Source organism: Anopheles funestus, unplaced genomic scaffold (assembly GCF_943734845.2).
Source record: "Anopheles funestus unplaced genomic scaffold, idAnoFuneDA-416_04 scaffold_109_ctg1, whole genome shotgun sequence".
Classification (NCBI taxonomy): domain Eukaryota; kingdom Metazoa; phylum Arthropoda; class Insecta; order Diptera; family Culicidae; genus Anopheles; species Anopheles funestus.
In genome coordinates, this window is record NW_026045340.1 from 10,750 (window position 1) to 82,838 (window position 72,089).

Consider the following 72,089-nt stretch of genomic DNA (forward strand, 5'->3'; position numbering starts at 1 on the left):
TTAGGGCGTGGAAAATCGAGGATCACTTGAACTTTCGTTGGATTTGGTTTGATGCCCTGGGGTGTGATCGTGTGACCAAGAAAAATGACGGAAGATTGACCTATTTGGCACTTGTCTACGTTGATTGCCAAACCGTTTTCTCGCAAACGTTGAAAAACCGTTTGTAGATGTTTTTTGTGTTCTTCTATATTGGGCGAGGCGATACATAGATCATCAATATACGGGAAAACAAACGGAAGATCGCGAAATATAGAATGAAGGTATCGTTGTAGTGTCTGGCCGGCGTTTCTTAATCCGAACGTCATAAAACGAAACTCGAACAAACCGAATGGTGTGGTTATCGCTGTCTTCGGTATATCCTCTTCCGCAACAGGAATCTGATGGTAAGCTCTTTGGAGATCTATGCAGGAAAATACGCTTGTGTCATGTAATATATTGCCGAAGTCTTGGATATGTGGTATCGGGTATCTATCTGGTTCGGTTACTGCATTCAGGTTTCTGTAATCTCCACACGGTCTCCACTTCCCATTTGATTTCTTCACCATGTGTAACGGACTGGCCCATGAGCTTTTAGAAGGTTGACAAATACCTTGCTCCATCATATATTTAAATTCCGATTGGGCTGCTTGTAACTTTTGTATCGGTAATCTGCGAGGTTGGCAAAAAATAGGTGGACCTTTCGTTAAGATTTGATGCGTTACGTTAAATTTTGTCGATCGATTCTTCAGATTGAGTACCGTAATATCGCTGAATTCTCTTAGTATTTGTTTGTAAATATCCGAGGTACTACATACAGCTACTGAAAGCGATGCTGTGTTTTTTGTGTTCGATATCAGTTTGTCGCGTTTAATGTCTACGAGTAGGTCGAAGTGTTTAAGGAAGTCCGCACCTATTATGTGCGAATCAACATCAGCAATAGTGAAAGGCCAGGTGAACTGCTGGTTAAGTCCAATATCAAGGGTGATATTTTTAGTGCCATAAGTGGCGATCTGGCTACCGTTTGCAGCAAAAAGTTTTCGTGCCGGTGTGGGATTCATCCTTTCTCTAAAGGATGGTGGTACGACAGAAATTTCTGCCCCTGTGTCAATAAGGAATCGATTGTGAGTCCTGTTATCGTTCACATAAATGCGATCGATATTTCCGTTTTGGTTCAGGGTCATATGGTTCAGCTTGATGCTGGTATTCTTCTCATGGTGAGTAGTGCTTGGGTGTGATGGTGAGTTGGTGCTATTAGTGGTATCATGGTGCGTATTGTGTGATTCGTGGTTCATTCTGTGTGGCGTTCGATTATAGTTGGTGTGTGAGTAATCGGGTTCATTTTCGGCGATGAGATGAGATTCGGGATAGTTAGAAACTCGGAGAGAGAAACGCACTACTTTTTTCGGGAGTAGACCGGTAGACGCTCTTCGAAAAAAATGCACTTAGTGGCAGGATCGTTCGGATGCTCTTTCTCACACTTTTCGGCCTTGTTACCATGACGATAGTGAAACCAACAGAGCCATCGGCGCGGTGCTCTCGATGGTGTGCGTGATCGCAATGAACTTGGAGTTCGTTGGTCCCATGGTTGCCTCGATCCGGATGCGTGTCGCTGCCTGGATCGAGATGATGTGTGTGTGTTTCGATCAGAGAAAGCGCAGCATCGATCAGCTGATAGAACCTCATCTAAGCGTCGTGAGAGAGCTTCGATACGAGCTTCAAGCGTGTTTATGGTTGCACATGCAACTGCACTTGTATCGCTTGTGCTGGGTGGTGTGCTGCTCGGAGCTTCAAGGATCTTGTCTGCTACCTTGGCTTGATCGTCTAATGAGGCAGACGGCATAGCGGCGATGATGGAACGTGCAGTGATTGGCAAAGCACGTAGCCAAATATTAGTCAGGACATTATCGGAACATCCCTCTCCACCAAGACGGCGCATTTCAGAAAGTAGCGCACTTGGTTTCCGATCGCCTAATGATACTCCGGAAAGCAGGCTGGTTAAACGCTGGTTTTCTGTCGGCCTGAAATATTCGATGACGGCCTTTTTCATGGTGTCGTACCTATCGGAGGTTTCCGATTTATTGCATTTTGCGATGGCGGAAAGAAAAAACTTCGCGCGTGTGCCAAGTGCAACGATTACTGCGTTGAATTTGTGTCGGTCTAGCTTGACCCCATTCACGTAAAATGCTGCTTCTAAACAGACGAACCACGTCTCGACGTCTTCGGAATCGAAATCCGGAAAGTTAATTTTTGAATGCGTTACAGCGATCTGAGTTTCCTCCTCTTTCGGTTTCGTCACCGTTGACTCGAACATTTTCACTGTTTTCGCGGCGCGGAAAGTACGGGCGAATTGTGTTACGCGTAAACGGTGCGAATATCAAGTCGATTCCGTGATACGAAAAAATACTTCACGGTTGCGGTCGCGGTCGATCACTACGCGGTTTTCGTGTCGAAAAAAAAATCACTTGTTCGGATGAAAAGTTCGCGCAATCGAACGGTCGGGGTCACCAGTTTGGAGGAATGGGGTCACGAGCGGAATTTCGGATTAAGGATATAATTACGTGTAGTCGGTTCCGTGGTCCAAAAGTAAGAGGCTTAATTTTATTCCTAATTCTTAGTTATACATAAATTGGTTGTCTTCGTTGTGACGACGAAGGGCCCACGACGGGTCTGGTTTATGCTCGCGGATCGAGCGTTCTTTGTCCCTACTTGTATGCAATATGCATATGGCATAAATGCGTATGGTTGCGGTGAGCCGCTACAACACATTATCCAAGACAGATTAGCCAAGACACATTAGCCGAGACACATTAGCCAAGACACATTAGCCAAGAAACCTTAGCCAAGACACATTAGCCAAGACACATTAGCCGAGACACATTAGCCAAGACACATTAGCCAAGACACCTTCGCCAAGACACCTTAGCCAAGACACCTTAGCCAAGACACCTTAGCTAAGACGCATAGCCGAGACACATTAGCCAAGACACATTAGCCAAGACACATTAGCCAAGACACATTAGCCAAGACACATTAGCCAAGACACCTTAGCCAAGACACATTAGCCAAGACACCTTAGCCAAGACACATTAGCCAAGACACATTAGCCAACACACATTAGCCAAGACACCTTCGCCAAGACACCTTAGCCAAGACACATTTGCCAAGACACATTAGCCAAGACACATTATACAAGACACCTTAGCCAAGACACCTTAGCCAAGACACCTTAGCCAAGACACCTTAGCCAAGACACCTTAGCCAAGACACATTAGTCAAGACACATTAGCCAAGACACATTAGGCGAGACACATTAGCCAAGACACATTAGCCAAGACATCTTAGCCAAGACACCTTAGCCAAGACACCTTAGCCAAGACACCTTAGCCAAGACACATTAGCCAAGACACCTTAGCCAAAACACCTTAGCCAAGACACATTAGCCAAGACACATTAGTCAAGACACATTAGCCAAGACACATTAGCCAAGACACCTTAGCCAAGACACATTAGCCAAGACACATTAGCCAAGACACCTTAGCCAAGACACCTTAGCCAAGACACCTTAGCCAGGACACATTAGCCAAGACACATTAGCCGAGACACATTAGCCAAGACACCTTAGCCAAGACACCTTAGCCAAGACACCTTAGCCAAAACACCTTAGCCAAGACACATTAGCCAAGACACATTAGCCAAGACACCTTAGCCAAGACACATTGGCCAAGACACCTTAGCCAAGACACATTACCCAAGACACCTTAGCCAAGACACCTTAGCCAAGACACCTTAGCCAAGACACATTAGTCAAGACACATTAGCCAAGACACATTAGGCGAGACACATTAGCCAAGACACATTAGCCAAGACATCTTAGCCAAGACACATTAGACAAGACACATTAGCCGAAACACATTAGCCAAGACACATTAGCCAAAACACCTTAGCCAAGACACATTAGCCAAGACACACTAGCCAAGACACACTAGCCAAGACACCTTAGCCAAGACACATTAGCCAAGACACATTAGCCAAGACACATTAGCCAAGACACATTAGCCGAGACACATTAGCCAAGACACATTAGCAAAGACACCTTAGCCAAGACACCTTAACCAAGACACATTAGCCAAGACACATTAGCCAAGACACCTTAGCCAAGACACATTAGCCAAGACACCTTAGCCAAGACACCTTAGTCAAGACACATTAGCCAAGACACCTTAGCCAAGACAACTTAGCCAAGACACATTAGCCAAGACGCATTAGCCAAGACACCTTAGCCAAGACACCTTTGCCAAGACACCTTAGTCAAGACACATTAGCAAAGACACCTTAGTCAAGACACCTTAGCCAAGACACATTAGCCAAGACACATTAGCCGAGACACATTAGCCGAGACACATGAGCCAAGACACCTTAGCCAAGACACATTAGCCGAGACACATTAGCCAAGACACTTTAGACGAGACACATTAGCCAAGACACCTTAGCCAAGACACCTTAGCCAATACACATTAGCCGAGACACATTAGCCAAGACACATTAGCCAAGACACCTTAGCCGAGACACATTTGCCTAGACACATTAGCCGAGACACCTTAGCCAAGACACATTAGCCAAGACACCTTAGCCAAGACACCTTAGCCAAGACACATTAGCCAAGACACATTAGCCAAGACACCTTTGCCAAGACAAATTAGCCAAGACACCTTAGCCAAGACACATTAGTCAAGACACATTAGCCGAGACAAATTACAAAAGACACATTAGCCAAGACACATTAGCCGAGACACCTTAGCCAAGACACATTAGCCAAGACACATTTGCCAAGACACCTTAGCCAAGACACATTAACCGAGACACATTAGCCAAGACACATTAGCCAAGACACATTAGCTGAGACACATTAGCCAAGACACATTAGCCAAGACACATTAGCCAAGACACATCAGCCAAGACACATTAGCCAAGACACATTAGCCAAGACACATTAGACAAGACACATTAGCCAAGACATATTAGCCAAGACACATTAGCCAAGACACCTTAGCCAAGACACATTAGCCAAGACACCTTAGCCAAGACACATTAGCCAAGACACCTTAGCCAAGACACCTTAGCCAAGACACCTTAGCCAAGACACATTAGCCAAGACACATTAGGCAAGACACATTAGCCAAGACACCTTAGCCAAGACACCTTAGCCAAGACACATTAGATAAGACACATTAGCCGAGACACATTAGCCAAGACACATTAGCCAAGACACATTAGCCAAGACACAATAGCTGAGACACATTAGCCAAGACACATTAGCCAAGACACATTAGCCAAGACACATCAGCCAAGACACATTAGCCAAGACACATTAGCCAAGACACATAAGACAAGACACATTAGCCGAGACATATTAGCCAAGACACATTAGCCAAGACACCTTAGCCAAGACACATTAGCCAAGACACCTTAGCCAAGACACATTAGCCAAGATACCTTAGCCAAGACACCTTAGCCAAGACAACTTATCCAAGACACATTAGTCAAGACACATTAGCCAAGACACATTAGCCGAAACACATTAGCCAAGACACATTAGTCAAGACACCTTAGCAAAGACACATAAGCCAAGACACATTAGCCAAGACACATTAGCCGAGACACATTAGCCAAGACACATTAGCCAAGACACCTTAGCCAAGACACCTTAGCCAAGACACCTTAGCCAAGACACATTAGCCAAGACACATTAGGCAAGACACATTAGCCAAGACACCTTAGCCAAGACACCTTAGCCAAGACACATTAGATAAGACACATTAGCCGAGACACATTAGCCAAGACACATTAGCCAAGACACATTAGCCAAGACACAATAGCTGAGACACATTAGCCAAGACACATTAGCCAAGACCCATCAGCCAAGACACATTAGCCAAGACACATTAGCCAAGACACATTAGACAAGACACATTAGCCGAGACATATTAGCCAAGACACATTAGCCAAGACACCTTAGCCAAGACACATCAGCCAAGACACCTTAGCCAAGACACATTAGCCAAGATACCTTAGCCAAGACACCTTAGCCAAGACACCTTATCCAAGACACATTAGTCAAGACACATTAGCCAAGACACATTAGCCGAAACACATTAGCCAAGACACATTAGTCAAGACACATTAGCCAAGACACATTAGCCAAGACACATTAGCCAAGACACATTAGCCAAGACACCTTAGCCAAGACACATTAGTCAAGACACATTAGCCGAGACACATTAGTCAAGACACATTAGCCAAGACAGCTTAGCCAAGACAACTTAGCCAAGACACATTAGCCAAGACGCATTAGCCAAGACACATTAGCCAAGACACATTAGCCAAGACACATTAGCCAAGACACATTAGCCAAGACACCTTTGCCAAGACAAATTAGCCAAGACACCTTAGCCAAGACACATTAGTCAAGACACATTAGCCGAGACACATTACAAAAGACACATTAGCCAAGACACATTAGCCGAGACACCTTAGCCAAGACACATTAGCCAAGACACATTTGCCAAGACACCTTAGCCAAGACACATTAACCGAGACACCTTAGCCAAGACACATTAGCCATGACACATTAGCCGAGACACATTAGCCAAGACACATTAGCCAAGACACCTTAGCCAAGACACATTAGTCAAGACACATTAGCCAAGACACATTAGCCGCGACACATTAGCCAAGACACATTAGCCAAGACACCTTAGCCAAGACACATTAGTCAAGACACATTAGCCGAGACACATTAGTCAAGACACATTAGCCAAGACAGCTTAGCCAAGACAACTTAGCCAAGACACATTAGCCAAGACGCATTAGCCAAGACACATTAGCCAAGACACATTAGCCAAGACACCTTAGTCAAGACACATTAGCCAAGACACCTTAGCCAAGACAACTTAGCCAAGACACATTAGCCAAGACGCATTAGCCAAGACACCTTAGCCAAGACACCTTAGCCAAGACACCTTAGTCAAGACACATTAGCAAAGACACCTTAGTCAAGACACCTTAGCCAAGACACATTAGCCAAGACACCTTAGCCAAGACACTTTAGACGAGACACATTAGCCAAGACACCTTAGCCAAGACACCTTAGCCAAGACACATTTGCCAAGACACATTAGCCAAGACACCTTTGCCAAGACAAATTAGCCAAGACACCTTAGCCAAGACACATTAGTCAAGACACATTAGCCGAGACACATTAGCCGAGACACATTAGCCAAGACACCTTAGCCAATACACATTAGCCGAGACACATTAGCCAAGACACATTAGCCAAGACACATTAGCCAAGACACCTTAGCCAAGACACCTTAGCCAAGACACATTAGCCGAGACACATTAGCCGAGACACATGAGCCAAGACACCTTAGCCAAGACACATTAGCCAAGACACCTTAGCCAAGACACTTTAGACGAGACACATTAGCCAAGACACCTTAGCCAAGACACCTTAGCCAATACACATTAGCCGAGACACATTAGCCAAGACACATTAGCCAAGACACCTTAGCCAAGACACATTTGCCAAGACACATTAGCCGAGACACCTTAGCCAAGACACATTAGCCAAGACACCTTAGCCAAGACACCTTAGCCAAGACACATTAGCCAAGACACATTAGCCAAGACACCTTTGCCAAGACAAATTAGCCAAGACACCTTAGCCAAGACACATTAGTCAAGACACATTAGCCGAGACACATTACAAAAGACACATTAGCCAAGACACATTAGCCGAGACACCTTAGCCAAGACACATTAGCCAAGACACATTTGCCAAGACACCTTAGCCAAGACACATTAACCGAGACACATTAGCCAAGACACATTAGCCAAGACACATTAGCTGAGACACATTAGCCAAGACACATTAGCCAAGACACATTAGCCAAGACACATCAGCCAAGACACATTAGCCAAGACACATTAGCCAAGACACATTAGACAAGACACATTAGCCGAGACACATTAGCCAAGACACATTAGCCAAGACACCTTAGCCAAGACACATTGGCCAAGACACATTAGCCAAGACACCTTAGCCAAGACACCTTAGCCAAGACACCTTAGCCAAGACACCTTAGCCAAGACACCTTAGCCAAGACACCTTAGCCAAGACACCTTAGCCAAGACACATTAGTCAATACACATTAGCCAAGACACCTTAGCCAAGACACATTAGCCGAGACACATTAGCCAAGACACATTAGCCAAGACACCTTAGCCAAGACACATTGGCCAAGACACCTTAGCCAAGACACATTAGCCAAGACACCTTAGCCAAGACACCTTAGCCAAGACACATTAGTCAAGACACATTAGCCAAGACACCTTAGCCAAGACACATTAGCCGAGACACATTAGCCAAGACACATTAGCCAAGACACCTTAGCCAAGACACCTTAACCAAGACACATTAGTCAAAAAACATTAGCCAAGACACATTAGCCGAGACACATTAGCCAAGACACATTAGCCAAGACATCTTAGCCAAGACACATTAGACTAGACACATTAGCCGAAACACATTAGCCAAGACACATTAGCCAAAACACCTTAGCCAAGACACATTAGCCAAGACACACTAGCCAAGACACACTAGCCAAGACACATTAGCCAAGACACCTTAGCCAAGACACCTTAGCCAAGACACATTAGCCAAGACACCTTAGCCAAGACACATTAGTCTAGACACATTAGCCAGGACACATTACCCAAGACACATAAGCCAAGACACATTAGCCGAGACACCTTAGCCAAGACACATTAGCCAAGACACATTTGCCAAGACACCTTAGCAAAGACACATTAGCCAAGACACCTTAGCCAAGACACATTAGCCAAGAAACCTTAGCCAAGACACCTAAGCCAAGACACCTTAGCCAAGACACCTTAGCCAAGACACCTTAGCCAAGACACCTTAGCCAAGACACATTAGTCAATACACATTAGCCAAGACACCTTAGCCAAGACACATAAGCCACGACACATTAGCCAAGACACCTTAGCCAAGACACATTAGCCAATACACCTTAGCCAAGACACCTTAGCCAAGACACATTAGCTAAGACACATTAGCCAAGACACATTAGCCAAGACACATTAGCCGAGACACATTAGTCAAGACACATTAGCCAAGACACATTAGCCAAGACACATTAGCCAAGACACATTAGCCGAGACACATTACCCAAGACACCTTAGCCAAGACTTATTAGCCAAGACACCTTAGCCAAGACACATTAGCCAAGACACCTTAGCCAAGACAACTTAGCCAAGACACATTAGCCAAGACGCATTAGCCAAGACACCTTAGCCAAGACACCTTAGCCAAGACACCTTAGTCAAGACACATTAGCAAAGACACCTTAGCCAAGACACATTAGCCAAGACACATTAGCCGAGACACATTAGCCGAGACACATGAGCCAAGACACCTTAGCCAAGACACATTAGCCAAGACACCTTAGCCAAGACACTTTAGACGAGACACATTAGCCAAGACACCTTAGCCAAGACACCTTAGCCAATACACATTAGCCGAGACACATTAGCCAAGACACATTAGCCAAGACACCTTAGCCAAGACACATTTGCCAAGACACATTAGCCGAGACACCTTAGCCAAGACACATTAGCCAAGACACCTTAGCCAAGACACCTTAGCCAAGACACATTAGCCAAGACACATTAGCCAAGACACCTTTGCCAAGACAAATTAGCCAAGACACCTTAGCCAAGACACATTAGTCAAGACACATTAGCCGAGACACATTACAAAAGACACATTAGCCAAGACACATTAGCCGAGACACCTTAGCCAAGACACATTAGCCAAGACACATTTGCCAAGACACCTTAGCCAAGACACATTAACCGAGACACATTAGCCAAGACACATTAGCCAAGACACATTAGCTGAGACACATTAGCCAAGACACATTAGCCAAGACACATTAGCCAAGACACATCAGCCAAGACACATTAGCCAAGACACATTAGCCAAGACACATTAGACAAGACACATTAGCCGAGACACATTAGCCAAGACACATTAGCCAAGACACCTTAGCCAAGACACATTGGCCAAGACACATTAGCCAAGACACCTTAGCCAAGACACCTTAGCCAAGACACCTTAGCCAAGACACCTTAGCCAAGACACCTTAGCCAAGACACCTTAGCCAAGACACCTTAGCCAAGACACATTAGCCAAGACACCTTAGCCAAGACACCTTAGCCAAGACACATTAGCCGAGACACATTAGCCAAGACACATTAGCCAAGACACCTTAGCCAAGACACATTGGCCAAGACACCTTAGCCAAGACACATTAGCCAAGACACCTTAGCCAAGACACCTTAGCCAAGACACCTTAGCCAAGACACATTAGTCAAGACACATTAGCCAAGACACCTTAGCCAAGACACATTAGCCAAGACACACTAGCCAAGACACCTTAGCCAAGACATATTAGCCAAAACACCTTAGCCAAGACACATTAGCCAAAACACCTTAGCCAAGACACCTTAGCCAAGACACCTTAGCCAAGACACCTTAGCCGAGACACATTAGCCAAGACATATTAGCCGAGACACATAAGCCAAGACACCTTAGCCAAGACACCTTAGCCAAGACACTTTAGCCAAGACACTTTAGATAAGACACATAAGTCAAGACACATTAGCCGAGACACATAACCCAAGACACATTAGCCAAAGCACCTTAGCCAAGACACCTTAGCCAAGACACATTAGCCAAGACACATAAGCCAAGACACATTAGCTAAGACACCTTAGCCAAGACACATTAACCAAGACACATTAGCCAAGAAACATAAGCCAAGACAACTTAGCCAAGACACCTTAGCCACGACACATTAGCCAAGACACATTAGCCAAGACACCATAGCCAAGACACCTTAGCCAAGACACCTTAGCCAAGACACATTAGCCAAGACACCTTAGCCAAGACACCTTAGCCAAGACACATTAGCCAAGAAACATAAGCCAAGACACCTTAGCCAAGACACCTTAGCCAAGACACATTAGCCAAAACACCTTAGCCAAGACACCTTAGCCAAGACACCTTAGCCAAGACACATTAGAAAATACACATTAGCTAAGACACCTTAGCCAAGACACATTAGCCAAGACACATTAGCCAAGAAACATAAGCCAAAACACCTTAGCCAAGACACATTAGCCAAGACACATTAGCCAAGACACATTAGCCAAGACACCTTAGCCAAGACACCTTAGCCAAGACACATTAGCCAAGACACCTTAGCCAAGACACCTTAGCCAAGACACATTAGCCATGAAACATAAGCCAAGACACCTTAGCCAAGACACCTTAGCCGAGACACCTTAGCCAAGATACATTAGCCAAGACACTTTAGCCAAGACACCTTAGCCAAGGCACCTTAGCCAAGACACCTTAGCCAAAACACATTAGCCAAGACACATTAGCCAAGACACCTTAGCCAAGACACATTAGCCAAAACGCCTTAGCCAAGACACATTAGCCAAGACACCTTTGCCAAGACACCTTAGCCAAGACACATTAGCCAAGACACATTAGCCAAGACACATTAGCCAAGACACCTTAGCCAAGACACCTTAGCCAAGACACATTAGCCAAGACACATTAGACAAGACACATAAGCCAAGACACATTAGCCAAGACACCTTAGCCAAGACACCTTAGCCAAGACACATTAGCCAAGACACATTAGCCAAGACACATTAGCCAAGACACATTAGCCAAGACACATTAGCCGAGACACATTAGCCAAGACACATTAGCCAAGACACATTAGCCGAGACAAATTAGCCAAGACACATTAGCCAAGACACCTTAGCCAAGACACCTTAGGCAAGACACCTTAGCCAAGACACATTAGCCAAGACACATTAGCCAAGACACATTAGCCAAGACACATTAGCCGAGACACATTAGCCGAGACGCTTTAGCCAAGACACCTTAGCCAAGACACATTAGCCAAGACACATTAGACAAGACACATTAGCCAAGACACCTTTGCCAAGACACATTAGCCAAGACACATTAGCCAAGACACCGTAGCCAAGACACGTTAGCCAAGACACCTTAGCCAAGACACATTAGCCAAGACACATTAGCCAAGACACATTAGCCAAGACACCTTAGCCAAGACACATTAGCCGAGACACATTAGCCGAGACGCTTTAGCCAAGACACCTTAGCCAAGACACCTTAGCCAAGACACATTAGCCAAGACACCTTAGCCAAGACACCTTAGCCAAGACACATTAGCCAAGACACATTAGCCAAGACACATTAGCCGAGACACATTAGCCAAGACACCTTAGCCAAGACACCTTAGTCAAGACACATCAGCCAAGACACATAAGCCGAGACACATTAGCCGAGACACATTAGCCAAGACACCTTAGCCAAGACACATTAGCCAAGACACCTTAGCCAAGACACCTTAGCCAAGACACCTTAGCCAAGACACCTTAGCCAAGACACATTAGCCAAGACACATTAGCCAAGACACATTAGCCAAGACACCTTAGCCAAGACACATTAGCCGAGACACATTAGCCGAGACACTTTAGCCAAGACACCTTAGCCAAGACACATTAGCCAAGACACATTAGCCGACACATTAGCCGAGACACTTTAGCCAAGACACCTTAGCCAAGACACCTTAGCCAAGACACATTAGCCAAGACACATTAGCCAAGACACATTAGCCAAGACACATTAGCCAAGACACCTTAGCCAAGACACTTTAGCCAAGACACATTAGCCAAGACACCTTAGCCAAGACACTTTAGCCAAGACACATTAGCCAAGACACATTAGCCAAGACACATTAGCCAAGACACCTTAGCCAAGACACTTTAGCCAAGACACATTAGCCAAGACACCTTAGCCAAGACACATTAGCCAAGACACATTAGCCGAGACACATTAGCCGAGACACTTCAGGCAAGACACCTTAGCCAAGACACCTTAGCCAAGACACATTAGCCAAGACACATTAGCCAAGACACATTAGCCAAGACACATTAGGCAAGACACATTAGGCAAGACACATTAGCCGAGACACCTTAGCCAAGACACCTTAGCCAAGACACTTTAGCCAAGACACATTAGCCAAGACACCTTAGCCAAGACACTTTAGCCAAGACACATTAGCAAAGACACATTAGCCAAGACACATTAGCCAAGACACATTAGCCAAGACACATTAGCCGAGACACATTAGCCGAGACTTTTTAGCCAAGACACCTTAGCCAAGACACATTAGCCAAGACACATTAGCCGAGACACATTAGCCGAGACACTTTAGCCAAGACACCTTAGCCAAGACACCTTAGCCAAGACACATTAGCCAAGACACATTAGCCAAGACACATTAGCCAAGACACATTAGCCAAGACACATTAGCCGAGACACTTTAGCCAAGACACCTTAGCCAAGACACCTTAGCCAAGACACTTTAGCCAAGACACATTAGCCAAGACACCTTAGCCAAGACACTTTAGCCAAGACACATTAGCCAAGACACATTAGCCAAGACACATTAGCCGAGACACATTAGCCAAGACACATTAGCCAAGACACATTAGCCAAGACACATTAGCCAAGACACATTAGCCAAGACACATTAGCCGAGACACATTAGCCAAGACACATTAGCCAAGACACCTTAGCCAAGACACCTTAGCCAAGACACATTAGCCAAGACACATTAGACAAGACACATAAGCCAAGACACATTAGCCAAGACACCTTAGCCAAGACACCTTAGCCAAGACACATTAGCCAAGACACATTAGCCAAGACACATTAGCCAAGACACATTAGCCAAGACACATTAGCCAAGACACATTAGCCGAGACACATTACCCAAGACACATTAGCCAAGACACATTAGCCGAGACACCTTAGCCAAGACACATTAGCCAAGACACCTTAGCCAAGACACCTTAGCCAAGACACCTTAGCCAAGACACATTAGCCAAGACACATTAGCCAAGACACATTAGCCGAGACGCTTTAGCCAAGACACCTTAGCGAAGACACCTTAGCCAAGACACATTAGCAAGACACCTTAGCCAAGACACCTTAGCCAAGACACATTAGCCAAGACACATTAGCCAAGACACATTAGCCGAGACACATTAGCCAAGACACCTTAGCCAAGACACCTTAGCCAAGACACATTAGCCAAGACACATAAGCCGAGACACATTAGCCAAGACACATTAGCCAAGACACCTTAGCCAAGACACATTAGCCGAGACACCTTAGCCAAGACACATTAGCCAAGACACATTAGCCAAGACACCTTAGGCAAGACACTTTAGGCAAGACACCTTAGCCAAGACACATTAGCCAAGACACCTTAGCCAAGACACCTTAGCCAAGACACCTTAGCCAAGACACATTAGCCAAGACACCTTAGCCAAGACACATTAGCCAAGACACCTTAGCCAAGACACATTAGCCAAGACACATTAGCCAAGACACATTAGCCAAGACACCTTAGCCAAGACACCTTAGCCAAGACACATTAGCCAAGACACCTTAGCCAAGACTCTTTAGCCAAGACACCTTAGCCAAGACACATTAGCCAAGACACATTAGCCAAGACACCTTAGCCAAGACACATTAGTCAAGACACATTAGCCAAGACACATTAGCCGAGACACATTAGCCAAGACACATTAGCCAAGACACATTAGCCAAGACACATTGGCCAAGACACCTTAGCCAAGACACATTAGCCAAGACACCTTAGCCAAGACACCTTAGCCAAGACACCTTAGCCAAGACACATTAGTCAAGACACATTAGCCAAGACACCTTAGCCAAGACACATTAGCCGAGACACATTAGCCAAGACACATTAGCCAAGACACCTTAGCCAAGACACCTTAACCAAGACACATTAGCCAAGACACATTAGCCAAGACACATTAGCCGAGACACATTAGCCAAGACACATTAGCCAAGACACCTTAGCCAAGACACATTGGCCAAGACACCTTAGCCAAGACACATTAGCCAAGACACCTTAGCCAAGACACCTTAGCCAAGACACATTAGCCAAGACACCTTAGCCAAGACACCTAAGCCAAGACACATTAGCCGAGACACATTAGCCGAGACACATTAGCCGAGACACATTAGCCAAGACACATTTGCCAAGACACCTTAGCCAAGACACATTAGCCAAGACACGTTAGCCAAGACACATTAGCCAAGAAACCTTAGCCAAGACACTTTAGCCAAGACACATAAGCCAAGACACATTAGCCAAGACACATTAGCCAAGACACATTAGCCAAGACACCTTAGCCAAGACACATTAGCCAAGACACCTTAGCCAAGACACCTTAGCCAAGACACATTAGTCAAGACACATTAGCCAAGACACATTAGCCGAAACACATTAGCCAAGACACATTAGATAAGACATCTTAGCCAAGACACATTAGACAAGACACATTAGCCGAAACACATTAGCCAAGACACATTAGCCAAAACACCTTAGCCAAGACACATTAGCCAAGACACACTAGCCAAGACACACTAGCCAAGACACATTAGCCAAGACACATTAGCCAAGACACATTAGCCAAGACACATTAGCCGAGACACATTAGCCAAGACACATTAGCCAAGACACCTTAGCCAAGACACCTTAACCAAGACACATTAGCCAAGACACATTAGCCAAGACACCTTAGCCAAGACACATTAGCCAAGACACCTTAGATAATACACCTTAGCCAAGACACCTTAGCCAAGACTCTTTAGCCAAGACACCTTAGCCAAGACACATAAGAAAAGACACATTAGCCAAGACACATTAGCCAAGACACATTAGCCAAGACACCTTAGCCAAGACACATTAGTCAAGACACATTAGCCAAGACACATTAGCCGAGACACATTAGCCGAGACACATTAGCCAAGACACATTAGCCAAGACACCTTAGCCAAGACACCTTAACCAAGACACATTAGCCAAGACACATTAGCCGAGACACCTTAGCCAAGACACATTAGCCAAGACACCTTAGCCAATACACCTTAGCCAAGACACTTTAGCCAAGACACATTAGCCAAGACACCTTAGCCAAGACACATTGGCCAAGACACCTTAGCCAAGACACATTAGCCAAGACACCTTAGCCAAGACACCTTAGCCAAGACACCTTAGCCAAGACACATTAGTCAAGACACCTTAGCCAAGACACATTAGCCGAGACACATTAGCCAAGACACATTAGCCAAGACATCTTAGCCAAGACACATTAGTCAAGACACATTAGCCGGGACACATTACCCAAGACACATTAGCCAAGACACCTTAGCCAAGACACATTAGCCAAGACACACTAGCCAAGACACACTAGCCAAGACACATTAGCCAAGACACATTAGCCAAGACACATTAGCCAAGACACATTAGCCGAGACACATTAGCCGAGACACATTAGCCAAGACACATTAGCCAAGACACCTTAGCCAAGACACCTTAACCAAGACACATTAGCCAAGACACATTAGCCGAGACACCTTAGCCAAGACACATTAGCCAAGACACCTTAGCCAATACACCTTAGCCAAGACACCTTAGCCAAGACTCTTTAGCCAAGACACATTAGCCAAGACACATTAGCCAAGACACATTAGCCAAGACACCTTAGCCAAGACACATTAGTCAAGACACATTAGCCAAGACACATTAGCCGAGACACATTAGCCAAGACACATTAGCCAAGACACCTTAGCCAAGACACATTAGCCAAGACACATTAGCCGAGACACATTAGCCAAGACACATTAGCCAAGACACCTTAGCCAAGACACCTTAGCCAAGACACATTAGCCAAGACACATTAGGCAAGACACATTAGCCAAGACACCTTAGCCAAGACACATTAGATAAGACACATTAGCCGAGACACATTAGCCAAGACACATTAGCCAAGACACATTAGCCAAGACACAATAGCTGAGACACATTAGCCAAGACACATTAGCCAAGACACATTAGCCAAGACACATAAGCCAAGACACATTAGCCAAGACACATTAGCCAAGACACATTAGACAAGACACATTAGCCGAGACACATTAGCCAAGACACATTAGCCAAGACACCTTAGCCAAGACACATTAGCCAAGACACCTTAGCCAAGACACATTAGCCAAGATACCGTAGAAAAGACACCTTAGCCAAGACACCTTATCCAAGACACATAAGTCAAGACACATTAGCCAAGACACATTAGCCGAAACACATTAGCCAAGACACATTAGTCAAGACACCTTAGCCAAGACACATAAGCCAAGACACATTAGCCGAGACACATTAGCCAAGACACATTAGCCAAGACACCTTAGCCAAGACACCTTAGCCAAGACACATTAGCCAAGACACATTAGCCAAGACACCTTAGCCAAGACACCTTAGCCAAGACACCTTAGCCAAGACACATTAGCCAAGACACCTAAGCCAAGACACCTTAGCCAAGACACCTTAGCCAGGACACATTAGCCAAGACACATTAGCCGAGACACATTAGTCAAGACACATTAGCCAAGACAGCTCAGCCAAGACAACTTAGCCAAGACACATTAGCCAAGACGCATTAGCCAAGACACATTAGCCAAGACACATTAGCCAAGACACCTTAGCCAAGACACATTAGTCAAGACACATTAGCCAAGACACATTAGCCGAGACACATTAGCCAAGACACCTTAGCCAAGACACCTTAGCCAAGACACATTAGCCAAGACACATTAGCCGAGACACATTAGCCAAGACACATTAGCCAAGACACCTTAGCCAAGACATATTAGTCAAGACACATTAGCCAAGACACATTAGCCGAGACACATTAGCCAAGACACATTAGCCAAGACACCTTAGCCAAGACACATTAGCCAAGACACATTAGCCGAGACACATTAGTCAAGACACATTAGCCAAGACAGCTCAGCCAAGACAACTTAGCCAAGACACATTAGCCAAGACGCATTAGCCAAGACACATTAGCCAAGACACATTAGCCAAGACACCTTAGTCAAGACACATTAGCCAAGACACCTTAGCCAAGACAACTTAGCCAAGACACATTAGCCAAGACGCATTAGCCAAGACACCTTAGCCAAGACACATTAGCCAAGCTACCTTAGTCAAGACACATTAGCAAAGACACCTTAGCCAAGACACATTAGCCAAGACACATTAGCCGAAACACATTAGCCAAGACACATTAGATAAGACATCTTAGCCAAGACACATTAGACAAGACACACTAGCCAAGACACACTAGCCAAGACACATTAGCCAAGACACATTAGCCAAGACACATTAGCCAAGACACATTAGCCGAGACACATTAGCCAAGACACATTAGCCAAGACACCTTAGCCAAGACACCTTAACCAAGACACATTAGCCAAGACACATTAGCCAAGACACCTTAGCCAAGACACATTAGCCAAGACACCTTAGATAATACACCTTAGCCAAGACACCTTAGCCAAGACTCTTTAGCCAAGACACCTTAGCCAAGACACATAAGAAAAGACACATTAGCCAAGACACATTAGCCAAGACACATTAGCCAAGACACCTTAGCCAAGACACATTAGTCAAGACACATTAGCCAAGACACATTAGCCGAGACACATTAGCCAAGACACATTAGCCAAGACACCTTAGCCAAGACACATTGGCCAAGACACCTTAGCCAAGACACATTAGCCAAGACACCTTAGCCAAGACACCTTAGCCAAGACACCTTAGCCAAGACACATTAGTCAAGACACCTTAGCCAAGACACATTAGCCGAGACACATTAGCCAAGACACATTAGCCAAGACATCTTAGCCAAGACACATTAGTCAAGACACATTAGCCGGGACACATTACCCAAGACACATTAGCCAAGACACCTTAGCCAAGACACATTAGCCAAGACACACTAGCCAAGACACACTAGCCAAGACACATTAGCCAAGACACATTAGCCAAGACACATTAGCCAAGACACATTAGCCGAGACACATTAGCCAAGACACATTAGCCAAGACACCTTAGCCAAGACACCTTAACCAAGACACATTAGCCAAGACACATTAGCCAAGACACCTTAGCCAAGACACATTAGCCAAGACACCTTAGCCAATACACCTTAGCCAAGACACCTTAGCCAAGACTCTTTAGCCAAGACACATTAGCCAAGACACATTAGCCAAGACACATTAGCCAAGACACCTTAGCCAAGACACATTAGCCAAGACACATTAGCCAAGACACATTAGCCGAGACACATTAGCCAAGACACATTAGCCAAGACACCTTAGCCAAGACACATTAGCCAAGACACATTAGCCGAGACACATTAGCCAAGACACATTAGCCAAGACACCTTAGCCAAGACACCTTAGCCAAGACACATTAGCCAAGACACATTAGGCAAGACACATTAGCCAAGACACCTTAGCCAAGACACATTAGATAAGACACATTAGCCGAGACACATTAGCCAAGACACATTAGCCAAGACACATTAGCCAAGACACAATAGCTGAGACACATTAGCCAAGACACATTAGCCAAGACACATTAGCCAAGACACATAAGCCAAGACACATTAGCCAAGACACATTAGCCAAGACACATTAGACAAGACACATTAGCCGAGACACATTAGCCAAGACACATTAGCCAAGACACCTTAGCCAAGACACATTAGCCAAGACACCTTAGCCAAGACACATTAGCCAAGATACCGTAGAAAAGACACCTTAGCCAAGACACCTTATCCAAGACACATAAGTCAAGACACATTAGCCAAGACACATTAGCCGAAACACATTAGCCAAGACACATTAGTCAAGACACCTTAGCCAAGACACATAAGCCAAGACACATTAGCCGAGACACATTAGCCAAGACACATTAGCCAAGACACCTTAGCCAAGACACCTTAGCCAAGACACATTAGCCAAGACACATTAGCCAAGACACCTTAGCCAAGACACCTTAGCCAAGACACCTTAGCCAAGACACATTAGCCAAGACACCTAAGCCAAGACACCTTAGCCAAGACACCTTAGCCAGGACACATTAGCTAAGACACCTTAGCCAAGACACCTTAGCCAAGACACATTAGCCAAGACACATTAGCCGAGACACATTAGCCAAGACACATTAGCCAAGACACCTTAGCCAAGACACATTAGTCAAGACACATTAGCCAAGACACATTAGCCGAGACACATTAGCCAAGACACATTAGCCAAGACACCTTAGCCAAGACACATTAGCCAAGACACATTAGCCGAGACACATTAGCCAAGACACATTAGCCAAGACACCTTAGCCAAGACATATTAGTCAAGACACATTAGCCAAGACACATTAGCCGAGACACATTAGCCAAGACACATTAGCCAAGACACCTTAGCCAAGACACATTAGCCAAGACACATTAGCCGAGACACATTAGTCAAGACACATTAGCCAAGACAGCTCAGCCAAGACAACTTAGCCAAGACACATTAGCCAAGACGCATTAGCCAAGACACATTAGCCAAGACACATTAGCCAAGACACCTTAGTCAAGACACATTAGCCAAGACACCTTAGCCAAGACACCTTAGCCAAGACACATTAGCCAAGACACATTAGCCAAGACACCTTAGCCAAGACACATTAGCCAAGCTACCTTAGTCAAGACACATTAGCAAAGACACCTTAGCCAAGACACATTAGCCAAGACACATTAGCCGAAACACATTAGCCAAGACACATTAGATAAGACATCTTAGCCAAGACACATTAGACAAGACACACTAGCCAAGACACACTAGCCAAGACACATTAGCCAAGACACATTAGCCAAGACACATTAGCCAAGACACATTAGCCGAGACACATTAGCCAAGACACATTAGCCAAGACACCTTAGCCAAGACACCTTAACCAAGACACATTAGCCAAGACACATTAGCCAAGACACCTTAGCCAAGACACATTAGCCAAGACACCTTAGATAATACACCTTAGCCAAGACACCTTAGCCAAGACTCTTTAGCCAAGACACCTTAGCCAAGACACATAAGAAAAGACACATTAGCCAAGACACATTAGCCAAGACACACTAGCCAAGACACCTTAGCCAAGACACATTAGTCAAGACACATTAGCCAAGACACATTAGCCGAGACACATTAGCCAAGACACATTAGCCAAGACACCTTAGCCAAGACACATTGGCCAAGACACCTTAGCCAAGACACATTAGCCAAGACACCTTAGCCAAGACACCTTAGCCAAGACACCTTAGCCAAGACACATTAGTCAAGACACCTTAGCCAAGACACATTAGCCGAGACACATTAGCCAAGACACATTAGCCAAGACATCTTAGCCAAGACACATTAGTCAAGACACATTAGCCGGGACACATTACCCAAGACACATTAGCCAAGACACCTTAGCCAAGACACATTAGCCAAGACACACTAGCCAAGACACACTAGCCAAGACACATTAGCCAAGACACATTAGCCAAGACACATTAGCCAAGACACATTAGCCGAGACACATTAGCCAAGACACATTAGCCAAGACACCTTAGCCAAGACACCTTAACCAAGACACATTAGCCAAGACACATTAGCCAAGACACCTTAGCCAAGACACATTAGCCAAGACACCTTAGCCAATACACCTTAGCCAAGACACCTTAGCCAAGACTCTTTAGCCAAGACACATTAGCCAAGACACATTAGCCAAGACACATTAGCCAAGACACCTTAGCCAAGACACATTAGCCAAGACACATTAGCCAAGACACATTAGCCGAGACACATTAGCCAAGACACATTAGCCAAGACACCTTAGCCAAGACACATTAGCCAAGACACATTAGCCGAGACACATTAGCCAAGACACATTAGCCAAGACACCTTAGCCAAGACACCTTAGCCAAGACACATTAGCCAAGACACATTAGGCAAGACACATTAGCCAAGACACCTTAGCCAAGACACATTAGATAAGACACATTAGCCGAGACACATTAGCCAAGACACATTAGCCAAGACACATTAGCCAAGACACAATAGCTGAGACACATTAGCCAAGACACATTAGCCAAGACACATTAGCCAAGACACATAAGCCAAGACACATTAGCCAAGACACATTAGCCAAGACACATTAGACAAGACACATTAGCCGAGACACATTAGCCAAGACACATTAGCCAAGACACCTTAGCCAAGACACATTAGCCAAGACACATTAGCCAAGACACATTAGCCAAGATACCGTAGAAAAGACACCTTAGCCAAGACACCTTATCCAAGACACATAAGTCAAGACACATTAGCCAAGACACATTAGCCGAAACACATTAGCCAAGACACATTAGTCAAGACACCTTAGCCAAGACACATAAGCCAAGACACATTAGCCGAGACACATTAGCCAAGACACATTAGCCAAGACACCTTAGCCAAGACACCTTAGCCAAGACACATTAGCCAAGACACATTAGCCAAGACACCTTAGCCAAGACACCTTAGCCAAGACACCTTAGCCAAGACACATTAGCCAAGACACCTAAGCCAAGACACCTTAGCCAAGACACCTTAGCCAGGACACATTAGCTAAGACACCTTAGCCAAGACACCTTAGCCAAGACACATTAGCCAAGACACATTAGCCGAGACACATTAGCCAAGACACATTAGCCAAGACACCTTAGCCAAGACACATTAGTCAAGACACATTAGCCAAGACACATTAGCCGACACACATTAGCCAAGACACATTAGCCAAGACACCTTAGCCAAGACACATTAGCCAAGACACATTAGCCGAGACACATTAGCCAAGACACATTAGCCAAGACACCTTAGCCAAGACATATTAGTCAAGACACATTAGCCAAGACACATTAGCCGAGACACATTAGCCAAGACACATTAGCCAAGACACCTTAGCCAAGACACATTAGCCAAGACACATTAGCCAAGACACATTAGTCAAGACACATTAGCCAAGACAGCTCAGCCAAGACAACTTAGCCAAGACACATTAGCCAAGACGCATTAGCCAAGACACATTAGCCAAGACACATTAGCCAAGACACCTTAGTCAAGACACATTAGCCAAGACACCTTAGCCAAGACAACTTAGCCAAGACACATTAGCCAAGACGCATTAGCCAAGACACCTTAGCCAAGACACATTAGCCAAGCTACCTTAGTCAAGACACATTAGCAAAGACACCTTAGCCAAGACACATTAGCCAAGACACATTAGCCGAGACACATTAGCCGAGACACATTAACCAAGACACCTTAGCCAAGACACATTAGCCAAGACACCTTAGCCAAGACACTTTAGACGAGACACATTAGCCAAGACACCTTAGCCAAGACACCTTAGCCAATACACATTAGCCGAGACACATAAGCCGAGACACCTTAGCCAAGACACATTAGCCAAGACACATAAGCCAAGACACCTTAGCCAAGACACATTAGCCAAGACACATTAGCCAAGACACATTAGCCAAGACACCTAAGCCAAGACACCTTAGCCAAGACACCTTAGCCAAGACACATTAGCCAAGACACATTAGCCAAGACACATTAGCCAAGACACATTAGCCAAGACACATTAGCCAAGACACCTTAGCCAAAACACCTTAGTCAAGTCACCTTAGCCAAGACACCTTAGCCAAGACACCTTAGCCAAGACGCATTAGCCAAGACACCTAAGCCAAGACACCTTAGCCAAGACACCTTAGCCAAGACACATTAGCCAAGACACATTAGCCAAGACACATTACCCGAGACACCTTAGGCAAGACACCTTAGCCAAGACACCTTAGCCAAGACACATTAGCCAAGACACCTTAGCCAAGACACCTTTTCCAAGACACATTAGCCAAGACACATTAGCCAAGACACCTTAGCCAAGACACATTAGCCAAGACACATTAGCTGAGACACATTAGCCAAGACACCTTAGCCAAGACACCTTAGCCAAGACACCTTAGCCAAGACACATTAGCCAAGACACATTAGCCAAGACACTTTAGCCAAGACACCTTAGCCAAGACACCTTAGCCAAGACACATTAGCCAAGACACCTTAGCCAAGACACATTAGCCAAGACACTTTAGCCAAGACACCTTAGCCAAGACACCTTAGCCAAGACACATTAGCCAAGACACATTAGCTGAGACACATTAGCCAAGACACATTAGCCAAGACACCTTAGCCAAGACACATTAGCCAAGACACATTAGCCAAGACACCTTAGCCAAGACACCTTAGCCAAGACACCTCAGAAAAGACACCTTAGCCAAGACACCTTAGCCAAGACGCATTATCCAAGACACCTAAGCCAAGAAACCTTAGCCAAGACACCTTAGCCAAGACACATTAGCCAAGACACATTAGCCAAGACACATTAGCCGAGACATCTTAGGCAAGACACCTTAGGCAAGACACCTTAGCCAAGAAACCTTAGCCAAGACACCTTAGCCAAGACACATTAGCCAAGACACATTAGCCAAGACACATTAGCCGAGACACCTTAGCCAAGACACATTAGCCAAGACACATAAGCCAAGACACCTTAGCCAAGACACATTAGCCAAGACACATTAGCCAAGACACATTAGCCAAGACACCTTAGCCAAGACACCTTAGCCAAGACACATTAGCCAAGACACATTAGCTGAGACACATTAGCCAAGACACCTTAGCCAAGACACCTTAGCCAAGACACATTAGCCAAGACACATTAGCCAAGACACTTTAGCCAAGACACCTTAGCCAAGACACCTTAGCCAAGACACATTAGCCAAGACACATTAGCTGAGACACATTAGCCAAGACACCTTAGCCAAGACACCTTAGCCAAGACACCTTAGCCAAGACACATTAGCCAAGACACATTAGCCAAGACACTTTAGCCAAGACACCTTAGCCAAGACACCTTAGCCAAGACACATTAGCCAAGACACCTTAGCCAAGACACTTTAGCCAAGACACCTTAGCCAAGACACCTTAGCCAAGACACATTAGCCAAGACACATTAGCTGAGACACATTAGCCAAGACACATTAGCCAAGACACCTTAGCCAAGACACATTAGCCAAGACACATTAGCCAAGACACCTTAGCCAAGACACCTTAGCCAAGACACCTCAGAAAAGACACCTTAGCCAAGACACCTTAGCCAAGACGCATTATCCAAGACACCTAAGCCAAGAAACCTTAGCCAAGACACCTTAGCCAAGACACATTAGCCAAGACACATTAGCCAAGACACATTAGCCGAGACATCTTAGGCAAGACACCTTAGGCAAGACACCTTAGCCAAGAAACCTTAGCCAAGACACCTTAGCCAAGACACATTAGCCAAGACACATTAGCCAAGACACATTAGCCGAGACACCTTAGCCAAGACACATTAGCCAAGACACATAAGCCAAGACACCTTAGCCAAGACACATTAGCCAAGACACATTAGCCAAGACACCTTAGCCAAGACACCTTAGCCAAGACACCTTAGCCAAGACACATTAGCCAAGACACATTAGCCAAGACACATTAGCCAAGACACATTAGCCAAGACACATTAGCCAAGACACATTAGCCAAGACACCTTAGCCAAGACACCTTGGCCAAGACACATAAGCCAAGACACATTAGCCAAGACACCTTAGCCAAGACACATTAGCCAAGACACATTAGCCAAGACACCTTAGCCAAGACACATTAGCCAAGACACATTAGCCAAGACACATTAGCCAAGACACATTAGCCAAGACACTTAAGCCAAGACACATAAGCCAAGACACATTAGCCAAGACACATGAGCCAAAACACCTTAGCCAAGACACCTTAGTCAAGTCACCTTAGCCAAGACACCTTAGCCAAGACACCTTAGCCAAGACGCATTAGCCAAGACACCTAAGCCAAGACACCTTAGCCAAGACACCTTAGCCAAGACACATTAGCCAAGACACATTAGCCAAGACACATTAGCCAAGACACATTAGACAAGACACATTAGCCAAGACACATTAGCTGAGACACATTAGCCAAGACACCTTAGCCAAGACACCATAGCCAAGACACATTAGCCAAGACACATTAGCCAAGACATATTAGCCAAGACACATTAGCCAAGACACATTAGCCGAGACACCTAAGCCAAGACACATTAGCCAAGACACATTAGCCAAGACACCTTAGCCAAGACACATTAGCCAAGACACTTTAGCCAAGACACCTTAGCCAAGACACCTTAGCCAAGACACATTAGCTGAGACACATTAGCCAAGACACATTAGCCAAGACACCTTAGCCAAGACACATTAGCCAAGACACATTAGCCAAGACACCTTAGCCAAGACACCTTAGCCAAGACACCTCAGCCAAGACACCTTAGCCAAGACACCTTAGCCAAGACACATAAGCCAAGACACCTTAGCAAAGACACATTAGCCAAGACGCATTATCCAAGACACCTAAGCCAAGACACCTTAGCCAAGACACATTAGCCGAGACATCTTAGGCAAGACACCTTAGGCAAGACACCTTAGCCAAGAAACCTTAGCCAAGGCACCTTAGCCAAGACACATTAGCCAAGACACATTAGCCAAGACACATTAGCCGAGACACCTTAGCCAAGACACATTAGCCAAGACACATAAGCCAAGACACCTTAGCCAAGACACATTAGCCAAGACGCATTATCCAAGACACCTAAGCCAAGACACCTTAGCCAAGACACCTTAGCCAAGACACATTAGCCAAGACACATTAGCCAAGACACATTAGCCAAGACACCTTAGCCAAGACACATTAGCCAAGACACATTAGCCAAGACACCTTAGCCAAGACACCTTGGCCAAGACACATAAGCCAAGACACATGAGCCAAGACACCTTAGCCAAGACACATTAGCCAAGACACATTAGCCAAGACACCTTAGCCAAGACACCTTAGCCAAGACACATTAGCCAAGACACATTAGCCAAGACACATTAGCCAAGACACATTAGCCAAGACACTTTAGCCAAGACACATTAGCCAAGACACATTAGCCAAGACACACGAGCCAAGACACCTTAGCCAAGACACCTTAGTCAAGTCACTTTAGCCAAGACACCTTAGCCAAGACACCTTAGCCAAGACGCATTAGCCAAGACACCTAAGCCAAGACACCTAAGCCAAGACACCTTAGCCACGACACATTAGCCAAGACACATTAGCCAAGACACATTACCCGAGACACCTTAGGCAAGACACCTTAGCCAAGACGCATTAGCCAAGACACCTAAGCCAAGACACCTTAGCCAAGACACATTAGCCAAGACACCTTAGCCAAGACACATTAGCCAAGACACATTAGCCAAGACACCTTAGCTAAGACACCTTAGCCAAGACACATTAGCCAAGACACATTAGCCAAGACACCTTAGCAGAGACACTTTAGCCAAGACACATTAGCCAAGACACCTTAGCCAAGACACCTTAGCCAAGACACATTAGCCAAGACACATAAGCTGAGACACATTAGCCAAGACACCTTAGCCAAGACACCTTAGCCAAGACACATTAGCCAAGACACATTAGCCAAGACACATTAGCCAAGACATATTAGCCAAGACACATTAGCCAAGACACATTAGCCAAGACACATTAGCCAAGACACATAAGCCAAGACACCTTAGCAAAGACACATTAGCCAAGACGCATTATCCAAGACACCTAAGCCAAGACACCTTAGCCAAGACACCTTAGCCAAGACACCTTAGCCAAGACAAATTAGCCAAGACGCATTATCCAAGACACATTAGCCAAGACACCTTAGCCAAGACACCTTAGCCAAGACACATTAGCCAAGACACATTAGCCAAGACACATTAGCCGAGACACTTTAGGCAAGACACCTTAGGCAAGACACCTTAGCCAAGAAACCTTAGCCAAGACACCTTAGCCAAGACACATTAGCCAAGACACATTAGCCAAGACACATTAGCCGAGACACCTTAGCCAAGACACCTTAGCCAAGACACATTAGCCAAGACACATTAGCCAAGACACATTAGCCAAGACATATTAGCCAAGACACATTAGCCAAGACACATTAGCCAAGACACATTAGCCAAGACACATAAGCCAAGACACCTTAGCCAAGACACCTTAGCCAAGACACCTTAGCCAAGACAAATTAGCCAAGACACATTAGCCAAGACACATTAGCCAAGACACATTAGCCGAGACACCTTAGCCAAGACACATTAGCCAAGACACATTAGCCAAGACACATTAGCCAAGACACATTAGCCAAGACACATTAGCCAAGACACATAAGCCAAGACACATAAGCCAAGACACATTAGCCAAGACGCATTATCCAAGACACCTAAGCCAAGACACCTTAGCCAAGACACCTTAGCCAAGACACATTAGCCAAGACACATTACCCAAGACACATTAGCCAAGACACCTTAGCCAAGACACATTAGCCAAGACACATTAGCCAAGACACATTAGCCGAGACACTTTAGGCAAGACACCTTAGGCAAGACACCTTAGCCAAGAAACCTTAGCCAAGACACCTTAGCCAAGACACATTAGCCAAGACACATTAGCCAAGACACATTAGCCGAGACACCTTAGCCAAGACACCTTAGCCAAGACACATTAGCCAAGACACATTAGCCAAGACACATTAGCCAAGACATATTAGCCAAGACACATTAGCCAAGACACATTAGCCAAGACGCATTATCCAAGACACCTAAGCCAAGACACCTTAGCCAAGACACCTTAGCCAAGACACCTTAGCCAAGACAAATTAGCCAAGACACATTAGCCAAGACACATTAGCCAAGACACATTAGCCGAGACACCTTAGCCAAGACACATTAGCCAAGACACATTAGCCAAGACACATTAGCCAAGACACATTAGCCAAGACACATAAGCCAAGACACATAAGCCAAGACACATTAGCCAAGACGCATTATCCAAGACACCTAAGCCAAGACACCTTAGCCAAGACACCTTAGCCAAGACACATTAGCCAAGACACATTACCCAAGACACATTAGCCAAGACACCTTAGCCAAGACACATTAGCCGAGACACCTTAGCCAAGACACCTTAGCCAAGACACATTAGCCAAGACACATTAGCCAAGACATATTAGCCAACACACATTAGCCAAGACACAAAAGCCTAGACACATTAGCCAAGACACATTAGCCAAGACACATTAGCCAAGACACATTAGCCAAGACACATTAGCCAAGACACATTAGCCAAGACACATTAGCCAAGACACCTTAGCCAAGACACCTTGGCCAAGACACATAAGCCAAGACACATTAGCTAAGACACCTTAGCCAAGATACATTAGCCAAGACACATTAGCCAAGACACATTAGCCAAGACACCTTAGCCAAGACACATAAGCCAAGACACATTAGCCAAGACACATTAGCCAAGACACATTAGCCAAGACACATGAGCCAAGACACCTTAGCTAAGACACCTTAGTCAAGTCACCTTAGCCAAGACACCTTAGCCAAGACACCTTAGCCAAGACGCATTAGCCAAGACACCTAAGCTAAGACACCTTAGCCAAGACACCTTAGCCAAGACACCTTAGCCAAGACACCTTAGCCAAGACACCTTAGCCAAGACACATTAGCCAAGACACCTTAGACAAGACGCATTATCCAAGACACCTAAGCCAAGACACCTTAGCCAAGACACCTTAGCCAAGACACATTAGCCAAGACACATTAGCCAAGACACATTAGCCAAGACACATTAGCCAAGACACATTAGCCAAGACACCTTAGCCAAGACACATTAGCCAAGACACATTAGCCAAGACACCTTAGCTAAGACACCTTAGCCAAGACACATTAGCCAAGACACATTAGCCAAGACACCTTAGCAGAGACACTTTAGCCAAGACACATTAGCCAAGACACCTTAGCCAAGACACCTTAGCCAAGACACATTAGCCAAGACACATAAGCTGAGACACATTAGCCAAGACACCTTAGCCAAGACACCTTAGCCAAGACACATTAGCCAAGACACATTAGCCAAGACACATTAGCCAAGACATATTAGCCAAGACACATTAGCCAAGACACATTAGCCAAGACACATTAGCCAAGACACATAAGCCAAGACACCTTAGCAAAGACACATTAGCCAAGACGCATTATCCAAGACACCTAAGCCAAGACACCTTAGCCAAGACACCTTAGCCAAGACACCTTAGCCAAGACAAATTAGCCAAGACGCATTATCCAAGACACATTAGCCAAGACACCTTAGCCAAGACACCTTAGCCAAGACACATTAGCCAAGACACATTAGCCAAGACACATTAGCCGAGACACTTTAGGCAAGACACCTTAGGCAAGACACCTTAGCCAAGAAACCTTAGCCAAGACACCTTAGCCAAGACACATTAGCCAAGACACATTAGCCAAGACACATTAGCCGAGACACCTTAGCCAAGACACCTTAGCCAAGACACATTAGCCAAGACACATTAGCCAAGACACATTAGCCAAGACATATTAGCCAAGACACATTAGCCAAGACACATTAGCCAAGACACATTAGCCAAGACACATAAGCCAAGACACCTTAGCCAAGACACCTTAGCCAAGACACCTTAGCCAAGACAAATTAGCCAAGACACATTAGCCAAGACACATTAGCCAAGACACATTAGCCGAGACACCTTAGCCAAGACACATTAGCCAAGACACATTAGCCAAGACACATTAGCCAAGACACATTAGCCAAGACACATAAGCCAAGACACATAAGCCAAGACACATTAGCCAAGACGCATTATCCAAGACACCTAAGCCAAGACACCTTAGCCAAGACACCTTAGCCAAGACACATTAGCCAAGACACATTACCCAAGACACATTAGCCAAGACACCTTAGCCAAGACACATTAGCCAAGACACATTAGCCAAGACACATTAGCCGAGACACTTTAGGCAAGACACCTTAGGCAAGACACCTTAGCCAAGAAACCTTAGCCAAGACACCTTAGCCAAGACACATTAGCCAAGACACATTAGCCAAGACACATTAGCCGAGACACCTTAGCCAAGACACCTTAGCCAAGACACATTAGCCAAGACACATTAGCCAAGACACATTAGCCAAGACATATTAGCCAAGACACATTAGCCAAGACACATTAGCCAAGACGCATTATCCAAGACACCTAAGCCAAGACACCTTAGCCAAGACACCTTAGCCAAGACACCTTAGCCAAGACAAATTAGCCAAGACACATTAGCCAAGATACATTAGCCAAGACACATTAGCCGAGACACCTTAGCCAAGACACATTAGCCAAGACACATTAGCCAAGACACATTAGCCAAGACACATTAGCCAAGACACATAAGCCAAGACACATAAGCCAAGACACATTAGCCAAGACGCATTATCCAAGACACCTAAGCCAAGACACCTTAGCCAAGACACCTTAGCCAAGACACATTAGCCAAGACACATTACCCAAGACACATTAGCCAAGACACCTTAGCCAAGACACATTAGCCGAGACACCTTAGCCAAGACACCTTAGCCAAGACACATTAGCCAAGACACATTAGCCAAGACATATTAGCCAACACACATTAGCCAAGACACAAAAGCCTAGACACATTAGCCAAGACACATTAGCCAAGACACATTAGCCAAGACACATTAGCCAAGACACATTAGCCAAGACACATTAGCCAAGACACATTAGCCAAGACACCTTAGCCAAGACACCTTGGCCAAGACACATAAGCCAAGACACATTAGCTAAGACACCTTAGCCAAGATACATTAGCCAAGACACATTAGCCAAGACACATTAGCCAAGACACCTTAGCCAAGACACATTAGCCAAGACACATTAGCCAAGACACATTAGCCAAGACACATTAGCCAAGACACATGAGCCAAGACACCTTAGCTAAGACACCTTAGTCAAGTCACCTTAGCCAAGACACCTTAGCCAAGACACCTTAGCCAAGACGCATTAGCCAAGACACCTAAGCTAAGACACCTTAGCCAAGACACCTTAGCCAAGACACCTTAGCCAAGACACCTTAGCCAAGACACCTTAGCCAAGACACATTAGCCAAGACACCTTAGACAAGACGCATTATCCAAGACACCTAAGCCAAGACACCTTAGCCAAGACACCTTAGCCAAGACACATTAGCCAAGACACATTAGCCAAGACACATTAGCCAAGACACATTAGCCAAGACACATTAGCCAAGACACATTAGCCAAGACTTATTAGCCAAGACAACTTGGCCAAGACACATTAGCTGAGACACATTAGCCAAGACACATTAGCCAAGACACCTTAGCCAAGACACATTAGCCAAGACACATTAGCCAAGACACCTTAGTCAAGACACCTTAGCCAAGATACCTCAGCCAAGACACCTTAGCCAAGACACCTTAGCCAAGACGCATTATCCAAGACACCTAAGCCAAGAAACCTTAGCCAAGACACCTTAGCCAAGACACATTAGCCAAGACACATTAGCCAAGACACATTAGCCGAGACATCTTAGGCAAGACACCTTAGGCAAGACACCTTAGCCAAGAAACCTTAGCCAAGACACCTTAGCCAAGACACATTAGCCAAGACACATTAGCCAAGACACATTAGCCAAGACACCTTAGCCAAAACACCTTAGTCAAGTCACCTTAGCCAAGACACCTTAGCCAAGACACCTTAGCCAAGACGCATTAGCCAAGACACCTAAGCCAAGACACCTTAGCCAAGACACCTTAGCCAAGACACCTTGGCCAAGACACATTAGCCAAGACACCTTAGCCAAGACACCTTAGCCAAGACACATTAGCCAAGACACAAAAGCCTAGACACATTAGCCAAGACACCTTAGCCAAGACACCTTAGCCAAGACACCTTAGCCAAGACACCTTAGCCAAGACACATTAGCCAAGACACATTAGCCAAGACACATTAGCCGAGACATCTTAGGCAAGACACCTTAGGCAAGACACCTTAGCCAAGAAACCTTAGCCAAGACACCTTAGCCAAGACACATTAGCCAAGACACATTAGCCAAGACACATTAGCCAAGACACCTTAGCCAAAACACCTTAGTCAAGTCACCTTAGCCAAGACACCTTAGCCAAGACACCTTAGCCAAGACGCATTAGCCAAGACACCTAAGCCAAGACACCTTAGCCAAGACACCTTAGCCAAGACACCTTGGCCAAGACACATTAGCCAAGACACATTAGCCAAGACATATTAGCCAACACACATTAGCCAAGACACAAAAGCCTAGACACATTAGCCAAGACACCTTAGCCAAGACACCTTAGCCAAGACACATTAGCCAAGACACCTTAGCCAAGACACCTTGGCCAAGACACATTAGCCAAGACACATTAGCCAAGACACCTTAGCAGAGACACTTTAGCCAAGACACATTAGCCAAGACACCTTAGCCAAGACACCTTAGCCAAGACACATTAGCCAAGACACATTAGCTGAGACACATTAGCCAAGACACCTTAGCCAAGACACCTTAGCCAAGACACATTAGCCAAGACACATTAGCTGAGACACATTAGCCAAGACACATTAGCCAAGACACCTTAGCCAAGACACCTTAACCAAGACACCTTAGCCAAGACACCTTAGCCAAGACACATTAGCCAAGACACTTTAGCCAAGACACCTTAGCCAAGACACCTTAGCCAAGACACATTAGCCAAGACACATTAGCTGAGACACATTAGCCAAGACACATTAGCCAAGACACCTTAGCCAAGACACATTAGCCAAGACACCTTAGCCAAGACACATTAGCCAAGACACATTAGCCAAGACACATTAGCCAAGACACTTTAGCCAAGACACCTTAGCCAAGACACCTTAGCCAAGACACATTAGCCAAGACACCTTAGCCAAGACACATTAGCCAAGACACTTTAGCCAAGACACCTTAGCCAAGACACCTTAGCCAAGACACATTAGCCAAGACACATTAGCTGAGACACATTAGCCAAGACACATTAGCCAAGACACCTTAGCCAAGACACATTAGCCAAGACACATTAGCCAAGACACCTTAGACCAAGACACCTTAGCCAAGACACCTCAGCCAAGACACCTTAACCAAGACACCTTAGCCAAGACGCATTATCCAAGACACATTAGCCAAGAAACCTTAGCCAAGACACCTTAGCCAAGACACATTAGCCAAGACACATTAGCCAAGACACATTAGCCGAGACATCTTAGGCAAGACACCTTAGGCAAGACACCTTAGCCAAGAAACCTTAGCCAAGACACCTTAGCCAAGACACATTAGCCAAGACACATTAGCCAAGACACATTAGCCAAGACACCTTAGCCAAGACACATTAGCCAAGACACATAAGCCAAGACACCTTAGCCAAGACACATTAGCCAAGACACATTATCCAAGACACCTAAGCCAAGACACCTTAGCCAAGACACCTTAGCCAAGACACATTAGCCAAGACACATTAGCCAAGACACATTAGCCAAGACACATTAGCCAAGACACATTAGCCAAGACACATTAGCAAAGACACCTTAGCCAAGACACCTTGGCCAAGACACATAAGCCAAGACACATTAGCCAAGACACCTTAGCCAAGACACATTAGCCAAGACACATTAGCCAAGACACCTTAGCCAAGACACATTAGCCAAGACACATTAGCCAAGACACATTAGCCAAGACACATTAGCCAAGACACTTTAGCCAAGACACATAAGCCAAGACACATTAGCCAAGACACATGAGCCAAGACACCTTAGCCAAGACACCTTAGTCAAGTCACCTTAGCCAAGACACCTTAGCCAAGACACCTTAGCCAAGACACCTTAGCCAAGACACCTAAGCCAAGACACATTAGCCAAGACACCTTAGCCAAGACACATTAGCCAAGACACATTAGCCAAGACACATTAGCCAAGACACCTTAGCCAAGACACATTAGCCAAGACATATTAGCCAAGACACATTAGCCAAGACACATTAGCCGAGACACCTAAGCCAAGACACATTAGCCAAGACACATTAGCCAAGACACCTTAGCCAAGACACATTCGCCAAGACACTTTAGCCAAGACACCTTAGCCAAGACACCTTAGCAGAGACACTTTAGCCAAGACACATTAGCCAAGACACATTAGCCAAGACACATTAGCCGAGACACCTTAGCCAAGACACCTTAGCCAAGACACATTAGCCAAGACACATTAGCCAAGACACATTAGCCAAGACACATTAGCCAAGACACATTAGCAAAGACACCTTAGCCAAGACACATTAGCCAAGACACATTAGCCAAGACACATTAGCCAAGACACCTTAGCCAAGACACATTAGCCAAGACACATTAGCCAAGACACATTAGCCAAGACACCTTAGCCAAGACATCTTAGCCAAGACACCTTAGCCAAGACACATTAGCCAAGACACATTAGCCGAGACACCTAAGCCAAGACACCTTAGCCAAGACACCTTAGCCAAGACACATTAGCCAAGACACATTAGCCAAGACACATTAGCGAAGACACATTAGCCAAGACACATTAGCCAAGACACATTAGCCAAGACACCTAAGCCAAGACACATTAGCCAAGACATCTTAGCCAAGACACCTTAGCCAAGACACATTAGCCAAGACACATTAGCCGAGACACCTAAGCCAAGACACCTTAGCCAAGACACCTTAGCCAAGACACATTAGCCAAGACACATTAGCCAAGACACATTAGCCAAGACACATTAGCCAAGACACATTAGCCAAGACACCTAAGCCAAGACACATTAGCCAAGGCACCTTAGCCAAGACACCTTAGCCAAGACACATTAGCCAAGACACATTAGCCAAGACACATTAGCCAAGACACATTAGCCAAGACACCTTAGCCAAGACACCTTAGCCAAGACACATTAGCCAAGACACCTTAGCCAAGACACATTAGCCAAGACACTTTAGCCAAGACACCTTAGCCAAGACACCTTAGCCAAGACACATTAGCCAAGACACATTAGCTGAGACACATTAGCCAAGACACATTAGCCAAGACACATTAGCCAAGACACATTAGCCAAGACACATTAGCCAAGACACCTTAGACCAAGACACCTTAGCCAAGACACCTCAGCCAAGACACCTTAACCAAGACACCTTAGCCAAGACGCATTATCCAAGACACATTAGCCAAGAAACCTTAGCCAAGACACCTTAGCCAAGACACATTAGCCAAGACACATTAGCCAAGACACATTAGCCGAGACATCTTAGGCAAGACACCTTAGGCAAGACACCTTAGCCAAGAAACCTTAGCCAAGACACCTTAGCCAAGACACATTAGCCAAGACACATTAGCCAAGACACATTAGCCGAGACACCTTAGCCAAGACACATTAGCCAAGACACATAAGCCAAGACACCTTAGCCAAGACACATTAGCCAAGACACATTATCCAAGACACCTAAGCCAAGACACCTTAGCCAAGACACCTTAGCCAAGACACATTAGCCAAGACACATTAGCCAAGACACATTAGCCAAGACACATTAGCCAAGACACATTAGCCAAGACACATTAGCAAAGACACCTTAGCCAAGACACCTTGGCCAAGACACATAAGCCAAGACACATTAGCCAAGACACCTTAGCCAAGACACATTAGCCAAGACACATTAGCCAAGACACCTTAGCCAAGACACATTAGCCAAGACACATTAGCCAAGACACATTAGCCAAGACACATTAGCCAAGACACTTTAGCCAAGACACATAAGCCAAGACACATTAGCCAAGACACATGAGCCAAGACACCTTAGCCAAGACACCTTAGTCAAGTCACCTTAGCCAAGACACCTTAGCCAAGACACCTTAGCCAAGACGCATTAGCCAAGACACCTAAGCCAAGACACATTAGCCAAGACACCTTAGCCAAGACACATTAGCCAAGACACATTAGCCAAGACACATTAGCCAAGACACATTAGCCAAGACACCTTAGCCAAGACACATTAGCCAAGACACCTTAGCCAAGACACCTTAGCCAAGACACCTTAGCCAAGACGCATTAGCCAAGACACCTAAGCCAAGACACCTTAGCCAAGACACCTTAGCCAAGACACATTAGCCAAGACACCTTAGCCAAGACACCTTAGCCAAGACACCTTAGAAAAGACACATTAGCCAAGACACATTAGCTAAGACACCTTAGCCAAGACACATTAGCCAAGACGCATTAGCCAAGACACCTTAGCCAAGACACCTTAGCCAAGACACATTAGCCAAGACACATTAGCCAAGACACCTTAGCCAAGACACCTTAGCCAAGACACCTTAGCCAAGACACCTTTGCCAAGACACATTAGCCAAGACACATTAGCCAAGACACCTTAGCCAAGACACATTAGCCAAGACACATTAGCCAAGACACCTTAGCCAAGACACATTAGCCAAGACACATTAGCCAAGACACATTAGCTAAGACACCTTAGCCAAGACACATTAGCCAAGACGCATTAGCCAAGACACCTTAGCCAAGACACCTTAGCCAAGACACATTAGCCAAGACACATTAGCCAAGACACCTTAGCCAAGACACCTTAGCCAAGACACCTTAGCCAAGACACCTTTGCCAAGACACCTTTGCCAAGACACATTAGCCAAGACACATTAGCCAAGACACATTAGCCAAGACACATTAGCCAAGACACATTAGCCAAGACACATTAGCCAAGACACATTAGCCAAGACACATTAGCCAAGACGCATTAGCCAAGACACCTTAGCCAAGACACCTTAGCCAAGACACATTAGCCAAGACACATTAGCCAAGACACATTAGCCAAGACACATTAGCCAAGACACATTAGCCAAGACACATTAGCCAAGACACATTAGCCAAGACACATTAGCCAAGACACCTTAGCCAAGACACATTAGCCAAGACGCATTAGCCAAGACACCTTAGCCAAGACACCTTAGCCAAGACACATTAGCCAAGACACATTAGCCAAGACACCTTAGCCAAGACACCTTAGCCAAGACACCTTAGCCAAGACACCTTTGCCAAGACACATTAGCCAAGACACATTAGCCAAGACACATTAGCCAAGACACATTAGCCAAGACACATTAGCCAAGACACATTAGCCAAGACACCTTAGCCAAGACACATTAGCCAAGACACATTAGCCAAGACACCTTAGCCAAGACACCTTAGCCAAGACACCTTAGCCAAGACACCTTTGCCAAGACACATTAGCCAAGACACATTAGCCAAGACACATTAGCCAAGACACATTAGCCAAGACACATTAGCCAAGACACATTAGCCAAGACACCTTAGCCAAGACACCTTAGCCAAGACACCTTAGCCAAGACGCATTAGCCAAGACACCTTAGCCAAGACACCTTAGCCAAGACACATTAGCCAGGACACCTTAGCCAAGACACATTAGCCAAGACACATTAGCCAAGACACATTAGCCAAGACACATTAGCCAAAACACATTAGCCAAGACACATTAGCCAAGACACCTTAGCCAAGACACCTTAGCCAAGACACATTAGCCAAGACACCTTAGCCAAGACACATTAGCCAAGACACATTAGCCAAGACACATTAGCCAAGACACATTAGCCAAGACACATTAGCCGAGACACCTTAGCCAAGACACCTTAGCCAAGACACCTAAGCCAAGACACCTTAGCCAAGACACATTAGCCGAGACACCTTAGCCAAGACACATTAGCCAAGACACCTTAGCCAAGACACATTAGCCAAGACACCTTAGAAAAGACACATTAGCCAAGACACCTTAGCCAAGACACCTTAGCCAAGACACCTTAGCCAAGACACATTAGCCAAGACACCTTAGCCAAGACGCATTAGCCAAGACACCTTAGCCAAGACACATTAGCCAAGACACATTAGCCAAGACACATTAGCCAAGACACATTAGCCGAGACACCTTAGCCAAGACACCTTAGCCAAGACACCTAAGCCAAGACACCTTAGCCAAGACACATTAGCCGAGACACCTTAGCCAAGACACATTAGCCAAGACACCTTAGCCAAGACACATTAGCCAAGACACCTTAGAAAAGACACATTAGCCAAGACACCTTAGCCAAGACACCTTAGCCAAGACACCTTAGCCAAGACACATTAGCCAAGACACCTTAGCCAAGACGCATTAGCCAAGACACCTTAGCCAAGACACCTTAGCCAAGACACATTAGCCAAGACACATTAGCCAAAACACATTAGCCATGACACATTAGCCAATACACCTTAGCCAAGATACATTAGCCAAGACACCTTAGCCAAGACACATTAGCCAAGACACCTTAGCCAAGACACCTTAGCCAAGACACCTTAGCCAAGACACATTAGCCAAGACACATTAGCCAAGACACATTAGCCAAGACACCTTAGCCAAGACACATTAGCCAAGACACCTTAGAAAAGACACATTAGCCAAGACACCTTAGCCAAGACACCTTAGCCAAGACACCTTAGCCAAGACACCTTAGCCAAGACACCTTAGCCAAGACACATTAGCCAAGATACCTTAGCCAAGACACATTAGCCAAGACACCTTAGCCAAGATACATTAGCCAAGACACCTTAGCCAAGACACCTAAGCCAAGACACCTTAGCCAAGACACATTAGCCAAGACACCTTAGCCAAGACACATTAGCCAAGACACCTTAGCCAAGACACATTAGCCAAGACACCTTAGCCAAGACACCTAAGCCAAGACACCTTAGCCAAGACACATTAGCCAAGACACATTAGCCAAGACACATTAGCCAAGACACCTTAGCCAAGACACATTAGCCAAGACACCTTAGAAAAGACACATTAGCCAAGACACCTTAGCCAAGACACCTTAGCCAAGACACATTAGCCAAGACACCTTAGCCAAGACACATTAGCCAAGACACTGTGGTGTTCGCCTGTACAAAGTAATTACAATCTTTGCCCATCACTTGAGGTCCGCGATATTAAGGGTTAACTAGGATCACAAATGAGACAGTAAACGATTAACGGGAGAGTCGGGTAGGACACGATTAGCGCGAGAAATGCGTAGGTGCGTTAGAAAGGATAGGTGCGTGAGCGGAAGCTTACCAAAGAGCGAGAATACGATAGGGAGATCGTTATAGATATAAAATAGGTGTCCGATCGTACAAGCCCTCTCTCGGTTTCAGTTCCTACGTGCGCGAACAACCACTCTACTGTACATCAAATAAAACGTGCAAATAAATTGTAGAACCCTACAAATTGGTGACCCCGACGTGATCTGAAGCGCGCGGTGAAAAGTGTCGCGATTGGTGCAATCAAGTGCTAAGTGCTTCGCTGGTATATAGAAGATTCGACAACCGCCGTTGCCAACGCACATCACTATCCAACCTTTCTGGCGGATCGCGTCCCATCATATTATCGCGCTACAGCTATAGGACTGGAACAAACACACACGCATTGTGTAACGAGACATTCAGGGGGGCGCAGCGCAGCGCAGATTAGACGGTGCACAATCATTATTGAGAATCCCGTAACGCCACGCATCGTGTGAATGTCATCGTGAAACCCGCATTCCCAACCATGCGGTAGTCCATATTGTGAGTGTCGCAAAGCAAATTTCGCACGGGTTATTTTTCGTTGAGGAAGTCGTACGAAGCGGGAAGAAGCCAGCCCTCCGAAAACCAACGAATGCCACACGTTACAACGCCGGAGCTACATCGTAATAGTTTTTTCGGTGTGAAGGACAAGACGGAGGAAGCATCGTGATCTGCCAAATTAAGCACAACGTGGAGCAGCCATCGCGATCTCCCATATGACGAACAACGTGGAGCAGCCATCGCGATCTCCTATATGACGAACAACGTGGAGCAGCCATCGCGATCTCCTATATGACAAACCACGTGGAGCAGCCATCGTGGACGACGTGTAAAGTCCTTCATCGGAGCAGCCATCGTGGATGACGTCTTGAGTTTCTTTTTGTTGGTGCAGCATCATCTGCATTGCATGGTCTACGACGCCGCAGCCGCCATCGATAACAACGGGCTGAGAACCTCGTGGTAACCACCGGATGCTCCCGCAATACGCCACAACATCGGTGAGCTCGTTCCTTTATTTTCTTACTATCACGTATTTTTCTCGATTTTTATAATTTTATAACATTCCCGAAATCATAAGATGTTTTCTCACCCGCGTTAAATTTTATCTGCCTATCTTTATACATTTACATATACATGCATAATTGTTACGGTATACTTCGTGCACATTACAATCAATTTCATTATACGATTTTTTTTAATTTTTTTTTGTATATTAAAATAACAATTCAGTAGTGCAAACAAAATAGAGAAAATTAGGTACAGATTTTTTTTTTTTTATTAGATAGGGAATATTTGTAAACCCAAAAATGTCAAAGAACGAAAGTGATGATAAAAATGTTGGTCCTAGTGCAATTCCAGTGCAAGCCACGGCGCCGTCACCGGTGGCGAGAACGATAGAACCGGAAAATTCTCATTTGGTTATTGAAAAGATTTCTACAAAGCTGCCAAGTTTTTGGGAAGACGCTCCAACCGCATGGTTTGTGGCAGCGGAAGCTGAGTTCGACGTTTCAAACGTTACAAGGGAACGCTCGAAATATTCACATGTTCTAAGCGTGCTCCCGAAAAACGTTTTGCCAAAAATAATGGACATAATAACTACGCCATTACCAACCAACCCATACTCATATTTAAAAAGCCAACTGCTAGAAAGGCTCAATGTGAGCGAAGAACAACGGATCACTCAGCTGTTGTATCATGTACAAATGGGTGATCGTAGTCCGTCTGATTTCTATAGACACATGGTTCAGTTGGCCGGCGATTCTGCAAACCTCACTTCCGAGCTTATTCGCAAGCTTTGGTTATCAAGGTTGCCAAAAACTATCGAAGTAGCACTCATTGCCGTCGGAAGCCGAGAAATCAATGAGCTGATTAAAATCGCAGACAGGCTATGGGAAGCAACCCAAGCCGGAGCGGTATCATCAATCGTAGGCGTTTCTTCTAGTGAAAGCTCGGGAAGTAATCCCTCGAATGAAACTACGATGTTAAGACAGGAAATTTCTGAACTACGTAACACACTAAGGAGACTTTCCCTAAGAACAGGAAATAATAGAGGACGACAGCGAGACAGATCTCAGAGTCGAAACCGTGGTAGGACTCCATCACAGGTTCGAAAGCACCCTATGTGCTATTTTCATTTTCGTTTTGGTGAAGAAGCACGAAAGTGCCAAAAACCGTGCAACTTTATGCAGCAAAAAAACTAATTTGCTCAACGGTGCCGGGCAACCCGAGAGCAACATTAGGCTCCTATCGTCTTTTCATTGACGATGAAGAAACCAAATTCACTTTCCTTGTGGATACAGGAGCCGACGTGTCCGTCTTACCGTTCAATCTGTTTGGCATAGTAAATAAACAAACGGAAAATTTACTAGTAGCAGCTAATGGTAGCCCTATTGCTACCTATGGAACCAAGATGCTACAAGTAAGTCTTGGCCTCAGAAGAGTGTTTATGCACTGTTTTATACTGGCTGAAGTAAACCGACCAATCATAGGGGCTGATTTTTTGGCGAAACACGATTTGTGGGTCGATTTAAAAAGAAAAAGGTTGATCGATCATTTTACAGGTCAAGAAACGATCGCAACCATCGCTTTGGTGGATACACCAACACCTAAAAACTGGATGATCGAATCAAGCGAATTTGGAGATATTTTTAAACAATATCCAACCTTAAGGGATCCACCAGATTACAAAAAACCAGTTAGGCACTCGATAGTACATCATATCGAAACCAAAGGAAGCTTGCCATTTGCAAAACCCCGCCGTCTGGATCCGAAGAAGCTCAAGATTGCCAAAGCAGAATTTCAACATATGTTAGATGTAGGAATCTGCAGAATATCCTCATCGCCAACTTCGTCACCGCTACACATGGTACCCAAACCTGATTCAGATTGGAGACCTTGTGGCGATTATAGGCGTTTAAATGCCATCACAATACCTGATCGTTATCCGATCCCCCACGTGCAGGATTTTACGATGAACTTGGATGGTTGCAAATTCTTTTCAAAGTTGGATATTATACGGGCGTATCACATCATACCCGTTGCCGAGGAAGACATCCATAAAACGGCGATAACCACGCCATTCGGATTATTTGAGTTTCTGAGGATGCCTTTCGGACTTAGAAATGCAAGCCAATGTTTTCAACGTCTCATGAATAATATTTTTCATGATTTAGATTTCGTATTTGTATACATAGATGACATCCTAATAGCTAGTTCATCGCGTGAATCCCATTTAGAACACTTGCATATTGTTCTAAAACGTTTAACGGATCATGATATAAAACTAAAGCCATCAAAATGCGTTCTTGGTGTGAAAGAAATAGAATTCCTTAGCCACACTATTTCCGCGAAAGGGATAAGACCATCGTCGGAAAAAATACTGGCAATTCAAAATTTTCCATCACCATGCACGGTGAAACAACTTCAAAGGGTTTTGGGAATGGTGAATTATTATCACCGTTTCATTCCCAACATCTCCGATAAGCTAAGAGTCCTGCACCAATCAGTAAAAGACCATAGCAAAAATAAAAAAAGCCAAATTTGAATGGTCCGATGCGAGTGAGCAAGCACTAAACCTAATAAAGAAGGAACTTTCAAACGCCACCATGCTCGTCCATCCGAAAAGTGATGCCACGTACACACTAACAACAGACGCTTCAAATGTCGCTGTAGGGGCAGTGTTACAACAAATTAGTGAAGGCATTTTGGAACCTCTTGCGTTTTTTTCTAAAACAATGACGCCCACGGAACAGAGGTATTCCACATTCGATAGAGAATTACTTGCTATCACTCTTGGAATAAAGCATTTCCGGCACTTCTTAGAAGGTAGATCGTTCACGGTTTATACAGATCACAAACCATTAATCCATGCCCTAACTTCAAAAACGGAAAAATCTCCAAGACAATGCCGACAACTAGACTTTATTTCACAATTTACAACAGATATAAAATACATCACTGGCGAGAGCAACGTAGTGGCGGATGCCTTATCCCGAATAGGAGAAACAAATGGAATCACAGACCTCACTTATGAAACAATAGCAAAACAACAACAGGAAGACGAACAGCTACAAAAGCTTTTACAAGGCTCCGAGGCAAACTCCAAATTCAAATTAAATAAATTAATATTGGATAAAAACACACTGATATTCGAGTCATCGACCGGACAGAATAGGTTGTATGTTCCCCAATCTCTAAGGAGATGTACTTTTGACAGCCTGCACAACCTATCGCATCCGGGCATTCGTGCCTCACGCAAATTGGTATCCGAAAGATTCTTCTGGCCGTCCATGAACAAGGACGTGGGAAATTGGACTCGTGCATGCATTGGATGCCAAAAAGCCAAAATTTGTCGACATACTCGCTCGCCTTTAGAAGAATTACCAATTCCAAAAGGAAGGTTTGAACACGTGCACATGGACATCGTTGGTCCATTGCCACCATCCGAAGAGAAGAGCTACTTACTGACAATTGTGGACCGTTTTACTCGTTGGCCGGAATGCTACCCGATGTCTGATATTTCAGCTAAAACACTAGCTGAAACATTCGTCAGGAACTATATTCCGCGGTTTGGTTGTCCATCTACGATAACAACGGATAGAGGTAGACAATTTCAGTCCAGACTTTTTGAAGAGCTAACAAGGTTGCTTGGAACACATCACATAAAGACGACTGCTTATCACCCTCAAGCCAATGGAATGGTTGAAAGGTTCCATCGACATCTAAAAGGAGCGTTAAAAGCCTGTGAAGACACTGCGCATTGGATTTCTCGATTGCCGTTGATACTGCTGGGCATTCGAGTGGCTTACAGAGATTCATTAAGAGGCTCGCCAGCAGAGATGGTATACGGAGAAAGTTTGCGACTTCCTGCCGAAGTATTCATACCATCCGCTGCAAAATCCGTTGAGGACGTACCTGAATTTGTTCAGGACTTAAAAAAAGCATTAAGGTACATCGAACCGAATCCACCAAAACCCAAACACACAACTACGGTTTATTTACCAAAAACCCTGCAAACCTGTAAACATGTTTTCGTACGGGTAGATAAAGTAAAAACGGGTTTACAAGCACCGTATGAAGGACCTTACGAGGTAGTGCGGCGGTGCAGAAAATTTTTCACGGTCAAAATTAAAGACAAGAATGAATCAATTTCGATTGATCGACTCAAACCTGCTTTCGAGATGGAAGGTGTTTCCAAAACAGGCAAAACCACAAATAACCGAAAATGTGTTCACTTTGCACATAACTAAAAGAAATTTCAAATTAAGTCATAAACAATCTCACAGTTCCATTTCTATCGTAACTCCGTCACTGGGGGGGAGTCCTGTGGTGTTCGCCTGTACAAAGTAATTACAATCTTTGCCCATCACTTGAGGTCCGCGATATTAAGGGTTAACTAGGATCACAAATGAGACAGTAAACGATTAACGGGAGAGTCGGGTAGGACACGATTAGCGCGAGAAATGCGTAGGTGCGTTAGAAAGGATAGGTGCGTGAGCGGAAGCTTACCAAAGAGCGAGAATACGATAGGGAGATCGTTATAGATATAAAATAGGTGTCCGATCGTACAAGCCCTCTCTCGGTTTCAGTTCCTACGTGCGCGAACAACCACTCTACTGTACATCAAATAAAACGTGCAAATAAATTGTAGAACCCTACAACACCTTAGCCAAGACACATTAGCCAAGACACATTAGCCAAGACACATTAGCTGAGACACATTAGCCGAGACACCTTAGCCAAGACACATTAGCCAAGACACCTAAGCCAAGACACCTTAGCCAAGACACATTAGCCAAGACACCTTAGGCAAGACACCTTAGCCAAGACACCTTAGCCAAGACACCTTAGCCAAGACACCTTAGCCAAGACACCTTAGCCAAGACACATTAGCCAAGACACCTTAGGCAAGACACCTTAGCCAAGACACCTTAGCCAAGACACCTTAGCCAAGACACATTAGCCAAGACACATTAGCCAAGACACATTAGCCAAGACACCTTAGCCAAGACACATTAGCCAAGACACCTTAGCCAAGACACCTTTGCCAAGACACATTAGCCAAGACACATTAGCCAAGACACATTAGCCAAGACACCTTAGCCAAGACACATTAGCCAAGACAGTTTAGCCAAGACACATTAGCCAAGACACCTTAGAAAAGACACATTAGCCAAGACACCTTAGCCAAGACACCTTAGCCAAGACACCTTAGCCAAGACACATTAGCCAAGACACCTTAGCCAAGACACATTAGCCAAGACACCTTAGCCAAGACACATTAGCCGAGACACCTTAGCCAAGACACCTTAGCCAAGACACCTTAGCCAAGACACCTTAGCCAAGACACATTAGCCAAGACACCTTAGCCAAGACACATTAGCCAAGACACCTTAGCCAAGACACATTAGCCGAGACACCTTAGCCAAGACACATTAGCCAAGACGCATTAGCCAAGACACCTTAGCCAAGACACATTAGCCAAGACACATTAGCCAAGACACCTTAGCCAAGACACCTTAGCCAAGACACCTTAGCCAAGACACCTTTGCCAAGACACATTAGCCAAGACACCTTAGCCAAGACACATTAGCCAAGACACCTTAGCCAAGACACATTAGCCAAGACACATTAGCCAAGACACATTAGCCAAGACGCATTAGCCAAGACACCTTAGCCAAGACACATTAGCCAAGACACCTTAGAAAAGACACATTAGCCAAGACACCTTAGCCAAGACACATTAGCCAAGACACCTTAGCCAAGACACATTAGCCGAGACACCTTAGCCAAGACACATTAGCCAAGACGCATTAGCCAAGACACCTTAGCCAAGACACATTAGCCAAGACACATTAGCCAAGACACCTTAGCCAAGACACCTTAGCCAAGACACCTTTGCCAAGACACATTAGCCAAGACACCTTAGCCAAGACACATTAGCCAAGACACCTTAGCCAAGACACATTAGCCAAGACACATTAGCCAAGACACATTAGCCAAGACACATTAGCCAAGACACATTAGCCAAGACACATTAGCCAAGACACATTAGCCAAGACACATTAGCCAAGACACCTTAGCTAAGACACATTAGCCAAGACGCATTAGCCAAGACACCTTAGCCAAGACACCTTAGCCAAGACACATTAGCCAAGACACATTAGCCAAGACACCTTAGCCAAGACACCTTAGCCAAGACACCTTAGCCAAGACACCTTTGCCAAGACACATTAGCCAAGACACATTAGCCAAGACACATTAGCCAAGACACATTAGCCAAGACACATTAGCCAAGACACATTAGCCAAGACACCTTAGCCAAGACACCTTTGCCAAGACACATTAGCCAAGACACATTAGCCAAGACACATTAGCCAAGACACCTTAGCCAAGACACATTAGCCAAGACAGTTTAGCCAAGACACATTAGCCAAGACACCTTAGAAAAGACACATTAGCCAAGACACCTTAGCCAAGACACCTTAGCCAAGACACCTTAGCCAAGACACCTTAGCCAAGACACATTAGCCAAGACACCTTAGCCAAGACACATTAGCCAAGACACCTTAGCCAAGACACATTAGCCGAGACACCTTAGCCAAGACACATTAGCCAAGACGCATTAGCCAAGACACCTTAGCCAAGACACATTAGCCAAGACACATTAGCCAAGACACCTTAGCCAAGACACCTTAGCCAAGACACCTTAGCCAAGACACCTTTGCCAAGACACATTAGCCAAGACACCTTAGCCAAGACACATTAGCCAAGACACCTTAGCCAAGACACCTTTGCCAAGACACATTAGCCAAGACACATTAGCCAAGACACATTAGCCAAGACACATTAGCCAAGACACATTAGCCAAGACACATTAGCCAAGACACATTAGCCAAGACACCTTAGCTAAGACACATTAGCCAAGACGCATTAGCCAAGACACCTTAGCCAAGACACCTTAGCCAAGACACATTAGCCAAGACACCTTAGCCAAGACACCTTAGCCAAGACACCTTAGCCAATACACCTTTGCCAAGACACATTAGCCAAGACACATTAGCCAAGACACATTAGCCAAGACACATTAGCCAAGACACATTAGCCAAGACACATTAGCCAAGACACATTAGCCAAGACACCTTAGCCAAGACACCTTAGCCAAGACACCTTAGCCAAGACACATTAGCCAAGACACATTAGCCAAGACACATTAGCCAAGACACCTTAGCCAAGACACATTAGCCAAGACACCTTAGCCAAGACACCTTTGCCAAGACACATTAGCCAAGACACCTTAGCCAAGACACATTAGCCAAGACACCTTAGCCAAGACACATTAGCCAAGACAGTTTAGCCAAGACACATTAGCCAAGACACCTTAGAAAAGACACATTAGCCAAGACACCTTAGCCAAGACACCTTAGCCAAGACACCTTAGCCAAGACACCTTAGCCAAGACACATTAGCCAAGACACCTTAGCCAAGACACATTAGCCAAGACACCTTAGCCAAGACACATTAGCCAAGACACATTAGCCAAGACACATTACCCAAGACACATTAGCCGAGACACCTTAGCCAAGACACATTAGCCAAGACGCATTAGCCAAGACACCTTAGCCAAGACACATTAGCCAAGACACATTAGCCAAGACACCTTAGCCAAGACACCTTAGCCAAGACACCTTAGCCAAGACACCTTTGCCAAGACACATTAGCCAAGACACCTTAGCCAAGACACATTAGCCAAGACACCTTAGCCAAGACACATTAGCCAAGACACATTAGCCAAGACACATTAGCCAAGACACATTAGCCAAGACACATTAGCCAAGACACATTAGCCAAGACACATTAGCCAAGACACCTTAGCCAAGACACATTAGCCAAGACGCATTAGCCAAGACACCTTAGCCAAGACACCTTAGCCAAGACACATTAGCCAAGACACATTAGCCAAGACACCTTAGCCAAGACACCTTAGCCAAGACACCTTAGCCAAGACACCTTTGCCAAGACACATTAGCCAAGACACATTAGCCAAGACACATTAGCCAAGACACATTAGCCAAGACACATTAGCCAAGACACCTTAGCCAAGACACATTAGCCAAGACACATTAGCCAAGACACCTTAGCCAAGACACCTTAGCCAAGACACCTTAGCCAAGACACCTTTGCCAAGACACATTAGCCAAGACACATTAGCCAAGACACATTAGCCAAGACACATTAGCCAAGACACATTAGCCAAGACACATTAGCCAAGACACATTAGCCAAGACACATTAGCCAAGACACCTTAGCCAAGACACATTAGCCAAGACGCATTAGCCAAGACACCTTAGCCAAGACACCTTAGCCAAGACACATTAGCCAAGACACCTTAGCCAAGACACCTTAGCCAAGACACCTTAGCCAAGACACCTTAGCCAAGACACCTTTGCCAAGACACATTAGCCAAGACACATTAGCCAAGACACATTAGCCAAGACACATTAGCCAAGACACCTTAGCCAAGACACATTAGCCAAGACATATTAGCCAAGACACATTAGCCAAGACACATTAGCCAAGACACCTTAGCCAAGACGCATTAGCCAAGACACCTAAGCCAAGACACCTTAGCCAAGACACCTTAGCCAAGACACATTAGCCAAGACACCTTAGCCAAGACACATTAGCCAAGACACATTAGCCAAGACACATTAGCCAAGACACATTAGCCAAGACACATAAGCCAAAACACATTAGCCAAGACACATTAGCCAAGACACATTAGCCAAGACACATTAGCCAAGACACATTAGCCAAGACACCTTAGCCAAGACACCTTAGCCAAGACACATTAGCCAAGACACATTAGCCAAGACACATTAGCCGAGACACCTTAGGCAAGACACCTTAGCCAAGACACCTTAGCCAAGACACCTTAGCCAAGACACATTAGCCAAGACACATTAGCCAAGACACATTAGCCAAGACACATTAGCCAAGACACCTTAGCCACGACACATTAGCCAAGACACATTAGCCGAGACACCTTAGCCAAGACACCTTAGCCAAGACACATTAGCCAAGACACCTTAGCCAAGACACATTAGCCAAGACACATTAGCCAAGACATATTAGCCAAGACACATTAGCCAAGACACATTAGCCAAGACACATTAGCCGAGACACCTTAGCCAAGACACCTTAGCCAAGACACATTAGCCAAGACACATTAGCCAAGACATATTAGCCAAGACACATTAGCCAAGACACATTAGCCAAGACACATTAGCCAAGACACCTTAGCCAAGACACCTTAGCCAAGACACATTAGCCAAGACACATTAGCCAAGACATATTAGCCAAGACACATTAGCCAAGACACATTAGCCAAGACACATTAGCCAAGACACATTAGCCAAGACACATTAGCCGAGACACATGAGCCAAGACACCTTAGCCAAGACACCTTAGCCAAGACACATTAGCCAAGACACATTAGCCGAGACACCTTAGCCAAGACACCTTAGCCAAGACACCTTAGCCAAGACACATTAGCCAAGACACATTAGCCAAGACACCTTAGCCAAGACACCTTAGCCAAGACACCTTAGCCAAGACACATTAGCCAAGACACCTTAGCCAAGACACATTAGCCAAGACACCTTAGCCAAGACACATTAGCAAAGACACCTTAGAAAAGACACATTAGCCAAGACACCTTAGCCAAGACACCTTAGCCAAGACGCATTAGCCAAGACACCTTAGCCAAGACACCTTAGCCAAGACACATTAGCCAAGACACCTTAGCCAAGACACATTAGCCAAGACACCTTAGCCAAGACACATTAGCCAAGACACATTAGCCAAGACACATTAACCGAGACACATTAGCCAAGACACCTTAGTAAAGACACCTTAGCCAAGACACCTTAGCCAAGACACCTTTGCCAAGACACATTAGCCAAGACACATTAGCCAAGACACATTAGCCAAGACACCTTAGCCAAGACACCTTAGCCAAGACACCTTAGCCAAGACACCTTAGCCAAGACGCATTAGCCAAGACGCATTAGCCAAGACACCTAAGCCAAGACACCTTAGCCAAGACACCTTAGCCAAGACACATTAGCCAAGACACCTTAGCCAAGACACCTTAGCCGAGACACCTTAGAAAAGACACATTAGCCAAGACACCTTAGCCAAGACACATTAGCCAAGACACCTTAGCCAAGACACCTTAGCCAAGACACATTAGCCAAGACATATTAGCCAAGACACATTAGCCAAGACACATTAGCCAAGACACATTAGCCAAGACACCTTAGCCAAGACACATTAGCCAAGACACATTAGCCAAGACACATTAGCCAAGACACCTTAGCCAAGACACATTAGCCAAGACACCTTAGCCAAGACACATTAGCCAAGACACATTAGCCAAGACACCTTAGCCAAGACACATTAGCCAAGACACATTAGCCGAGACACCTTAGCCAAGACACATTAGCCAAGACACCTTAGCCAAGACACATTAGCCAAGACACCTTAGCCAAGACACATTAGCCAAGACACATTAGCCAAGACACATTAGCCAAGACACATTAGCCAAGACACATTAGCCAAGACACATTAGCCAAGACACCTTAGCCAAGACACATTAGCCAAGACACATTAGCCAAGACACCTTAGCCGAGACACCTTAGCCAAGACACCTTAGCCAAGACACCTAAGCCAAGACACCTTAGCCAAGACGCATTAGCCAAGACACCTTAGCCAAGACACATTAGCCAAGACACATTAGCCAAGACACCTTAGCCAAGACACCTTAGCCAAGACACCTTAGCCAAGACACCTTAGCCAAGACGCATTAGCCAAGACACCTTAGCCAAGACACCTTAGCCAAGACACATTAGCCAGGACACCTTAGCCAAGACACATTAGCCAAGACACATTAGCCAAGACACATTAGCCAAGACACATTAGCCAAGACACATTAGCCAAAACACATTAGCCAAGACACATTAGCCAAGACACCTTAGCCAAGACACCTTAGCCAAGACACATTAGCCAAGACACCTTAGCCAAGACACATTAGCCAAGACACATTAGCCAAGACACATTAGCCAAGACACATTAGCCAAGACACATTAGCCGAGACACCTTAGCCAAGACACCTTAGCCAAGACACCTAAGCCAAGACACCTTAGCCAAGACACATTAGCCGAGACACCTTAGCCAAGACACATTAGCCAAGACACCTTAGCCAAGACACATTAGCCAAGACACCTTAGCCAAGACACCTTAGCCAAGACGCATTAGCCAAGACACCTTAGCCAAGACACCTTAGCCAAGACACATTAGCCAAGACACATTAGCCAAGACACCTTAGCCAAGACACCTTAGCCAAGACACCTTAGCCAAGACACCTTAGCCAAGACACATTAGCCAAGACACCTTAGCCAAGACGCATTAGCCAAGACACCTTAGCCAAGACACCTTAGCCAAGACACATTAGCCAAGACACATTAGCCAAAACACATTAGCCAAGACACATTAGCCAATACACCTTAGCCAAGACACATTAGCCAAGACACCTTAGCCAAGACACATTAGCCAAGACACCTTAGCCAAGACACCTTAGCCAAGACACCTTAGCCAAGACACATTAGCCAAGACACATTAGCCAAGACACCTTAGCCAAGACACCTTAGCCAAGACACCTTAGCCAAGACGCATTAGCCAAGACACCTTAGCCAAGACACCTAAGCCAAGACACCTTAGAAAAGACACATTAGCCAAGACACCTTAGCCAAGACACCTTAGCCAAGACACCTTAGCCAAGACACCTTAGCCAAGACACATTAGCCAAGACACCTTAGCCAAGACGCATTAGCCAAGACACCTTAGCCAAGACACCTTAGCCAAGACACATTAGCCAAGACACATTAGCCAAAACACATTAGCCAAGACACATTAGCCAATACACCTTAGCCAAGACACATTAGCCAAGACACCTTAGCCAAGACACATTAGCCAAGACACCTTAGCCAAGACACCTTAGCCAAGACACCTTAGCCAAGACACATTAGCCAAGACACATTAGCCAAGACACATTAGCCAAGACACCTTAGCCAAGACACATTAGCCAAGACACCTTAGAAAAGACACATTAGCCAAGACACCTTAGCCAAGACACCTTAGCCAAGACACCTTAGCCAAGACACCTTAGCCAAGACACATTAGCCAAGATACCTTAGCCAAGACACATTAGCCAAGACACCTTAGCCAAGACACATTAGCCAAGACACCTTAGCCAAGACACCTAAGCCAAGACGCCTTAGCCAAGACACATTAGCCAAGACACCTTAGCCAAGACACATTAGCCAAGACACCTTAGCCAAGACACATTAGCCAAGACACCTTAGCCAAGACACCTAAGCCAAGACACCTTAGCCAAGACACATTAGCCAATACACATTAGCCAAGACACATTAGCCAAGACACATTAGCCAAGACACCTTAGCCAAGACACATTAGCCAAGACACATTAGCCAAGACACATTAGCCAAGACACATTAGCCAAGACACCTTAGCCAAGACACATTAGCCAAGACACCTTAGCCAAGACACATTAGCCAAGACACTGTGGTGTTCGCCTGTACAAAGTAATTACAATCTTTGCCCATCACTTGAGGTCCGCGATATTAAGGGTTAACTAGGATCACAAATGAGACAGTAAACGATTAACGGGAGAGTCGGGTAGGACACGATTAGCGCGAGAAATGCGTAGGTGCGTTAGAAAGGATAGGTGCGTGAGCGGAAGCTTACCAAAGAGCGAGAATACGATAGGGAGATCGTTATAGATATAAATTAGGTGTCCGATCGTACAAGCCCTCTCTCGGTTTCAGTTCCTACGTGCGCGAACAACCACTCTACTGTACATCAAATAAAACGTGCAAATAAATTGTAGAACCCTACAAATTGGTGACCCCGACGTGATCTGAAGCGCGCGGTGAAAAGTGTCGCGATTGGTGCAATCAAGTGCTAAGTGCTTCGCTGGTATATAGAAGATTCGACAACCGCCGTTGCCAACGCACATCACTATCCAACCTTTCTGGCGGATCGCGTCCCATCATATTATCGCGCTACAGCTATAGGACTGGAACAAACACACACGCATTGTGTAACGAGACATTCAGGGGGGCGCAGCGCAGCGCAGATTAGACGGTGCACAATCATTATTGAGAATCCCGTAACGCCACGCATCGTGTGAATGTCATCGTGAAACCCGCATTCCCAACCATGCGGTAGTCCATATTGTGAGTGTCGCAAAGCAAATTTCGCACGGGTTATTTTTCGTTGAGGAAGTCGTACGAAGCGGGAAGAAGCCAGCCCTCCGAAAACCAACGAATGCCACACGTTACAACGCCGGAGCTACATCGTAATAGTTTTTTCGGTGTGAAGGACAAGACGGAGGAAGCATCGTGATCTGCCAAATTAAGCACAACGTGGAGCAGCCATCGCGATCTCCCATATGACGAACAACGTGGAGCAGCCATCGCGATCTCCTATATGACGAACAACGTGGAGCAGCCATCGCGATCTCCTATATGACAAACCACGTGGAGCAGCCATCGTGGACGACGTGTAAAGTCCTTCATCGGAGCAGCCATCGTGGATGACGTCTTGAGTTTCTTTTTGTTGGTGCAGCATCATCTGCATTGCATGGTCTACGACGCCGCAGCCGCCATCGATAACAACGGGCTGAGAACCTCGTGGTAACCACCGGATGCTCCCGCAATACGCCACAACATCGGTGAGCTCGTTCCTTTATTTTCTTACTATCACGTATTTTTCTCGATTTTTATAATTTTATAACATTCCCGAAATCATAAGATGTTTTCTCACCCGCGTTAAATTTTATCTGCCTATCTTTATACATTTACATATACATGCATAATTGTTACGGTATACTTCGTGCACATTACAATCAATTTCATTATACGATTTTTTTTAATTTTTTTTTGTATATTAAAATAACAATTCAGTAGTGCAAACAAAATAGAGAAAATTAGGTACAGACTTTTTTTTTTATTAGATAGGGAATATTTGTAAACCCAAAAATGTCAAAGAACGAAAGTGATGATAAAAATGTTGGTCCTAGTGCAATTCCAGTGCAAGCCACGGCGCCGTCACCGGTGGCGAGAACGATAGAACCGGAAAATTCTCATTTGGTTATTGAAAATATTTCTACAAAGCTGCCAAGTTTTTGGGAAGACGCTCCAACCGCATGGTTTGTGGCAGCGGAAGCTGAGTTCGACGTTTCAAACGTTACAAGGGAACGCTCGAAATATTCACATGTTCTAAGCGTGCTCCCGAAAAACGTTTTGCCAAAAATAATGGACATAATAACTACGCCATTACCAACCAACCCATACTCATATTTAAAAAGCCAACTGCTAGAAAGGCTCAATGTGAGCGAAGAACAACGGATCACTCAGCTGTTGTATCATGTACAAATGGGTGATCGTAGTCCGTCTGATTTCTATAGACACATGGTTCAGTTGGCCGGCGATTCTGCAAACCTCACTTCCGAGCTTATTCGCAAGCTTTGGTTATCAAGGTTGCCAAAAACTATCGAAGTAGCACTCATTGCCGTCGGAAGCCGAGAAATCAATGAGCTGATTAAAATCGCAGACAGGCTATGGGAAGCAACCCAAGCCGGAGCGGTATCATCAATCGTAGGCGTTTCTTCTAGTGAAAGCTCGGGAAGTAATCCCTCGAATGAAACTACGATGTTAAGACAGGAAATTTCTGAACTACGTAACACACTAAGGAGACTTTCCCTAAGAACAGGAAATAATAGAGGACGACAGCGAGACAGATCTCAGAGTCGAAACCGTGGTAGGACTCCATCACAGGTTCGAAAGCACCCTATGTGCTATTTTCATTTTCGTTTTGGTGAAGAAGCACGAAAGTGCCAAAAACCGTGCAACTTTATGCAGCAAAAAAACTAATTTGCTCAACGGTGCCGGGCAACCCGAGAGCAACATTAGGCTCCTATCGTCTTTTCATTGACGATGAAGAAACCAAATTCACTTTCCTTGTGGATACAGGAGCCGACGTGTCCGTCTTACCGTTCAATCTGTTTGGCATAGTAAATAAACAAACGGAAAATTTACTAGTAGCAGCTAATGGTAGCCCTATTGCTACCTATGGAACCAAGATGCTACAAGTAAGTCTTGGCCTCAGAAGAGTGTTTATGCACTGTTTTATACTGGCTGAAGTAAACCGACCAATCATAGGGGCTGATTTTTTGGCGAAACACGATTTGTGGGTCGATTTAAAAAGAAAAAGGTTGATCGATCATTTTACAGGTCAAGAAACGATCGCAACCATCGCTTTGGTGGATACACCAACACCTAAAAACTGGATGATCGAATCAAGCGAATTTGGAGATATTTTTAAACAATATCCAACCTTAAGGGATCCACCAGATTACAAAAAACCAGTTAGGCACTCGATAGTACATCATATCGAAACCAAAGGAAGCTTGCCATTTGCAAAACCCCGCCGTCTGGATCCGAAGAAGCTCAAGATTGCCAAAGCAGAATTTCAACATATGTTAGATCTAGGAATCTGCAGAGTATCCTCATCGCCAACTTCGTCACCGCTACACATGGTACCCAAACCTGATTCAGATTGGAGACCTTGTGGCGATTATAGGCGTTTAAATGCCATCACAATACCTGATCGTTATCCGATCCCCCACGTGCAGGATTTTACGATGAACTTGGATGGTTGCAAATTCTTTTCAAAGTTGGATATTATACGGGCGTATCACATCATACCCGTTGCCGAGGAAGACATCCATAAAACGGCGATAACCACGCCATTCGGATTATTTGAGTTTCTGAGGATGCCTTTCGGACTTAGAAATGCAAGCCAATGTTTTCAACGTCTCATGAATAATATTTTTCATGATTTAGATTTCGTGTTTGTATACATAGATGACATCCTAATAGCTAGTTCATCGCGTGAATCCCATTTAGAACACTTGCATATTGTTCTAAAACGTTTAACGGATCATGATATAAAACTAAAGCCATCAAAATGCGTTCTTGGTGTGAATGAAATAGAATTCCTTAGCCACACTATTTCCGCGAAAGGGATAAGACCATCGTCGGAAAAAATACTGGCAATTCAAAATTTTCCATCACCATGCACGGTGAAACAGCTTCAAAGAGTTTTGGGAATGGTGAATTATTATCACCGTTTCATTCCCAACATCTCCGATAAGCTAAGAGTCCTGCATCAATCAGTAAAAGACCATAGCAAAAATAAAAAAGCCAAATTTGAATGGTCCGATGCGAGTGAGCAAGCACTAAACCTAATAAAGAAGGAACTTTCAAACGCCACCATGCTCGTCCATCCGAAAAGTGATGCCACGTACACACTAACAACAGACGCTTCAAATGTCGCTGTAGGGGCAGTGTTACAACAAATTAGTGAAGGCATTTTGGAACCTCTTGCGTTTTTTTCTAAAACAATGACGCCCACGGAACAGAGGTATTCCACATTCGATAGAGAATTACTTGCTATCACTCTTGGAATAAAGCATTTCCGGCACTTCTTAGAAGGTAGATCGTTCACGGTTTATACAGATCATAAACCATTGATCCATGCCCTAACTTCAAAAACGGAAAAATCTCCAAGACAATGCCGACAACTAGACTTTATTTCACAATTTACAACAGATATAAAATACATCACTGGCGAGAGCAACGTAGTGGCGGATGCCTTATCCCGAATAGGAGAAACAAATGGAATCACAGACCTCACTTATGAAACAATAGCAAAACAACAGCAGGAAGACGAACAGCTACAAAAGTTATTACAAGGCTCCGAGGCAAACTCCAAATTCAAATTAAATAAATTAATATTGGATAAAAACACACTGATATTCGAGTCATCAACCGGACAGAATAGGTTGTATGTTCCCCAATCTCTAAGGAGATGTACTTTTGACAGCCTGCACAACCTATCGCATCCGGGCATTCGTGCCTCACGCAAATTGGTATCCGAAAGATTCTTCTGGCCGTCCATGAACAAGGACGTGGGAAATTGGACTCGTGCATGCATTGGATGCCAAAAAGCCAAAATTTGTCGACATACTCGCTCGCCTTTAGAAGAATTACCAATTCCAAAAGGAAGGTTTGAACACGTGCACATGGACATCGTTGGTCCATTGCCACCATCCGAAGAGAAGAGCTACTTACTGACCATTGTGGACCGTTTTACTCGTTGGCCGGAATGCTACCCGATGCCTGATATTTCAGCTAAAACACTAGCTGAAACATTCGTCAGGAACTATATTCCGCGGTTTGGTTGTCCATCTACGATAACAACGGATAGAGGTAGACAATTTCAGTCCAGACTTTTTGAAGAGCTAACAAGGTTGCTTGGAACACATCACATAAAGACGACTGCTTATCACCCTCAAGCCAATGGAATGGTTGAAAGGTTCCATCGACATCTAAAAGGAGCGTTAAAAGCCTGTGAAGACACTGCGCATTGGATTTCTCGATTGCCGTTGATACTGTTGGGCATTCGAGTGGCTTACAGAGATTCATTAAGAGGCTCGCCAGCAGAGATGGTATACGGAGAAAGTTTGCGACTTCCTGCCGAAGTATTCATACCATCTGCTGCAAAATCCGTTGAGGACGTACCTGAATTTGTTCAGGATGTAAAAAAAGCATTAAGGTACATCGAACCGAATCCACCAAAACCCAAACACACAACTACGGTTTATTTACCAAAAACCCTGCAAACCTGTAAACATGTTTTCGTACGGGTAGATAAAGTAAAAACGGGTTTACAAGCACCGTATGAAGGACCTTACGAGGTACTGCGGCGGTGCAGAAAATTTTTCACGGTCAAAATTAAAGACAAGAATGAATCAATTTCGATTGATCGACTCAAACCTGCTTTCGAGATGGAAGGTGTTTCCAAAACAGGCAAAACCACAAATAACCGAAAATGTGTTCGCTTTGCACATAACTAAAAGAAATTTCAAATTAAGAGATAAACAATCTCACAGTTCCTTTTCTATCGTAACTCCGTCACTGGGGGGGAGTCCTGTGGTGTTCGCCTATACAAAGTAATTATAATTTTGCCCATCACTTGAGGTCCGCGATATTAAGGGTTAACTAGGATACAGTGAGACAGTAAACGATTAACGGGAGAGTCGGGTAGGACATGATTAGCGCGAGAAATGCGTAGGTACATTAGAAAGGATAGGTGCGTGAGCGGAAGCTTACCAAAGAGCGAGAATACGATAGGGAGATCGTGATAGATATAAATTAGGTGTCCGATCGTACAAGCTCTCTCTCGGTTTCAGTCCCTACGTGTGCGAACAACCAATCTACTGTGACTTAATTAAAAGTTCAAATAAGAAACGTGCAAATAAATTGTAGAACCCTACAAAATAAATTGATTTTTTTTTAATGCCAACTGATTGAAATACGTTTCTTTTCACTCAAATAATGCTTTAAATACAAAACAGACAAAAAAAAAATTCTAAAAATTTTGAAAATTTTCCCCTACTCCCCCCTTAGCTTTTTTTGAGTAATTTTGCAAAAAAAATAAATTGATTTTTTTTAATGCCAATTGATTGAAATACGTTTCTTTTCACTCAAATAATGCTTTAAATACAAAAAAGACAAAAAAAAACAAAAAATAAATTCTAAAATTTTTAAAAATTTTCCCCTACTCCTCCCTTAGCTTTTTTTGAGTAATTTTGCAAAAATATAAATTGATTTTTTTTAATGCCAATTGATTGAAATACGTTTCTTTTCACTCAAATAATGCTTTAAATACAAAAAAGACAAAAAAAAACAAAAAATAAATTCTAAAATTTTTAAAAATTTTCCCCTACTCCCCCCTTAGCTTTTTTTGAGTAATTTTGCAAAAAAAAATAAATTGATTTTTTTTAATGCCAATTGATTGAAATACGTTTCTTTTCACTCAAATAATGCTTTAAATACAAAAAAGACCAAAAAAAAAATTCTAAAAATTTTGAAAATTTTCCCCCTCTCCCCCCTTAGCTTTTTTTGAGTAATTTTGCAAAAAAAAAAATAAATTGATTTATTTTAATGCCAATTGATTGAAATACGTTTCTTTTCACTCAAATAATGCTTTAAATACAAAAAAGACCAAAAAAAAAATCTAAAAATTTTGAAAATTTTCCCCTACTCCCCCCTTAGCTTTTTTTGAGTAGTTTTGCAAAAAAAAATAAATTGATTTTTTTTAATGCCAATTGATTGAAATACGTTTCTTTTCACACAAATAATGCTTTAAATACAAAAAAGACCAAAAAAAAATTCTAAAAATTTTGAAAATTTTCCCCTACTTCCCCCTTAGCTTTTTTTGAGTAATTTTGCAAAAAAAATAAATTGATTTTTTTTAATGCCAATTGATTGAAATACGTTTCTTTTCACTCAAATAATGCTTGAAATACAAAAAAGACCAAAAAAAAAAATTTTAAAAATTTTGAAAATTTTCCCCTACTCCCCCCTTAGCTTTTTTTGAGTAATTTTGCAAAAAAAAAATAAATTGATTTTTTTTAATGCCAATTGATTGAAATACGTTTCTTTTCACTCAAATAATGCTTTAAATACAAAAAAGACAAAAAAAAACAAAAAATAAATTCTAAAATTTTGAAAATTTTCCCCTACTCCCCCCTTAGCTTTTTTTGAGTAATTTTGCAAAAAAAAATAAATTGATTTTTTTTAATGCCAATTGATTGAAATACGTTTCTTTTCACTCAAATAATGCTTTAAATACAAAAAAGACCAAAAAAAAATTTTAAAAATTTTGAAAATTTTCCCCTACTTCCTCCTTAGCTTTTTTTGAGTAATTTTGCAAAAAAAAAAATAAATTGATTTTTTTTAATGCCAATTGATTGAAATACGTTTCTTTTCACTCAAATAATGCTTGAAATACAAAAAAGACCAAAAAAAAAAATTTTAAAAATTTTGAAAATTTTCCCCTACTCCCCCCTTAGCTTTTTTTGAGTAGTTTTGCAAAAAAAAATAAATTGATTTATTTTAATGCCAATTGATTGAAATACGTTTCTTTTCACTCAAATAATGCTTTAAATACAAAAAAGACCAAAAAAAAATTCTAAAAATTTTGAAAATTTTCCCCTACTCTCCCCTTAGCTTTTTTTGAGTAATTTTGCAAAAAAAATAAATTGATTTATTTTAATGCCAATTGATTGAAATACGTTTCTTTTCACTCAAATAATGCTTTAAATACAAAAAAGACAAAAAAAAACAAAAAATAAATTCTAAAATTTTTAAAAATTTTCCCCTACTCCTCCCTTAGCTTTTTTTGAGTAATTTTGCAAAAAAATAAATTGATTTTTTTTAATGCCAATTGATTGAAATACGTTTCTTTTCACTCAAATAATGCTTTAAATACAAAAAAGACCAAAAAAAAACAAAACATAAATTCTAAAATTTTTGAAAATTTTCCCCTACTCCCCCTTAGCTTTTTTTGAGTAATTTTGCAAAAAAATAAATTGATTTTTTTTAATGCCAATTGATTGAAATACGTTTCTTTTCACTCAAATAATGCTTTAAATACAAAAAAGACCAAAAAAAAAAATTCTAAAAATTTTGAAAATTTTCCCCTACCCCCCCCCCCCCCCCCTTAGCTTTTTTTGAGTAATTTTGCAAAAAAAAAATAAATTGATTTTTTTTAATGCCAATTGATTGAAATACGTTTCTTTTCACTCAAATAATGCTTTAAATACAAAAAAGACCAAAAAAAAAACAAAAAAAAATTCTAAAATTTTTGAAAATTTTCCCCTACTCCCCCCTAAGCTTTTTTTGAGTAATTTTGCAAAAAAAAAAATTGATTTTTCTTTAAGCCAATTGATTGAAATACGTTTCTTTTCACTCAAATAAGGCTTTGAATACAAAAAAGACCAAAAAAAATATTCTAAAAATTTTGAAAATTTTCCCCTACTCCCCCCTTAGATTTTTTTGAGTAATTTTGCAAAAAAAAATAAATTGATTTTTTTTAATGCCAATTGATTGAAATACGTTTCTTTTCACTCAAAAAATGCTTTAAATACAAAAAAGACAAAAAAAAAACAAAAAATAAATTCTAAGATTTTTGAAAATTTTCCCCTACTCCCCCCTTAGCTTTTTTTGAGTAATTTTGCAAAAAAAAAATAAATTGATTTTTTTTTAATGCCAATTGATTGAAATACGTTTCTTTTCACTCAAATAATGCTTTAAATACAAAAAAGACCAAAAAAAAACAAAAACAAATTCTAAAAATTTTGAAAATTTTCCCCTACTCCCCCCTTAGCTTTTTTGAGTAATTTTGCAAAAAAAAATTAATTGATTTTTTTTAATGCCAATTGATTGAAATACGTTTCTTTTCACTCAAATAATGCTTTAAATACAAAAAAGACAAAAAAAAACAAAAAATAAATTCTAAAATTTTTGAAAATTTTCCCCTACTCCCCCCTTAGCTTTTTTTGAGTAATTTTGCAAAAAAAAATAAATTGATTTATTTTAATGCCAATTGATTGAAATACGTTTCATTGCACTCAAATAATGCTTTAAATATAAAAAAGACCAAATCAGTCTGCCTCCAGCATCCGTTGCGAGAGGACGTATTTCGTTTGGAAGCGTGCCTACGGAGTTTTGCTAAGGCAGCAAGGGGTCAATGCCCCGAAGTACGATTGCGTACTCAGCGTGCTTGTGCGATTTGGCTGTATCGTGCTAATCGGTGTCTCCGTCTGTCTCCGATATTCGTTCGGAAGACAATTGTGGTGTTAGTGTTTTCGATCGAATGCGATAATTGCTTACCGTAGCAACGCTTTCGCTTCGATCGAGGTAGTTTGTCATATGCAGTGTGTAGTGAAGTATAGTGCGTGTGTGTATTGTCTAACGTGCGTTACGGTAAGTGTATCCTTTCCTTCCTTGACCGTTGCCTCCGGCTCTACCATGGAGCAGGAGTGTTCTGATTCCGAAAGGGAGATAGAACCATGCGTGAAGCGAAAGCCAGTAATTGAGGATTTTGATTACCTCGTAGAGGAAGTTGTGAAAATGGGCCAGGGTGTGTTTTCTTCCCCTAACATGCCCAAAGTAAAAGTTCTGGAAGCGAAAAAGCTGTACAGGCTGGACGCTTCAGAACCGAATGAAAAGAGATTTATTCAGACCTCCTCAATCCGAGTTACGTTTGAGGGTACGGTACTCCCGCAGTCCCTCGTAATAGAAGGCCTCCGGATACCCATTGACCGGCCATACGTGCCTAAGGTAGCTGCCTGCTCTAAGTGCAGCCGCATCGGTCATGCCGAATCGTTTTGTACCCACAAAACGTGCTGCGGAAAGTGCAAAGGGACGCATGCTACCGAGGAGTGCAAAGCATCGTCTCAGAAATGTTCGCATTGCCGAGACGATTGGCATGAGGTAGCGCAGTGTCCCGTGTACCGGAAGCTACAAAGGGAGCAGATAAAAACAGTAGCCGAACGGGCACGCGGCTCTTATAGCGATGCTCTCAAAGGAGCAAACGTTTCAAATCCCTTTGCGGCATTGTCCGAAGGTGATGCAAATGCTGCATCTAACCCGGCCGCTCTAGAGCAGGCAGCCATGAGACCAGTAAAGAACCGGAGAGTACTTTATAAAAAAGTACAACGGAAGGTTCTAAGAGCAAAAAATAAACCCTTGGCACCAAAGCGTCGCGGGAAAAAAGAAACCCCCTCCCCCGTCACCCCAACACGTGACGCTGCTCCTTCTGCTCCTCCTCCACAAAATCCCAGGAAACAGCCCAAGAGTAAGCGATCCCCTCGGACCGAAGCTCCCGTGGAAAGCCTGGCTTTCTCCACAGAGCCTAGGAACTTTCCGAGGATCCCTGCCCCATCCCTTTCTGAGATCCTCCAGTCCCTCCTCATGACCCTTAACCTTCCGCAACCTTTGCAATTGATCGCTACTTGGGCCCTTCCTTACCTGAAGGGAATGATCAAGCAGTGGCTGGCTCAATGGCCGTGCCTAAGCATGATGGTCCGATTGGACGATTAATTCACCAATGGCTACCTTCATTCAGTGGAACTGTAGAAGTTTGCTCGGAAAACTAAACTCCTTTAAAGTACTAGTAGGCGAACACAATTGCGATTTGTTCGCTCTATGTGAAACTTGGCTATCGGACGACATTACGCTAACCTTCCCGGGATATAACATAATCCGTGAAGATCGAATTACCAGGGGTGGGGGGGTATTGATTGGTATAAGGAAGAGTCACACCTTCTCCAGAGTACCAACCCCTAGACAAGAAATAATGGAAACTGTCGCAATACAGGCCAAAATAGGCGACCTTCACGTGACAATTCCATCCGTTTATATCCCTCCGATAGCCAACAATGAAAAAGAAAAAATTGAAAAGTTCAAAGAGGATCTTGGAAATTTAGCAGTGGTCTTGCCTGGTCCGCTTTTAATCCTGGGAGATTTTAACTCCCATGGAGTAGAATGGGGGGGCGTTAAGGATGATATCCGCGCTCCCATTATCCGAGATTTCTGCGACAGGTACAAATTTTCAATTCTGAACTCAGGAGAGGCAACTAGGATGTCGACGCCAAAAAGTAGGGAAAGTGCACTGGACTTGTCTCTATGTCCATCAGCTATGGCCCTGGATTTTAGCTGGAAGGTGATTCAGGACCCTATTGGCAGTGATCACTTGCCGATAGAAATCTCTTACAACAAGGGAGGATGTTCAGTTGATGGGATCCCCGTTAAATGTGACTTAACGAGGAACATCGACTGGACGAGATACGGTGAATTAGTAGCCGCTTCGCTTTCTCTTGCTACTTATTATTCAACTCCTGTAAATGAGTATAAAAATCTTGTTGCAGTCATAAACAAGTGTGCCCTTGAAGCCCAAACAAGGCGCTCCCACCAAGCAAGGACATTTAAAAAGCCACCCACTCCTTGGTGGGACAAGGATTGCCAAGCGGCTTTCAATAAGAAGCGGGAGGCGTATAAAGCCTTCCGGGACACGGGCTCGAGGCCTTTATATGAAAAATATAAGGGACAAGAGAGAGCGTGTAAAAACCTGTTGAAGGCGAAGAAAAAGGGTTATTGGCGCAGATACGTCAACAATCTAGATCCTTCCACTTCCTTAAATTCGCTTTGGAAAATGGCTAGAAGGATGCGAAACAGCAACAACATTAACGAGAGCGAAAGTTTTTCCGGCGAATGGCTTATTGAATTCGCACACAAACTATGTCCCGACTTCGTTCCAGCGCAGAATTTCATTCAAGATGCGCCTGGCAGTGACCCAATGTAGGACTCACCATTCACCATGGTGGAACTATCTTTGGCTCTCCTATCATGTAAAAATTCTTCCCCAGGTTTGGATCAGGTTGGTAGTAAATTACTTCAAAACCTTCCAGACGTGGGGAGGAAACGATTGTTGAGCATCGTCAACAGTATGTTGGAACTCAACATCGTCCCACAAGAATGGAGAGAAGTGAAAGTTGTCACTATTTTGAAGCCTGGTAAACCGCCATCAAGGCACGACTCATATCGTCCGATATCTTTACTGTCGTGTCTGAGAAAACTCCTTGAAAGAATGATTCTTTTCCGTTTAGAAGAATGGTTGGAAACCAACAACCTTCTTTCAGATACCCAGTTTGGTTTCCGTAAAGCAAAGGGTACTAACGACTGTTTAGCGCTTCTGGTAACAGAAATTGAACTTGCTCGTGCTCGCAAGCAAAACATGGGGTCTATTTTTCTAGATATACAGGGGGCATTTGACTCAGTTTCTCCACACAAACTGAGTCAAAAATTGCAAACTGCTGGGCTAGGGCCGAAATTGAATAACTTCTTATTCAATCTTTTGTCGGAAAAAACAATGAATTTTAACAATGGTCACGAACAACTGAAACGAACCAGCTTCCACGGACTAGCACAAGGGTCCTGTTTGAGCCCCCTGTTATATAATTTTTATGTGAGCGAAATGGATTCTTGTCTAGCGCCAAATTGTAGCCTTAGACAATTGGCAGACGACGGCGTCATATCAGTCGCTAGCAGGGACGCCGTCGAAATACAACAGGCTTTACAAACCACATTGGATAACCTTGCCGAGTGGTCTGAAAACCTTGGTATCAAGTTTTCTGCAACGAAAACCGAAATGGTAGTCTTTTCTCCCTTTAGCGACACTGACAAAAAATAGGGAGAAGGGACTATATGACCCCAACATTGATGTCTTTTTATATGGGGAAAAGATATCAATCACCGACAACTTTCGATACCTTGGTGTGTGGTTCAACTCAAGATTAAACTGGAGCACTCATATCACATACCTTATTAAAAAGTGCTCGAAAAGAAATCAACTTTCTAAGGACAGTCACAGGATTCTGGTGGGGCGCACACCCAACTGATGTCCTGCGACTGTATAAGACTACGGTGTTATCCGTATTGGAATATGGAAGCATATGCTTCCATTGGGCATCCAATACGCAGATACTTAAACTGGAGCGTATTCAGTACCGTGGTCTTAGACTCGCACTGGGGAGCATGAAATCAACACACAACATGTCCCTAGAAGTGATGACCGGAGTGATGCCGCTAAGATTACGTTTTGAAATGCTGTCGCTTCGCCTTCTAGTCCGTTCTTCAGTATCAAATCCCTTGATCATAGAGAATTTTATAGCGCTTTTAGAGGCAGGTTCTAAGAGCAAAATCATTAACATATATAATGATTTTGTTGCTCTACAAGTCCATCCTAGTGCCCCACAAGCAGTAAACCGTGCTGCCCTTCCTGAGTGCTACAGTTCTATTGTTAGTACAGATTCCTCGTTGCGTGAGGAAATCAAGGTCATTCCCAATGATCTTCGCCCGAGGGTAGTGCCGGGCATTTTCGTGAATAGGTACGGCCATATAGACAAAATGAACCAGTTTTACACTGATGGATCATCCTCTGAGGAGGGCACCGGCTTCGGTGTTTTAAGCGAGACTACCGGAGCCTTCTTTAAATTGCGGCAGCCATGTACTGTGTTTACAGCTGAGCTCGCCGCAATTTTTTACGCACTATTGCTAATAGCAGCGAGCCCCCCTGACCAGTACTTCATTTTTACTGATAGCCTTAGCGCTATTGAAGCACTGAAAACTCCAAGGGCTGTTAAGAGTCAAGACTTCTTTATTGTAAAAATTATCGAGTTGCTAGGCTCGCTGTTTGATAAGGCGTTTAGAATATCGCTAATATGGGTCCCTTCTCATTGTGGAATCCCCGGCAATGAGAAGGCAGACTCACTGGCCAAAACAGGCGTCAGAGAGGGCGCATTTTACGACCGACCCATCTCATCCCAAGAGTTCCTTCGTTCCCCACAGCAACTTTTCCTGTCTCGCTGGCAGAGCATGTGGGAAGCGGATGAACTCGGGCGATACCTTTTCTCGATCTCTCCGCAAGTGTCCCTGCGGCCTTGGTTCGGTGGGCTCTCTGTAGATCGTGCGTTCATTCGGATGATGTCTCGACTCATATCGAATCATTTCGCTCTGGATGCACATCTACAGCGTATTAATCTGGCTCAGACGAAGGTCTGTGGCTGCGGTATTGGATTCCACGATGTGGACCACCTTCTGTGGTCCTGCGTGGAATTCGAAGCTGCGAGACCCAGCTTGATAAGCGCAGTTGAGGCCATCGGCAGACAGTCGGATACACCGATCCGAGATGTTTTGGCTTGTAGGGACCTGGAATACATGAGGCTTGTCTTCCGCTTCGCCAGGGACAACGGTCTTCTCCTTTGAATCCTATCCCCATTATCCTTCCTTCCCCTTTCTCATACTCCTATTGTTATCCGTTGTGTTGTATTTGTCCTTACATGTTTTTTTTTGTAGTGCCTTAGCCAAGCCGTTGAGGAAACAGTCGAACTTCGAGGATAACACCAGAGCCGCAAAAGGGAGGCAGACTGGGTGTTTTGTGCTGTCCACAAACTATAACTGTTCTTTGTTTGTTACAGTCATGTGCAGCCCTCGCAACGAGTGACAAGACCGCTATTGGTGCCGTTTTCACCAACACCAACACTCACCATTTTCACCAACACCTCCATCAAACAATAGAACCAGTCTGGACAATTACCCACATGGATTCAACAACAATACGCACAAAAAGCAATAGGACTTCGAACAATTCAACCCACAACAACAATACCATCAACAATAGCAATAACCACAAAACGCGCTATTACAACCGAGTATGCCCGGGATAAGGTAAAATACAAGGAGGAAATGCCTTGTGATAATTGTACTGCTTCAGCTCCAGAGGCTGACAATACGGCCGAAGCCGTCATCATGAATTATAAATAAATAAATAAATAAAAAAGACCAAAAAAAAAAATTCTAAAAATTTTGAAAATTTTCCCCTACTCCCCCCTTAGCTTTTTTTGAGTAATTTTGCAAAAAAAAATAAATTGATTTTTTTTAATGCCAATTGATTGAAATACGTTTCTTTTCACTCAAATAATGCTTTAAATACAAAAAAGACCAAAAAAAAAAATTCTAAAAATTTTGAAAATTTTCCCCTACTCCCCCCTTAGCTTTTTTTGAGTAATTTTGCAAAAAAAAATAAATTGATTTTTTTTAATGCCAATTGATTGAAATACGTTTCTTTTCACTCAAATAATGCTTTAAATACAAAAAAGACCAAAAAAAACAAAAAATAAATTCTAAGATTTTTGAAAATTTTCCCCTACTCCCCCCTTAGCTTTTTTTGAGTAATTTTGCAAAAAAAAAATTGATTTTTTTAATGCCAATTGATTGAAATACGTTTCTTTTCACTCAAATAATGCTTTAAATACAAAAAAGACCAAAAAAAAACAAAACATAAATTCTAAAATTTTTGAAAATTTTCCCCTACTCCCCCCTTAGCTTTTTTTGAGTAATTTTGCAAAAAAAATAAATTGATTTTTTAATGCCAATTGATTGAAATACGTTTCTTTTCACTCAAACAATGCTTTAAATACAAAAAAGACCAAAAAAAAACAAAAAATAAATTCTAAAATTTTTGAAAATTTTCCCCTACTCCCCCCTTAGCTTTTTTTGAGTAATTTTGCAAAAAAAAATAAATTGATTTTTTTTAATGCCAATTGATTGAAATACGTTTCTTTTCACTCAAATAATGTTTTAAATACAAAAAAGACTAAAAAAAAAAATTTTAAAAATTTTGAAAATTTTCCCCTACTCCCCCCTTAGCTTTTTTTGAGTAATTTTGCAAAAAAAAATAAATTGATTTTTTTTAATGCCAATTGATTGAAATACGTTTCTTTTCACTCAAATAATGCTTTAAATACAAAAAAGACCAAAAAAAAAATTCTAAAAATTTTGAAAATTTTCCCCTACTCCCCCCTTAGCTTTTTTTGAGTAATTTTGCAAAAAAAAATAAATTGATTTTTTTTAATGCCAATTGATTGAAATACGTTTCTTTTCACTCAAATAATGCTTTAAATACAAAAAAGACCAAAAAAAAAATCTAAAAATTTTGAAAATTTTCCCCTACTCCCCCCTTAGCTTTTTTTGAGTAATTTTGCAAAAAAAAATAAATTGATTTTTTTTAATGCCAATTGATTGAAATACGTTTCTCTTCACTCAAATAATGCTTTAAATACAAAAAAGACCAAAAAAAAATTCTAAAAATTTTGAAAACTTTCCCCTACTTCCCCCTTAGCTTTTTTTGAGTAATTTTGCAAAAAAAAAATTAATTGATTTTTTTTAATGCCAATTGATTGAAATACGTTTCTTTTCACTCAAATAATGCTTGAAATACAAAAAAGACCAAAAAAAAAAATTTTTAAAATTTTGAAAATTTTCCCCTACTCCCCCCTTAGCTTTTTTTGAGTAATTTTGCAAAAAAAACTAAATTGATTTTTTTTATTGCCAATTGATTGAAATACGTTTCTTTTCACTCAAATAATGCTTTAAATACAAAAAAACCTTAAAAAAAAATTCAAAAAATTTTGAAAATTTTCCCCTACTCCCCCCTTAGCTTTTTTTGAGTAATTTTGCAAAAAAAAATAAATTGATTTTTTTTTAATGCCAACTGATTGAAATACGTTTCTTTTCACTCAAATAATGCTTTAAATACAAAACAGACAAAAAAAAATTCTAAAAATTTTGAAAATTTTCCCCTACTCCCCCCTTAGCTTTTTTTGAGTAATTTTGCAAAAAAAATAAATTGATTTTTTTTAATGCCAATTGATTGAAATACGTTTCTTTTCACTCAAATAATGCTTTAAATACAAAAAAGACAAAAAAAAAACAAAAAATAAATTCTAAAATTTTTAAAAATTTTCCCCTACTCCTCCCTTAGCTTTTTTTGAGTAATTTTGCAAAAAAATAAATTGATTTTTTTTAATGCCAATTGATTGAAATACGTTTCTTTTCACTCAAATAATGCTTTAAATACAAAAAAGACAAAAAAAAACAAAAAATAAATTCTAAAATTTTTAAAAATTTTCCCCTACTCCCCCCTTAGCTTTTTTTGAGTAATTTTGCAAAAAAAAAATAAATTGATTTTTTTTAATGCCAATTGATTGAAATACGTTTCTTTTCACTCAAATAATGCTTTAAATACAAAAAAGACCAAAAAAAAAATTCTAAAAATTTTGAAAATTTTCCCCCTCTCCCCCCTTAGCTTTTTTTGAGTAATTTTGCAAAAAAAAATAAATTGATTTATTTTAATGCCAATTGATTGAAATACGTTTCTTTTCACTCAAATAATGCTTTAAATACAAAAAAGACCAAAAAAAAAAATCTAAAAATTTTGAAAATTTTCCCCTACTCCCCCCTTAGCTTTTTTTGAGTAGTTTTGCAAAAAAAAATAAATTGATTTTTTTTAATGCCAATTGATTGAAATACGTTTCTTTTCACACAAATAATGCTTTAAATACAAAAAAGACCAAAAAAAAATTCTAAAAATTTTGAAAATTTTCCCCTACTTCCCCCTTAGCTTTTTTTGAGTAATTTTGCAAAAAAAAAATAAATTGATTTTTTTTAATGCCAATTGATTGAAATACGTTTCTTTTCACTCAAATAATGCTTGAAATACAAAAAAGACCAAAAAAAAAAATTTTAAAAATTTTGAAAATTTTCCCCTACTCCCCCCTTAGCTTTTTTTGAGTAATTTTGCAAAAAAAAATAAATTGATTTTTTTTAATGCCAATTGATTGAAATACGTTTCTTTTCACTCAAATAATGCTTTAAATACAAAAAAACCTTAAAAAAAAATTCAAAAAATTTTGAAAATTTTCCCCTACTCCCCCCTTAGCTTTTTTTGAGTAATTTTGCAAAAAAAAAAATAAATTGATTTTTTTTTAATGCCAACTGATTGAAATACGTTTCTTTTCACTCAAATAATGCTTTAAATACAAAACAGACAAAAAAAAAAATTCTAAAAATTTTGAAAATGTTCCCCTACTCCCCCCTTAGCTTTTTTTGAGTAATTTTGCAAAAAAAATAAATTGATTTTTTTTAATGCCAATTGATTGAAATACGTTTCTTTTCACTCAAATAATGCTTTAAATACAAAAAAGACAAAAAAAAACAAAAAATAAATTCTAAAATTTTTAAAAATTTTCCCCTACTCCTCCCTTAGCTTTTTTTGAGTAATTTTGCAAAAAAATAAATTGATTTTTTTTAATGCCAATTGATTGAAAT

At 43.2% G+C, this 72,089-nt stretch overlaps 1 protein-coding gene and 1 long non-coding RNA gene across 2 annotated transcripts; one reads left to right on the forward strand and one right to left on the reverse strand.

Annotated features, from left to right (window-relative positions):
* Positions 1–3,253: 3,253 nt before the first annotated feature.
* LOC125774389 (uncharacterized) lies at positions 3,254–53,136 on the reverse strand. The gene is made up of 12 exons (XR_007420865.1): positions 51,741–53,136; positions 48,521–50,970; positions 37,994–38,777; positions 35,333–36,018; positions 33,890–34,169; positions 28,920–29,465; positions 25,490–26,637; positions 13,507–14,024; positions 12,599–12,918; positions 7,265–7,348; positions 4,899–5,080; positions 3,254–4,086 (listed from the first exon to the last, which is right to left on the reverse strand). It is a non-coding gene; the product is annotated as an uncharacterized LOC125774389 (long non-coding RNA).
* Positions 53,137–64,096: 10,960 nt separating this feature from the next.
* LOC125774388 (uncharacterized) lies at positions 64,097–65,724 on the forward strand. The gene has a single exon (XM_049444617.1). The coding sequence runs from the start codon at positions 64,471–64,473 to the stop codon at positions 65,722–65,724; it is 1,254 nt and encodes a 417-aa protein (XP_049300574.1). The 5' UTR covers positions 64,097–64,470.
* The last annotated feature ends 6,365 nt before the right edge of the window (positions 65,725–72,089 follow it).

Coding starts and splice junctions, on each gene's coding strand:
- LOC125774388 (XM_049444617.1), top strand. CDS start 64,471: ATGGCTACCTTCATTCAGTGGAACTGTAGAAGTTTGCTCGGAAAACTA.